Raw genomic sequence first — 72,089 nt, 5'->3', positions numbered from 1 at the left:
CCTTGAAACAGTCGCAGGCTCAGTGAGCTCGGAGCGGGGCCGGAGGCCAGGGAGACGAAAGTAATTGGGCACTATTCTCTGAGGGCGCACTAAGGAGAGGGGCCCCGAGCTCTCAACTCCTCTGGGCTGGAGACTGGGAGGCTGCCATTTTCATTCCCATCCTCCAGAACTCTACAGAAAGCGTTTAGGGAACAAAAGCTCCCGAAAGCAAACCGGAGCGGATTACTCAGCCCGGCCCTTGGTACGAGGAGCAGTGCAATTCTGCCTGGGGCAAAGACACTTGAGAATCACTACAACAGGCCCCTCCTCCAGAAGATCAACAAGAAATCCAGCCAGGACCAAGGTCACCTATCAAGGAGTACTGGTTCCATACCAAGGAGAGCAGCAGAATTCCAGAGGAAGAGAAAGCAAAGCATGGAACTCATGGCTTTCTCCCCATGATACATTAGTCTTGCAGTTAATTTAATTTGTTTTTCTTTCAATTATTTTTTCTTCTGCTGCTAAATTTTTTTTAACTTTTACCCTTTCTTTTTAAACATTTTTAACTAGTTTATCTAATATATATACATATTTTTCTTTTTAAAATTTTTTCTTTATTCGTTTTCTCTTTTTTTTAATTGTTTCTTTTTTTTTTTGAACCTCTTTTTAACCGCTTTCTCCCCCCCCCCAATTTGGGGTCTCTTCTGATTTGGATAAAGCATATTTTCCTGGGGTCTTTGCCAGCCTTTTAGTATTTTCCTTGCTCCTTCATATACTCTTATCTGGACAAAATGACAAGGCAGAAAAATTCACCACAAAAAAAAAAGAACAAGAGGCAGTACTGAAGGCTAGGGACTTAATCAATACAGACATTGGTAATATGTTAGATCTAGAGTTCAGAATGACGATTCTCAAGGTTCTAGCTGGGCTCGAAAAATGCATGGAAGATATTAGAGAAACCCTCTTGGGAGCTATAAAAGCCCTTTCTGGAGAAATAAAAGAACTGAAACCTAACCAAGCTGAAATTTAAAAAAAAAAAGGTATTAATGAGGTGCAATAAAAAATGGAGGCTCTCACGGCTAGGATAAATGAGGCAGAAGAAAGAATTAGTGATATAGAAGACCAAATGACAGAGAATAAAGAAGCTGAGCAAAAGAGGGACAAACAGCTACTGGATCACGAGGGGAGAATTCGAGAGATAAGTGACACCATAAAATGAAACAACATTAGAATAATTGGGATTCCAGAAGAAGAAAAAAGAGAGAGGGGAGCAGAAGGTATATTGGAGAGAATTATTGTAGAGAATTTCCCTAATATGGAAAAGGGAACAAGCATCAAAATCCAGGAGGCTCAGAGAACCCCTCTCAAAATCAACAAGAGTAAGTCCACATCCCGTCACCTAATAGTAAAATTTACAAGTCTTAGTGACAAAGAGAAAGTCCTGAAAGCAGCCCTGGAAAAGAAGTCTTTAATATACAATGGTAAAAATATTAGTTTGACAGAAGACTTATCCACAGAGACCTGGCAGGCCAGAAAGAACTGGCATGATATATTCAGAGCACTAAATGAGAAAAACATGCAGCCAAGAATACTATATCCAGCTAGGCTATCATTGAAAATAGAAGGAGAGAGTAAAAGATTCCAGGACAAACAAAAACTGAAAGAATTTGCAAACACCAAACCAGCTCTACAGGAAATATTGAAAGGGGTCCTCTAAGCAAAGAGAGTGCCTAAAAGAAGTAGATCAGAAAGGAACAGAGACAATATACAGTAACAGTCACCTTACAGGCAATACAATGGCACTAAATTCATATCTCTCAATAGTTACCCTGAATGTTAATGGGCTAAATGTCCAAATCAAAGACACATGGTATCAGAATGGATTTTAAAAAAAATCTATATGTTGCCTACAAGAAACTCATTTCAGACATGAAGACAACTCCAGATTTAAAGTGGAAAAGAATTTACCATGCTAATGGACATCAGAAGAAAGCAGGAGTGGCAATCCTTATATCAGATCAATTAGATTTTAAGCCAATGACTATAATAAGAGATGAGGAAGGACACTATATCATACTCAAAGGATCTGTCCAACAAGAAAATCTAACAATTTTAAGTATCTCTGCCCCTAATGTGTGAGCAGCCAACTATATAAACCAATTCATAACAAAATCAAAGAAACACATCAACAATAATACAATAATAGAAGGGGAATTTAACACTCCCCTCAATGAAATGGACAGATCATCCAAGCAAAAGATCAACAAAGAAATAAAAGCCTTCAATGACACACTGGACCAGATGGACATCACAGATAGATTCAGAACATTTCATCCCAAAGCAACAGAATACACATTCTTCTCTAGTGCACATGGAACATTCCCCAGAATAGACCACATCCTGGGTCCTAAATCAGGTCTCAGTTGGTATCAAAAGATTGGGATCATTCCCTACATATTTTCAGACCACAATGATCTGAAGCTAGAACTCAATCACAGGAGGAAATTCGGAAAGAACCCAAATACATGGAAACTAAACAGCATCCTTCTAAAGAATGAATGGGTCAACCAGGAAATTAAAGAAGAATTGAAAAAACTCATGGAAACAAATGATAATGAAAACACAATGGTTCAAAATCTGTGGGACACAGCAAAGGCAGTCCTGAGAGGAAAATATATAGTGGTACAACCCTTTCTCAAGAAACAAGAAAGGTCTCAAGTACACAACCTAACCCCACACCAAAAGGAGCTGGAGAAAGAACAAGAAAGAAACCCTAAACCCAGAAGGAGAAGAGAAATCATAAAGATCAGAGCAGAAATCAATGAAATAGAAACCAAAAATCAATAGAACAAATCAATGAAACTAGGAGCTGGTTCTTTGAAAGAATTAATAAGATTAATAAACCCCTGGCCAGACTTATCAAAATGAAAAGAGAAAGGACCCAAATAAATAAAATCATGAATGAAAGAGGAGAGATCACAACGAACACCAAAGAAATACAAACAATTATAAGAACATACTATTAGCAACTCTACACCAACAAATTTGACAATCTGGAAGAAATGGATGCATTCCTAGAGACATATAAACTACCACAACTGAACCAGGGAGAAATAGAAAGCCTGAACAGACCCATAACCAGTAAGGCGATTGAAACAGTCATCAAAAATCCCCAAACAAACAAAAGCCCAGGGCCAGATGGCTTCCCGGGGGAATTCTACCAAACATTTAAAGAAGAACTAATTTCTGTTCTTCTGAAACTGTTCCAAAAAATAGAAATGGAAGGAAAACTTCCAAACTCATTTTATGAGGCCAGCATCACCTTGATCCCAAAACCAGAGAAGGAGCCCATCAAAAAAGAGAACTACAGACCAATATCCTTGATGAACACAGATGCGAAAATTCCCACCAAAATACTAGCCAATAGGATTCAACAGTACATTAAAGGGATTATTCACCACGACCAAGTGGGATTTATTCCAGGGCTTCAAGGCTGGTTCAACATCTGCAAATCAATCAATGTGATACAACACATTAATAAAAGAAAGAACAAGAACCATAGGATAGTCTCAATAGATGCTGAAAAAGCATTTGACAAAGTACAGCATCCCTTCCTGATCAAAACTCTTCAAAGTGTAGGGATAGAGGGCACATACCTCAATATTATCAAAGCCATCTATGAAAAACCCACTGCAAATATCATTCTCAATGGAGAAAAACTGATAGCTTTTCCGCTAAGGTCAGGAACAGAGCAGGGATGTCCATTATCTCCACTGCTATTCAACATAGTACTAGAAGTCCTAGCCTCAGCAATCAGACAACAAAAGGAAATTAAAGGCATCCAAATTGGCAAAGAAGAAGTCAAACTATCACTCTTCGCAGATGATATGATACTATATGTGTAAAACCCAAAAGACTCCACTCCCAAACTGCTAGAACTCATACAGGCATTCAGTAAAATGTCAGAATATAAAATCAATGCACAGAAATCAGTTGCATTTCTCTACACCAACAACAAGACAGAATAAAGAGAAATTAAGGAGTCAATCCCAAAATACAATTGCACCCAAAACTATAAGATACCTACTAATAAACCTAACCAAAGAGGCTAAGAATCTATACTCAGAAAACTATAAAATACTCATGAAAGAAGTTGAGGAAGACACAAAGAAATGGAAAAATGTTCCATGCTCCTGGATTAGAAGAACAAATATTGTGAAAATATCTATGCTACGTAAAGCAATCTACATATTTAATGCAATTCCTATCAAAATACCATCTATTTTTTTCAAAGAAGTGGAACAAATAACCCTAAGATTTATATGGAACCAGAAAAGACCTCAAATAGCCAAAGAGATATTGAAGAAGAAAGCCAAAGTTGGTGGCATCACAATTCCGGACTTCAAGCTCTATTACAAAGCTGTTATCATAAAGACAGCATGGTACTGGCATGAAAACAGACACATAGATCAATGGAACAGAATAGAGAGCCCAGAAATAGCCCCTCAACTCTATGGTGAACTAATCTTCGACAAAGCAGGAAAGAATGTCCAATGGAAAAAAGACAGTTTCTTCAACAAATGGTGTTGGGAAAATTGGACAGCCACATGCAGAAAAATGAAATTGGACCATTTCTTTACACCACACATGAAAATAGACTCAAAATGGATAAAGGACCTCAATGTGAGAAAGGAATCCATCAAAATCCTTGAGGAGAACACAGGCAGCAACCCCTTTGACCTCAGCTGCAGCAACATCTTACTAAGAACATCGCCAAAGGCAAGGGAAGCAAGAACAGAAATTAACTATTTGTATTTCATCAAGATCAAAAGCTTTTGCACAGCGAAGAAAACAGTTAACAAAACCAAAAGACAACTGACAGAATGGGAAAAGATATTTGCAAAGGACATATCAGATAAAGGCTTAGTGTCCATAATCTCTAAAGAACTTAGCAAACTCAACACCCAAAGAACAAATAATCCAGTGAAGAAATGGGCAGAAGACATGAACAGACATTTCCGCAAAGAAAACATCCAGATGGCCAACAGACACATGAGAAAGTGCTCCACATCACTTGGCATCAGGGAAATACAAATCAAAACCACAATGAGATATCACCTCACACTAGTCAGAATGGCTAAAATTAGTACGTCAGGAAATGACAGATGCTGGCAAGGATGCGGAGAAAGGGGAACCCTCCTACACTGTTGGTGGGAATGCAAGCTGGTTCAACCACTCTGGAAAACAGCATGGAGGTTCCTCAAAATGTTGAAAATAGAACTACCCTATGACCCAGCAATTGCACCACTAGGTATTTACCCTAAAGATACAAACATAGTGATCCAAAGGGGCACGTGCACCCAAATGTTTATAGCAGCAATGTCTACAATAGCCAAACTATGGAAAGAACCTAGATGTCCATCCACAGAGGAGTGGATAAAGATGTGGTATATATACAGAATGGAATACTATGCAGCCATCAAAAGAAATGAAATCTTGCCATTTGCAATGACATGGATGGAACTAGAGGGTATCAGGCTTAGTGAAATAAGTCAATCAGAGAAAGACAACTATCATATGATCTCCCTGATATGAGGAAGTGGAGATGCAACATGGTGGGTTAAGGGGGTAGGAGAAGAATAAATGAAACAAGATGGGATTGGGAAGGAGAGAAACCATAAGTGACTCTTAATCTCACAAAACAAACTGAGGGTTGCTGGGGGGAGGGGGGTTGGGGGGGTGGGGTTATGGACATTGGGGAGGGTATGTGCTATGGTGAGTGCTGTGAAGTGTGTAAACCTGGCGATTCACAGACCTGTACCCCTGGGGATAAAAATGCATTATATGTTTATAAAAAATAAAAATAAATAAAAATAAATGCAATATTACCCAGCCATAAAAAAAATAAATTCTTACCATTTGCAATGACGTGGATAGAGCTAGAGAGTGTTATCCTAAGTGAAATAAGCCAGGCAGAGGAAGACAAATGTCATATGCTTTCACTCATATGTGGACTTAAGAAACAAAACAATCATAGAGACAAAAAGAGAGATATGCAAACCAAGAAACAGATTCCCTACTATAGAGAATAAACTGATAACCATCCAGAGGGGAGGTGAGAGGGGGGATGTGTTAAATAGGTGTTGGGTATTAAGGATTGCATTATGATGAGCTCCAGGTATTGTATGGAAGTGTGAATCACTAAATTCTACATGTGAATATAGCATTACACTGTATATTAACTAACTGGAATTTAAATAAAAACTCTTTAAAAAGATTTATTTGTTTGTTTGAGATAGAGAGCTGGGGAAGGGGCAGAAACAGAGAATATTCAGGCAGACTTCCCACTAAGTTCAGAGGCCACCTTAGGGCTCCATGCCATGATCCATGAGATCATGACCTTAACCAAAACCAAGAGCTCAATGCTCAGCTGAGTGAGCCACCCAAGTAGCCTAAAATAGAAATTTTTAAAAAACATAAATACCAATCCTTCTCAAACTTTACCAAAATATTAATTATAATAGTAATAACAATAATAATAATAATAATAGGAAAAATAGGAAAGGAAAGAACACTTCCAAGCTCATTTTACAAGGCCAGCATTATCCTGATCACAAAACCAAAGATTTTACCAAAAAAAAGCCATAGGCCAATATGTCTGAGGAACATAGATGCAAAAATCCTCAACAAAATATTAGCAAACTGAATACATTAAAAGGATCATACACCATGATCAAATGGAATTTATTCTAGAGATGCTAGGATGACTCAACAACCACAAATTAGGGGCGCTTGGGTGACTGAGTCAGTTAAGTGTCAGACTGTTGGTTTTCTCAGGTTAAAATCTCAGGGTTGTAAGACAGAACCCTGTGTCAGGCTCTGTGCTCAGTATGGAGTCTGCTTGGGATTCTCTCTCTGCCTCTCCTTCTGACCTTTCCCTCTCCTCTTTAAATATTTTTTTAAAATCCACAAATCACACAATGTGATACATGACATTAACAATGTGAAAGATAAAAGTCATAGAAACATCAAAATAGATATAAAAAAGGCATTTGACAAAATCCATCATCCATCTATCTAAACTCTCGACAAAGTAATTATACAGGGAATGTACTTTAACATAATAAAGGCCATATATGACAACCCCACAACTTGTATCATACTCAATGGTGAAAAGTTGAAAGCTTTTCCTCTAATATCAGGAACAAGACAAAAATAACCACTATTGCCACTTTTGTTCAACGTAGTATTGGAAGTCCTGGCCAGAACAACCAGACAAAAATAATAAATAAATAAAAAGCATCCAAACCAGAAAGGAATAAATAACAGTGTCACTACTTGCAGATTATGTGATATTTTATATTTTAAAAAACCATAGAGATTTCACTAAAAATGTTAGAATTAACAAACAAATTCAGTAAAGTTGCAGGACACCAAATCTTTATGAAAATATTATCTCTGTACACTAATAACAAACTATGAAAAAGAGAAATTAAGAAGACAATCCCATTTACAATTGCATCAAAAAGACTAAAATACCTAGAAATAAATTTAACCCAGGAAGTAAAAGACTGGTACACCAAAAACTGTAAGACATTGATGAGAGAAGTCAAGAAGTTGCAGATAAATAAAAATATATGCCATGCTCCTGGTTTGGATGAATTAATACTGTTTTAATGTCCATACTATCCAAAGCCTTCTACAGACTCAGTGCAATCCCCATCAAAATTCCAATGGCATTTTTTTCATAGAAATAAATTATAAATAAATTTATTTCATAGAAATAAAACAAATAATCCTAAAGTTTGTATGGAACCATAAAAGACCCATAATAGCCAAAGCAATCTTGAGAAAGAAGAAAACTAGAGCACATGCCCAGATTTCCACCTATATTACAAGTTTATTACAACTATATTACAAAGTTTTAATAATCAGAACAGTATGATTTTGGCACAAAACAGATACATAGATCAGTGCAAGAGAATAAATAAAATAGACACCCCAGAAAAACTCATGCATATATTGTTAATTTATGACAAAGAGACAAGAATATACAATGGGGAAAGGACAGGGTCATCAATAAATGGCCAGCCACATACAAAAGAATGAACCTGGAACACCCTCTTATACCATACCTAAAAGTTAACTGAAAATGGTATATAGACTGGAATATAAGGCCTAAAATCATAAACCCTAGAAGAAAGCATAGGCAATAAGATCCTTGACATTAGTTTCTTTTCAGTGTTCCAGAATCTTGGTGATGATTTTTTCAGATTTTTGGTTTTGGATTTGACATCAGAAGCAAAGGTAACAAAAGTAAAAATGAATAAGTGGGGCTACACCAAACTAAAAAACTTCTGCACAGCAAAAGAAACAGTAAACAAAATGAAAAGGCAACCTACCAAATGAGAAAAAATATTTTCAGAACATTTATATAATAAGGAGTTAATACCCAAAATATATATAAAAAACTCATCTAACTCAATATAAAAAAATCCCATTAAAAAATGAGCAGAGGAGTCAATTGCCATATGGTTTTACTTATTAGTGGAGCATAAGGAATAACATGGAGGACATGGGGAGATGGAGAGGAGAAGGGAGTTGGAGGAAATTGGAGGGGGAGACAAACCATGAGAGACTGGGGACTCTGAGAAACAAACTGAGGGTATTGAAGGGGAGGGGGTTGGGAAGTTGGGTGAGCCTGGTGGTGGGTATTATGGAGGGCATGTATTGCATGGAGAACTGGGTATGGTACATAAACAATGAATTCTGTAACACTGAAGGAGCACTGGGTGTGGTGCATAAACAATGAATTCTGGAACACTGAAAATAAATAAATAAATAGAAAATTTTTTTTTTTTAAAGGTAGATAGAGGGAAAAAAATGAGCAGAGGATCTGAATAAACAATTTTCCAGAAAAGACATACAGATGGCTGGCTAATAGGTACAGGAAAGGATGCTCAACACCATTAATAATCATGGAAATGCAAATCAAAACTATAATGAGATACCACCTCACACCTATTAGAATGGTTATTATAAAAAGAGAAGAAACAGCAAGTGTTTAAAAGGATGTGGAAACAGTCAAGAACACAAAGAGGCAACCCACAGAATGGGAGAAGATATTTGCAAATGACAGTACAGACAAAAGGTTGATATCCAGGATCTATAATGAACTCCTCAAACTCAACACACACAAAACAGACAATCATATCAAAAAATAGGCAGAAGATATGAACAGACACTTCTCCAATGAAGACATACAAATGGCTATCAGACACATGAAAAAATGTTCATCATCACTAGCCATCAAATTAAAACCACATTGAGATATCACCTTACACCAGTTAGAATGGTCAAAATTAGCAAGACAGGAAAACAACATGTGTTGGAGAGGTTGTGGAAAAAGGGGAACCCTCTTCCACTGTTGATGGGAATGCAAGTTGGTGCAGCCTCTTTGGAGAACAGTGTGGAGATTCCTCAAGAAATTAAAAATAGAGCTTCCCTATGACCCTGCAATTACACTCCTGGGTATTTACCCCAAAGATACAGATGTCGTGAAAAGAAGGGCCATCTGTGGCCCCATCTGGGCCATTATTTATAGCAGCAATGGCCATGGTCGCCAAACTGTGGAAAGAACCAAGATGCCCTTCAACGGACGAATGGATAAAGAAGATGTGGTCCATATACACGATGGAGTATTATGCCTCCATCAGAAAAGATGAATACCCAACTTTTGTAGCAACATGGACGGGACTGGAAGAGATTATGCTGAGTGAAATAAGTCAAGCAGAGAGAGTCAATTATCATATGGTTTCACTTATTTGTGGAGCATAGCCAATAGCATGGAGGACATGGGGAGATAGAGAGGAGAAGGGAGTTGGGGGAAATTGGAAGGGGAGGTGAACCATGAGAGACTATGGACTCTGAAAAACAATCTGAGGGTTTTGAAGGGGCGGGGGGTGGGGGGTCGGGGCACCAGGTGGTGGGTATTATAGAGGGCACGAATTGCATGGAGCACTGGGTGTGGTACAAATACAATGAATACTGTTATGCTGAAAATAAAAAAAATTTTTTTAAAAAAAGGATGTGGAGAAAAGGGAAACCTTAGCTAATGCTGGTGAGAATGGAAATAGATACAAACCAATTATGGAAAAAAGTATGGAGATTTCTCAAAAATTTAAAGTAGAACTATCATATGATTCAGCATTTCCATTTCTGGATATTTATCCAAAGAAAATGCAAAACACTAATTCAAAAAGATATGCATCCACAGAGCATTATGTACAGTAGCCAGGACATGGAAACAACTTAAGTGTCCACTGATGGAAGAATGGATAAAGAAAATGTGATACACACACACACACACACACACACACACACACACACACACACACTGGAATATTATTCAGCCACAAATAGAATAAAATGTTTCCATTTGGGACAAAATGGTTGGACCTTGAAGGCATTATAGTAAGTGAAATAAGGCAAAAAGAGAAAGACAAGTAGCATGTGATTACACTTATATGTGGAATCTAGAAAAAAAAATCTGAGCTTATAGATACAGAGAACAAACTAGTAATTGCCAGAGGCAAGTGATTAGGGGATGAGTAAAATGAGTGATGAGTGTCAAAAATTATAAACTTTTAGTTATAAAATAAGTCATGGGGATGTAATGTACAGCATGGCGACTATACTTAATAATACTGCATTGCATATTTGAAAGTTGCTAATGGAGTAAGTTTTAAAAGTTCTCATCATGCACAAAAAAATTGTAACTATGTTTGGTAATCGATGTTAACTAGACTTATTGTGGTAATCATTTCACAATATGTACAAATATTGAATTGTTACATTGTATACCTGAAACCAATGTGTTATATGTCAATTATACCTCAATAAAAAAGAGAGAGAAGGAAGGAAGGACATAAGGAAGGGAGAAAGAAAAGAAAGAGGGTGAGAAAGAAAGACAAAGGAAATAAAAACAACATATTTATCTTTGGTCAAACATTTTACAACTTACTCAGAGTTTCTATATGTAGTTTTAGCACAATCCTGAGTGATTTCAATGTCTGTATGTAAAATTAATCTGGTAGTACAATCAGTATCACTGTGATGTAAGACATCCCTCTTTTTTGTCCTCTTTTATGTTCACTAAGTGAACTGGTTGCAACTTCTGTCAGTCATGGTTGAAAAATCTGAAGAATGCTAACTTGGGTAGATACCCATGGATAAGAGAGACTTTGTAGAAGTTCATGTTCCCAATGAGATACTCCAGTACTCTCAGTTGGAGCAAATTATATATAGAGAGAGACACAATAGAAAGGAAAAGAGGAACTTTGCCAGTGCTGCCTCTATCCCAAGATGAGTACAGAGCGGAAATAGCTAGTGGCAACCTCTCCTGCAGGGGAAATGGAAAGCAGTGAGTGAGTGCCTGGCTACTCCAGCTGTATGGGATCCTGTCAGAGAAATCTGTTTCTTTCCAGCAGCACCCAGTATAAGCAAGACCTCCATAAGTAGGGGGTAGGAGGAGTTGAGAAAAGAGGCAGACAAGAATATCAAAAGACATTAAAAGGGACATTGTTCCTGCTGACTGTGTTCAGAACTCCAGCAGGAAACCTCATCTAAGGATTTCCCCATTTGGCCCATGGGCACCTCAGCGTTCCAAGTGCTAAACCCACAATGCCTCCTACTCTACAACTGTCTCCTTGTGTTCTCTCCTGAGTGTGTTGGCAAGAGCAAGCTCCAGTAAATTGCAAGTACACTCAGAATATCAAGCCAGAGTCTGTGCGCAAGGGAGAAGTCACAAACTTGATCTGTAGTGCGACCCTCTGGAAAACAAAAGAGAGGTTCCCAACAGCCCAGCCTGGTGAGTTGTAAGAATCAGAGAAGACATACAAGCTTAAGAATTCAGTCATGAGAAGGAGTAAGTTGTCTGGAGAAGTGTATTCAAAGGTTGAGGAATCCCAGATATAAGCAGGGCAAACTAAAATATCACCTACCAGAGGACAATTAGTAACTATTTGAGGAGGTGTCTCCTACTTCAACTGTGAAAGCAACAACACAAAATCCAAGGAATATGTAAAATCAAGAAAACATGTTACCACAATTAAAAAGATTACAATAATCCTCTAGCAACTGAACTCTAAGACACAGAATGTTGCAATATAGCTGATAAAAAATTCAAAATTGCTGTTTTGAAGAAATGAAATGAGCTACAAGAGAACACATAAAGGTAATTCAACCAAATCAGGAAAATAGTACATAAATAAAATGAGAAATTTAACAAAGAAATAGAAAGCATTAAAAGGACCAAACAGAAATTCTGGAGCTGAAGAAATCAGTGAACGAAATGTAAAATGCAACAGGGGATTACCATTCTAGTATAGTAGAGCAGACCAAACATAAAATAAAGAAAACTTTGAAATAACTCAGAGGAATGAAAGGAGCAAAGAAAGACTATGGGATCTATGGGATGCCACCACACATACAAATATTGAAATTGAAGTTCCAGGAAAAGAGAGGGAGAAGGTGGTAGAAAGTTTATTTAAAGAAATAATACTGACAACTTCCCAAACCTAGGAAGAAACTTGGATATCCAAATTCATGAAACTAATAGGTCACCCCATTATCTCAATGCAAAATGGCCTTCTCCAACACATATTAGAATAAAAGTGTCAAAAATTAAAAAAAAAACATAGAATTCTAAATGCAGCAAGAAGAAAATTGTAATGTCTAAACAACAACAAAAAACCACTAGGCCATCAGTAGATTTCTCAACAGAAAACCCACAGACCAAGAGAGAGTGGAATGATGTATTCAAATGGTTGAGAGAAAAAAAAAAAACTGTCAGCCAAGAATTTCCAGTAAAGTTATGAAGAATAAATAATGTCTTTTCCAGATAAACAAAAGCTAAGGGAGTTCATTACCACCAGGCTTGCCTTGTAAGAGATGATGAAATGAGTTCTTTAGGCTGAAAAGAAGACACTAATTAGTAACACTGGGTAAAAGTAAATTTACAGTCTTATTTAGAATATTCCAATGCTATACCCACAATAGCCAAACTATGGAAAGAACCTAGATGTCCATCAACAGATGAATGGATCAAGAAGATGTGGTATATATACACAATGGAATACTATGCAGCCATCAAAAGAAATGAAATCTTGCCATTTGCGACAACATGGATGGAACTAGAGCGTATCATGCTTAGCGAAATAAGTCAAGCAGAGAAAGACAACTATCATATGATCTCCCTGATATGAGGAAGTGGTGATGCAACATGGGGGCTTAAGTGGGTAGGAGAAGAATAAATGAAACAAGATGGGATTGGGAGGGAGACAAACCATAAGTGACTCTTAATCTCACAAAACAAACTGAGGGTTGCTGGGGGGAGGGGGTTTGGGAGAAGGGGGTGGGATTATGGACATTGGGGAGGGTATGTGCTTTGGTGAGTGCTGTGAAGTGTGTAAACCTGGTGATTCACAGACCTGTACCCCTGGGGATAAAAATATATGTTTATAAAAAATAAAAAATTAATTAAAAAAAAGAATATTCCAAAGCTATAATAGGATGGTATTCACTGCTTAACTATAGTATAAAAGTTAAAGGAAAAGAGTACTTAAAGTAACTATAGCTACTATAATAAATAAAAAGAGGCAAGTTGTGCCACCAAAAACATAAGGGGGAGAGTAAAATGTTAGAGCTTTTGTAAGTGAAAAAAGTTAAGTTGCTATTATCTTAGATTTATTTTATCTGTAAGATGTTTTATGTAAGACTCATGATAACCACAGAGCAAAAAACCTATGGTAGATTCACAAAAGATAAATAAGGGGAAATCAAAGCACATCACCACAGAAAATCACTAATTCAAAAAGGGAGGCAGAAACAGAGGAATAAAGAAAAAATAGAGCTACAGAACAGCTAGAAAGCAATTAATAAGATGCCATTAGTAAGTACTTACATATAAATAATTACTCTAAATATATATAGACTGAATTCACCAATCAAAGGGCACAGAGTGTGTGGGTGGATTTAAAAAAAAAAAAAAGATCCAACTATATGCTCCCTGTAAGAGACTGACTGCAACTTTAAGGACATGTAAGCTGAAAATGAAGGGATGTAAGAAGATACTCCTTGCAGGTGGAAACTAAAAGAAAGCAGGAATAGCCACACTTATATCAGAAAAAATACCCTTAAGCCAAAAACAATAACAAGAATTAATAGGTCATTATGTAATAATAAAGGGCTCAATTCATCAATAAGATGTAACAATCATAAATATATATGTAAGGGCCTGCTTAGCCAGAGCGAGCCATTTTGTTGTTTATGCAGTAAACTTAGATTGACCCTGCCCCCCCAGAGGAACTTACTTAGAAACAAGTCTGGGAAACCACAAAAATATGACTGATCAGCCCCTGATAACAGAGCCCATATACCAGGACATGTCAGGTCAGGGGGAGGTAACAGTGCCCAGAATACAAGGATGAGCCAAGCCAGGTGGGGACAGCCAATCAGGAAAGCACCTCCCTAACCACCCAAGAATGTGGGCCCTGCCCTTTGGGCACCAATTCTGACCAGAGTGATAGGCTAGTTCAAGTAACTACTATAGGGTGAATTGTAATTCAATTGGCCACCTGTGTGTGGCCAGGCTCAACCACATGGCCTTTACTCTATAAAAGTTAGTTTATGAGGCTGAAAGGGGTCACCTCTTTGCAAGAGATGGCCCTGGCCGGTCAGTTTGATTCTCGATGCTTGGTGCAAAATAAAGCTTTGCTTGACCTTCGCTTTGTATCAGTCTCACTCCTTTGACCATGGACCCAACAATATACACACCCAACATTAGGTTACCTAAATATATTAAGCTAATACTAACAGATCTGAAGGGATAAACAGGGATAAGTAGCCATTAAAAAGAATAAAATCTTGCCAAATGCGACAACATGGATGGATATAGAGGGTATGTCAGAGAAAGACATATATTATATGATTTCACTCTTGTGTGGATCTAAAAAAAACCACAAATGAATGGGCAAAAAAAGCAGAATCAAAGCTATAAATACAGAGAAAAAACTGATGGTTGCTAAAGGGGTGGTATAGGGAGAAAGGGAGTGGGAGATAAAGGCTTCTAGTTATGTATGGAATAAACAAGTCACGGGAATAAAAGTCCCAGCATAAGAAATACAGTCAATAATATTGTAATAAACTTGTATGTGACAGATGATAGCTACACTTGTGGTGAACAGAGCATAAAGTATAGAAAAATTGAATCATGATATTGTACACCTGAAACTAATACCTCACTGTATGTTAACTAACTGGAATTGAATAAAAATTTTTTTAAATAATTTTAATTAAAAATGAAAGTGGACACACAAGGAAAAAGTAAAAGAAGTTAAGTTGTAACAAAAAGACAGTAATTAACAATAAGAAAACAGATGAAAATATAAAACTTGCTAGTAAAGGTAAGCAAATAGTCACATTCAGAACACTCTAACACTGTAATGAATAAATAACTCTTAACTTTAGTAGAAAAATTCAAAATTCAAAATTATTAAAGTATAGCTACAATACTTTTTAATGGACCCACAATATAAAGAGATGTGAGTTGTGCATACAATCAAAATTAAGTTGTTATCAGCTTAAGATCATTATCTCTAAGATGTTTTATGTAAACCTCATGGTAACCACAAAGCAAAAATCTGTAGTAGACATACAGAAGATGAAGAGAAAGGAATCAAAGTATAGCACTACAAAAAAAGTACCAAATTACAGGAGAAGACAACAAGAGAGGAATAAATGGACAAAGGGACAAAAAAAACCTGTCACATAACGAAATATCAATAGTAAATTCTTACCTATCAATAATTACTTTAAATATAAATGAATTATATCTCTGATCAAAAGACATAGAGTGGCTAATGGATACAAAAAACAGGAACTAAATATAGACTGCTTACAAAAGACTAACTTTAGCTTAAAAGACACACATAGGCTGAAAAGGAAGGGATGGAAAAAGATATTTCACACAAATGGCAACTGCAAAAGAGTAGGGCAACTGTACTTACATCAGACAAAATAAATTTTCAGTCAAGAAGTGGCACAAGAGACAATGAAGTCATTATAATAATGATAAAGGGATCAATTCACCAAGATGCTGCAACAATTATGTTTTTATATTTGTATATGTTGTGAAATGATTAATGATTATTACTATAATCAAGCTAATTAATATTTCTATCACCTCACATAGTTACCTTTTTTGGTGGCAATGCATTTATGATCTACTTTCTTAGCAAATTTTAAGAAACAAATATTATTGACTATAATCACCATGCTGTACATTAGATCTCCAGAATTTAGTCATCCTATGAAACTGAAACTTTGTATCTTTTGACCAATATCTCCCAGTTGTCCCTACTCTCCAGCCCTGATAAACACCAATCTCCCTGCTTCTATGAGTTTAACTTTATTTGACTTTTTTATAAATGCAATGGAATATTACTCAGCCATCAGAAAGGATGAATACCTAGCTTTTGCATCAACATGGATGGAACTAGAGGGGATTATGCTGAATGAAATAAGTCAAGCAGATAAAGTCAATTATCTATGGTTTCATGTATTTGTGGAACATATGGAGACATAATGGAAGACATTAGAAGAAGAAAGGGAAAAATGAAGGAAGGGATTCAGAGGGGCAGAGGAACCATGAAATTCTGGGAAACAAATGGAGGGTTTTAGAGGAAAGAGGGTTGGGGGATGGGTGAACCTGGTGGAGGGTATTAAGGAGGGCACATAGTGCATGGAGCACTGGGTGTTATATGTAAACAGTGAATCTTGGAATACTACATCAAAAACAAATGATGTACTGTATGGTGACTAACATAACATAATAAAAAATTCTGTAAATAAGTGGTATTGTCTTTGTATTTGTCTTTCTGTATTTTTTGTCTTTCTGTCTGACTTTGACTGTATTTGTCTTTATTTTTATTTCTTTTCAGCATAACAGAATTCATTGTTTATGCACCACACCCAGTGTGTATTTATCTTTCTGACTTACTTCACTTAAGATAATGTCCCTATGTTTATCCATGTTATCTCTAATAAGAGCATTTCTTTTTTTAAGGCTGAGTAATATTTTAATCTGTGTGTGTATGTGTGTGTGTGTGTGTGTGTGTGTACACTCTGGAACTCTAGTACACTGTAATGGGGATGTAAATAGGTACAGCTATTGTGGAAAATATTATGGAGTTTCTCTTAAAAATTAAAGATAGAACTACCATATGATCTAGCAATCCCATTTTTTGGATATTTATCCAAAGGATTTGAAATCATGATGTTGAAGAGACACATGCACTCATAAGTTCTTTGCAGCATTCTCATTGTCAAGATATGGAAACAGCCTGTCAACAGATGAATGGATAAAGAATGTATGATACATACCTATAATGAAATGTATATCATGGTGATTCTAGTTAACAATACTGTACTGTATAGTTGAAATGTCCTAAGAGTATAGATCCCAAGTTTTCTCTCCATAAAAGAAAGGTAAGTATGTGATATGATGGATATGTTAGTAATAAGTTGATTGTGGTGATTTGTTCACAATGTATAAGTACATCAAATCATATAGTTGTACACCTTAAATATATTCATTAAAAATAATAAAGAGAAAATTGAAAGACATAGTATCAGAAACTCTTGCAGAAAAATTAGGCAAGAAAAAGAAGTAAAAGGCATATAAATTGGAAAGAAGAAAAATTATCTCTTTGCAGATGACATGATTTTATATGTAGAAAACCTTTAAAATTCTAGAAACAAAAGATTAGAAGGGAAATCAAAACCACAATGACAAACCACTTCAGAGTCTTTAGGATGGCTATTATCCAAAAAATAATAATAACAGAAAATAGCAAGGTTTGGCCAGAATATGGGGAAACCACATTGCTGGTGAGAATTTTTAATGGTGCTTCCAATATTAAACAAATTATGGTGATTGTTTAAAAAATCACACAGAGTTCTTTTTTTTTTTAATTTCTTTTCAACATAAGAGAATTCATTGTTTTTGCACCACACCCAGTGCTCCATGCAATATGATCTAATCATTCCACTTCTAGGTATACATTTGAAATTATTGAAATCAGGAACTCTTACAATATTTCCACACAAATATTCATAGCAGCATTATTTCACAATAACCAAAAAGTGAAAATAACCAAATTACAATATATGAATGAATGGATAAACAAAATTTGGCATACACACACAGTGGAATGAATTCCTGGACTTAGGTCAGTCTATCTCTATGACCCTAGCAAATAGTAATACAGAACTCTTGTGTAGATAGAAGTCAATTCTTTGAATGTCTTATGATATGCTCCAAAATTATTGTTTTTTTTTATAGAGTGAGAGCAGGGGAGGGGCAAAGGGAGAGGAAGAGAGAGAATCCTAAGCAGGCTCCATGCTCAGCAGCACTGAGCCCAATGTGGGACTCAATCCCGAGATCATGACCTGAGCAGAAATCAAGAGTCAGAGGCTTAACTGACTGAGCCACACAAGTGCCCCTCCTCCAAAGTTATTTTTTAATGATTCCCTGATGAGTCATTTAGGTCATTCTTCCAATCTTCTGAAAGCAAAGAATTGGGAACCACTAATCTGGCAAAAAACAAAAAACAAACAAACAAAAAAACCTAAACATGTCATTCACATTGTCAGCACCACAGGAATAATGTTCCTAATTATCTCTTTGCATAGCGTTCTAGAAGTCTTGACATTTGTTGTGGTTTCTAAGGGAAACACAAGGCAAGGAAGGTTAAATAGGCTTTAATGAGCTAGCCTGAATATTTTCAGTGGGCACTGCAGCATAGAGATTGTCTCCAAGTTATTTGTTACCTGTACCTGGGGTGATTGGAGCAGCCCAAAATATTAAAAGCCTTGTGAGAAAGCACAAAGAAGGTGATTGGTGGTTAGGGCTCTATATTGGCTGGTTTGCATAAAAAAGGCAGGCTCACAGATGAGTAGTTTCTACTCCCTAGAAATTAGCTAGCCTTGGGAGAGGCAGTCTCTCCAGTGTCAGCAAGGCCCCAGGTGTCAAAACATCAGAAAATACAGAAAATAAGAAGGCATGATTAATACATAAACTAAACAGAAACAGTCTGCCCAAATGGAGTTAATGGTCTAGTGCCATATTGACCAATAGAAATACAGTATAAGCCACACCAAAAAAAGTAAAAAAACAAAGAAAAAGTTAAAAGAAAAAGGTGAACTTAATTCTAATAATTATTTTTAACACAAAAGTAAAGAAATTATAATTTCTACCTGGGAACAATATGAATAAATTATGAATTAATTTTATATTTTATACCAAGTCTTTGAAATGCAGTGTATTATATCATTATTTCAATATATAAACAATATGAAACTACTAATTTTGTATTCTTTTTTCTTATGACATGTTTGAAATGCCATGTGTTATTTCAACTAACAGCATATACAATTCTCTTATTAGTTATTCTAACATGTTTGTCTAAGTCAGAAAAGCAGTGTGTTATCACACAATGGAATTAACAGGTTATTAACTATTTTTATTAATCATCAACTTTCATATTTTTTTCTCTAGGTCTTTGAAATGCAGTTTGTTTTCATTTCAGGGTTGTAAGCAATAAGAAAAAATAATTTAAAAAATTTTAGTGAGTCTTTGAAATGCATGTTTTATTTCAACATGGAAACGTCAACATATCATTGTTACTTGTACATTCTTCTAACTAAGTCTTTAAAATGAAGTCTGTTTTCATTTCAACAAGGAAAGACTATACACAAAGTAGTAATTATTTTCCATTCATCTTTTTGTTACTAAATAATTGAAATTCAATGTTATCATTGTAACATACGATAGGAATAAATTTAGATTCTTATTCTCCAATAAGTCTTTGAAATGCAATATTTTATCATTCCAACATGTAAATATATAAAAAATCATTAACACTTTTTTCTTAACAAGTTTCTGAAATACAGTGTTATTATATCAAAATGCAAACAATATGGGGTGCCTGGGTGGCTCAGAGGGTTAAGCAAGCATCTGTCTTCAGCTCAGGTCATGATCCTGGAGTCCCAGGATCAAGCTGCGTAGGGCATCAGGCTCCCTGCTCATTGGGGAGTTTGCTTCTTCCTCTGTCCCTACCCTATTCTGTCTCTGGTTCTCTCTCAAATAACTAAATAAAATCTTTAAAAAATATAAATATTATTATGGCCTCTAAGAAACAAACTGAGGGTTTCGGAGGGGAGGGGTTGGGAATATAGGTGAGCCTGGTGGTGGGTATTAAGGAGGGCATATATTGCATGGAGCATTGGGTGTGGTGCATAAACAATGAAGCTCAGAACAATGAAAAAAATAAAATTAAATTTAAAAAAATAAAAAGTTAATTTACATTTTTTCTTTATGTCTCTGACATGCCATACATCATCATTTCGATATATAAAGAATATCAGTAAGTTATCAATTTGTTATTCTATATCTTTGGTTTCTGATCAAGTCTTGGATGTATACTGTGCATTTAATACTTGGAGCAAGTTTCTAGTGCTCAGTAGCCACATATGGCTAATGTGTACCATAAGGAACAGTGTAACTCTAGTGGAAGAGCAGAGGGAGCAAATACATATGGAATTATGTGTACCATGAAGGAAACGTACATGGTACATTAAGAGAGAACATCAGCAGAGACAATCTACTTGGATAGAGAAAAAGCCTACCTGAGGAGGAAAAATTTAAGCCATGACCTGAAGGCAGTACAATAGCATAAAGAGGCCAACATGGATTGAGCAGAGTATGTAAGAGAAAAGGTGAAACAAATCTGGGGAGGAGTGGCAAATAATTTTTGCAAATGCCCTAAAAAATTGTGGAGAAACTGAAAAAAATCATAGGACTATCTATACGCTGACTGTTTTGAGATCAAGGACCTTATATTTTGCAGCACCTAGAACAATATCTACATTATAATAGGTATTTGGTGAATGTATGTGAAATAAGGAATAACTGAGCCAGAGGTCTGAGACCTGGGAAAGCAGGTAGCAACACATTAACAAAAACATCAGCAGGAAAAGACACAGCATAGGGAATATAGCCAATGATATTGTAATAGGGTTGTATGGTGACAGATGGTAGTTATACTTGTGGTGGGCATAGCATAACATACAGAGAAACAATCACTATTCTGTACACTTGAAATGAACGTAACATTTCGTGTCAACTATACTCAAAAACAAATAACAAAAAACACCAGTAGGTCGTAGGCATAGTTTGTTTCCTTTTACTCACACAGGATTTCTCATAAACAACCCAAGGCAATCATAAATATAAGAAGTTTACAGGACCCTAAAGGGTAAAATTATTAGCTTCAATAACTACCATAACCAGGAAGTTTCAATTGTTCTGATTTGTGTCATATGTCCATAAGTGGATAAGTGGACCAATCAGTGTGACAACAAAAATGATGGTACAGTCACTGGGTTAGCCTATCTCATATATCCAACATTATGGTTAGTAACCAGAAAAGGATGTAGAGGGCAATGTGCAAAAGATCCACAGGCCCTTTCAAATTCTTCCATTTTCATTTTAGAGTTTTTCTTTTATAGAGGTCAGGTATAGATCCAATCTCCCTAACCAATTTCCTCAAACAGTAGAATTTTATCTCTGTGTCTAACTAATCTGAACTTTAGACCAAACACTGAATGCTTTAATGGTCACACATCAGTGTTCAAACAACTCCTTGTACTATGGAAATCACTCAGGACAAGTGGTCCAGGTCATGTCATCTCGCCGTAATACCTGCAGCCTTGCTGTCAGTTGGGCCTGCACTTCAGCCAGTTTTTGTCGGTCCAAACTGCCAGGAAAATTCCATTGTTCATAGCAGTGGACAGGAACAGGACAAATAACATGTTTCAGGTCTACCAAGCATGTTAAATGCTGCAGAAGGCCCATGAGCAGAGGCATTGTAATGGGGTTGAAGGCAAAGCTAAGGACACGGAGGTGGGTACAGTGGCTCAGGGCTGGGAGGACAGCAGAGAGAGTAGAATCAGTTATCAGACAATTATTTATCTCCAGATACTGCAGGGTGCCTGATACCTTCTCTAGCAGAGTCTGGAAGGGCTCATAAACTTCTGAGAATATCTGGTTGTTGCTGAGATTCAATAGCTTTAGGTAGGTGGCCTGAGAACTCTGGGACAGGACAGTGATATCTCTGTTAGACAGGCCACAAAAAGATAGACACAATGTATCCAACTGAGGTGGTAGGATTCTGTAGAGAGAAAAAAGGAAGGCTATTTCAGAAAAATGAGGATTGGATTAGGGCAACGAGACCAGAATTATAAATATCTAAGGCTCTAGAATAAAACAATTTGTACATATTTTGCAACAGTGGTTAACTATGTGGGCTTTGCAATCAGACTTAATAGGCTTGTGACTCTGAGAAAGTTACTTTTCCCCTCTGAGATACAGGTTTTTAATCTTTAAAATGTGCACACAACAGTTATTCTGATACATCGTTGTGGGAAAGATTAAGTGAAAAAAGTTGTATGCACTTGGTATATACAACACAGTCAATAATGGATCTTGTTCATTTATTGAAGATAGGTCTAAGAAAGCATCCAACTGAGGGTTCCCTTTGACTAAGTCCCAGAAAACAAGTTCTCCATTTAGGGCCCAAGCCTTGGAGAAAACACAGGAGCAAAATGATCGGGCAGTGTTAACTATTGCAGCTAGCCTATGGGGGTATGCAACATCTGAATGCCTCCCCTTCCTGTCTAGAAAGCTATATACGCCAATAGAAGAACTGAGTCTTTTTCACCAATATATTTAAAATTTTTTCATACTGTCTGCACATGGTCAACTGAATGAATGAATAAAAGAAGGAGCACAACTTTCTTTTCAAATATTGTCTTGTCTGTCTCTTCACAATGAGATACCTCTTACTAGCTGGGCCAGTTTCAAGCTCCTGCTGGTGCAAATGCTGATGCGGAAGGAGATGTAGGTTACAAGAAGCCTGGGTTATCTAAGTATGGTCTCTTCTCCTGTTTTAACAATGGGGTGTTTAGGGAACCCAGGTTCCTCCCCACCCCTTCACCTGAGCAGTTTATGAAGTTGATCTGTAAGGCAGAATAAAGCCAAGCTGAGTTCCTGGAGGTTGGATAGTTGCCCAAGCTGGATGAGAAAAGTTCTGAAGTCTTCCCTCTTACAATGTTTAAAGGAGATGTTAGACAAACTAATGCTGTTCAGGTGGATCATCTGAGCCAATAGTGTGGTGACTTCTTTCAGATAAGCCTGATTCAATTCCAGGTGATCAATGCATCCTAGATCCAGAAACTGCAGGACACTTTTGTGGGCAGACATTTTATCAATTTGCAAATCTCTGCAGCAGAGGTGCAAAGACCCAAAGCTCTGCTCAACTTTACTCTGAAGGAAAGAAAGAAATTGCTTTGTTCTCAAGGTACCATTGAAAGAAAGGTCCACTAATAATTCCATGGGTTTCTGGGTTGACAGAGGCTCAGATTCTGAATTAACAATTCCAAGACACTTGATACTATGCTGGGCTTCTTCTGTTTTAAGGATAGAGTGTTGAGAGTAAACACAAGACTGAAAACAGAAAGGAAATGTGGTATTGATCTCTGAGCATGTTGTTCCACAGTCTGGGTCCTGTCTCAAATCTAGGATCCTCAGTTTTGGCCCCCTGTAAGGAGAGGAGGAGACAGAACACACATGAGAAGTAGTTGGTTTTAATATAACCCAGTAAGACCCATAATGGGAAGCTGAAACAGAACTCTTTATCCCTGGTTTTCGTTCCATATACCATTCACCAGGAAGTCCTTTTATACAAATTCAGCATCTTTCGTTCTTTTCCATGCTTACTTCACCTCTAGTCCTCCCCAGTTTCATCACCCATGTACTTCTATGTAATCAAACTCGGGAGATAAATCCACCACCTCAGTAACCTTTATTCTATAATCAAGCCTGTAAGACACTAGATCCCTTAAGGTAACCCCAAGTTTTGGACCAATAGCCCCACAGAGATCTTCAGCATTTACCACTGGCTACTTTTGGGAGGCTTTTAGCCTCCCCCCAAAAAAAGCCAAAAGTAAGCCTTTTGGCTTACTTACTTAAAAGCCAAAAGTAAGGCTTTTAGCCTTGCTTTTGGGAGGTCAGAGGTATCCCCCTGACCCAGGCTCTAGCATACTCTTCTGCTGACTGTTTCTTCTGGACATAGGCTTACCAAGAGGAAGAGTTCTGGTCAGGGAGGATCTGCAGACCATCAATCATGGCTTCCAAGATTTCATAATATGACTCTTGTACACTCAGTGCCCCAATATGGAGACAGTGAAAGGGCCAAGCCCTCACCATTGCTTTTAGTATCTTCTCATGCCCTCCCACGAAGGCATCAATGAACAAGGGAACAAAGAGGTCTCTTGGGAGTTCTTCCAGGGCATGGATAGCCGCAGGCTCATTACTTAGCAGACTTTTTGCAGCAAGCTCTAGCAGTGTGGCTACGGCCTTTTGGTCCATCTTTGTGAAGGTGCTTCAGGGTGAGGAATATTTAGAAATCTTGAGAAGATATCTATAGTCTTATCTGCCTCCAAGATTCGATATGAACGGGATGGATATTGAATAAATATATAGTGAATCAGACAGCCAACTCAAGTGACCTCTACTAAAGAAACAGAACAAAAATAGACTTCTATGTGTGTCTAAATATATATGTGCATGCATACACACAAACACACACACACACACACACACACACACACACATATATTTGCATAAGATAAAAGGCCATTAGAGGTAAGTTAGCAGAACACAATGTTAACTACCCAGCTGCCTTCTTCCCAATATTTCCTGCCCAAAGGATATAAACCAGTAAGAAGGAAAATGTAAATGTGAATAAAAGCCATATCCTTATCATTACTTTAAAATGGAAAATTCCAGAGGTACCTGGGTGGCTCAGTCAGCTAAGTGTCTGACTCTTGATTTTGGCTCAGGTCATGATCTCAGGGTTGTGAGATCGAGCCCTGCATTGGACTCTACAATGCTCATGGAGCCTGCTTAAGATGCTCCCTCTTCCTCTTCCACTGTCTTTGCCCCACTTGTGCTCACTTTCTCTCTCTCTCTCTAAAAAAATAAAATAAAATGGAAAATGTAAAAATTCAAAATAATTTTAAGTTAAAAAAGAACTCATAAAATCCCAGCATACAATCTGTTACACTCCCATCAGTAGGCTTTGTGGCAAGCAAAGACAGAACAAAAAAATCTTCAAAAGATACAGAAGAAGAAAGATGGTTAGGAGCTTAAAGCTTATCTAAAACTATAAAAGAATGACAAATCACAAAACCAGTCTGAAAAAGATATCCTGGAAGATGAGAGCAGGGAACCAAGTGAAGGGACTCCAAAATATGAGCATGTAAAGGAGAAGGAATATTTAAATGTTCAGTCTTTGAAAGACATAACTTCTAGAAAAGAATAAAGGCAAAAAGGAAGGGAGAAGCACCCTTTAGCAACTGGGTATGACAGGGGAAATAAACAAAAGAGAAAAAGGAAGGATCTTGCCACACAATCCAATCACCAAAGAACCACAAAACCAGTACATTCATAACTCCCTCCATTACCAAAACAAACATACAAAAGAAGTAAAGGATCTGGACTTCGCTACAATGACAGAAAAGGACATCATTAAACTAAGACTCTTGTGAGTTTTTCAACATACAGGAACTTAGGAAATTCCCCACCCCTCAGTCTTTCCTGAGGAATCTACTAGAGCAGGGCTCTGTAAATTGTGGTCAGATTATGCCAAATATAGTCCACTGCCTAACTTTGTAAATAAAGTTTTATTGAAACAAAGTTGTGATCAAACATTTATGTATTATGTATTATTTATGGATGTTTTTGCACTACAATGACAAAGCTGTTAAAACAGAGACACTATGGCCCACAAGCTTAAAATATTTACCAAATGTCTCTTTACAGAAAGTCTGTCAAGTAATCTTCAAAAAGATGAACTGAGAATGTGAGCTTACATGTGATGACAGGGAAAATGTCACCAAAATATCTGATTTTAACATCTAACATTAAAATCAAGATAGGGGAAAAGAAGAAAGACTAATGTACAAATGCTTCATGTTGTGAAAAGAAAAACAGAAATCATGTGACTAAAAATGAGCATAAGGAGAGAAATAGAAGAGAATAGGGTAAACTTTTTTCCATAATGCAGTAGGTGGGTATTAAATAATATCAGTGGGGGGATGAAGAATGGACAAGATAGTAAACTGTTAAGAAAACAGGTGGTTAAGGATAATTTTTTAAAAAGTATTAAACATGACAAAGAATATGTCTTGATGATAAAAGCCAAGATGCACAATAAAGATATAACACTTAGGAACACTTACTTACCAAGTAACACAGCAACCACTGTTATAAAGCAAAAGGGAAAGGAGACAGATTTTAAAACAGTAATAATAAGGGATTTAAGAAACCAGTCTCAGTACAAGAAAGATCAAGTGGTATAAGAAAAGAATGCAGATGCAGAAAATCTAAACAACATAATCAATAAGGTAAACCACATAGTACACACAAACATACACACCAACACACACAGAGACAAGGAATACAGAATACATTTTCTTCAAATCTTTCTATTAAAAATTGATAATCATTTCAGAGAAACAACATCATTAAATTCCATAAAGTAGAATTATTACAATCTAATCACAATACAACAAAAGTTAAGCTTAGTTAAAAAACAGAAAGCAGAAAGAGCTTTTCTACCTCAAAAAGTTATTATAAGCCTCTATTTAAAAATTCTTAAGTTAAAAGGAGATACAAATCTTGATAGAAGGAAGATGGGAGTGGAGTAGGAAGACCCTATGCTTGCCTCATCCCATGAACACAACTAGATAACTATCAAATCACCCTGAATATGCCAGAAATTGACCAGAAGATTGACATAACAAATGTTACAACTAAATTGAGAGAAAAGGTCACATCAAAGAAGACAAAAAGTATGGAGATGGTGTTTAAGGAGAAATGGATCATAGGTCCTGCAGAGTGCAGGGAGACATGGCACAGAGAAGGGCAAGAGACAGAGGAGCACACAGGGGAACAGAACAGGAGAATGTTTCCCCAAAGTCATGGACTTTGAAAATGAGAGGCTCTGAATTATGAGTTCTTACAACCAGGGGGGCTTAAAGCCTGGAGTTTTAAAGGTCAGCGGGCTTGGCTGGGATAAAGCCTGTAGGACACTGTGCTACTCGGGAGAGAAGGAATGCAAACCCAGGGGCAGACAATGTAGAAATAGCAATCCAAAGAGCATCTGAGGCACACAGTGGGGAGATAATTTACTCATCTCAGAGTGCAATTTTGAGAGGGAGCATTCGCAGAGACACTTCTCTGGAATAAAGGAGCTGACCAGTACCATTTCCCTCCCTTGCTGCTCAGCATAAACACAGAGCCACTTATCAGAAGCAGTGTACTGCTGACACTGGCTGCGTAACTTGCTTACACCAAGCCCCACCTCCCTGCACTCCCATGGAACTATCTATCCATCCCAGTCATACTTGTCTCAGTCCCACTGTGGAAGGCTCCTACCACAGAGCACCAGCACAAGCCGCTGCCCAAACCACATCTCCTGACCAAAATGTTCTGCAGGCCTCAGCTCTTGTAGAAGAGGCGTCCAGTCTCATTTCATAAGCAGACCAGAGGATATTTAATTAAAACTTGCCCCTGTCAAGGCCAGGGACCAAACACTTCCCACAGTAGGCAAGAAGAGACTCTGTAGATGATTAGCCTGAAGTACAGAGCAGCCAAAACACAACAGTAGAGCACATGCAGCACACACCAGAGAGACTACCTAAAGTACCAGGCCCTGGGCACTACACGACTGCATAGGGCCATTACTTTTAAGAGTAGGGGACATAACTGGCCTTTCTAACACAAAAAAGAAGACAGAGACTTAGGCAAAATGCAAAGATGGAGGATTTCATCCCCAATGAAGAACAAGATATAGTCATGGCCAGATATCCAAGCAAAACAGATACAAATAATATGTTAAATGAAGAAGTTAAAACAACAATTATAAGGATACTCAGTGGGATTGAGAAAAGAATGAAAAACTTCAGGGAAGTCCTTACTGCATAGATAAAAGCATTAAAAAACAATCAGAGATGAAAAACAAAATAACAGAGTTAAAACTCACTTGATGCAATTAACAAAAGAATGGAATAAACAGGAATGAATAAGCAATATAAAAGATAAAATAATAGAAAACAGTGAAACTGAAAAAAAGAGAAAGAATTATGAAACATAAGAACAGACTTAGAGAACTCAGTGACTCAATCAAAAGTAATAGTTTTTGTATTATAGGAGTCTCAGAGGAAGAAAGAGAAAAGGAGGCAGAAGTATTATTTGAGGAAATAATAGCTGAAAACAGCCTTAATCTGGGGAAGGAAACAGGCTTCCAGATCCAGAAGGCACAGAGAACTCCCATCAAAATCACGAAAGCAAGCCAACACCAAGACATACTGTAATTAAAATTTCAAAATACAGCAATAAAGAAAAAAATCTTAAAAGCAACATGAAAAAGGCCTTAACTTACAAGGGAAAACTTATAAGGCTAGCTGAAGATTTTACAAAAGAAACCTGGCAAGCCAGAAGAGAGAGGCACAATATATTCAATGTGATAAACATCAAAAATCTGTGGCCAAGAACATTCTACCCAGCAAGGCTATAATTCAGAATAGAAAGAGAGATAAAGAGTTTCCCTGACAAAAATTAAAGGAGTTCGTGGCCACTAAACCAGCCCTGCAAGAAATATTAAAGGTGACACTTTGAGTGGAAAAGAGAGTCCAAAAGTGACAAAGACAAGAAATGATCAGAGAAAACGTCCAGAAACAATGACAAAATAAGAACAAAATGGTACTTAATACATATCTATCAATAACTACTTTGAATGTAAATGGAACAACCACTCCAATCAAAAGACAGAGGATGTTAGAATGGATAAAAAAAATGAGGCATCTATATGTTGCCTACAAGAGACTCATTTTATACCTAAAGACACCTGCAGATTGAAAGTGAGGGAATGGAGAAATATTTGTCATGCAAATGGACATCAAAAGAAAGCTTGAGCAGCAATAGTTACGTTGGATAAACCAGACTTTAAAACAACGACAATAACAAGAAATACAAAGGGGAAAATCTAACAAAAAGATAAACAATTGTAAATATTTGTGTACATGGAAGCACCCAAATATATAAAACAATTAATAGTAAACATAAAGGAACTAATCAATAATAATACAATAATAGTGGGGGACTTTAACACCCCATTTACATCAAAGGATAGATCACCTAAACAGAAAATCAACAAGAAAACAATGGCTTTGAATGGCACTCTGGATCAAATGGATTCAAGAGAGATATTCAGAACATCCCATCCTAAAACAGCAAAAATTTCAAGTACATATGGAAGATTCTCCAGAATAGATCACATATTAAGTCACAAAATGGGCCTGAACAAATACAAAAATTTTGAAGTCATACTATGTACCCTTCTGACCACAATACTATGAAATTTGAAGTCAACTACAAAAAAAAAAAAAAAACTGGAAAGACCACAAATGCATGGAGGTTAAACAACATGCCACTAAGCAATGAATGGGTCAACCAGGAAATAAAAGAAGAAATTAAAAAATACATGGAAACAAACAAAAATGAAAACACAACAGTCCAAAATCTTTGGCATGCAGCAAAGGTGGTCCTAAGAAGGAAGTATAGTGCAACACAAGCCTACCTCAAGAAGAAAGAAAAATCTCAAATAAAAAACCTAATCTAATACTTAAAAGAGCTGGAAAATGCACAACAGATGAAACCCAAGCCAGAAGAAGGAAGGAAATAATAATGATTAGAACAGAAATAATTGAAATGTAATCTAAAAAAACAATAGAACAGATCAATGAAAGTAGGAGCTAGTTCTTCAAAAAAATTAATGCAATTGATAAACTTCAGCTAGATTTTTCACAAAGAGAATGAACCCAAATAAAAAAATCACAACTGAAGAGGAGAAATGACAACCAATACCAAAAAAATACAATTATAGAGAATATTATAGAAAAACTGTATGACAACAAAATGGACAACCTAAAAATGAATAAAGTCCGAGAAACATATAAATTACTAAAGCTGAAACAGGAAGAAACAGAAAACTTGAACAGACTGATAACCAGCAAAGAAACTGAACCAGTAACAAAAAACTCCCTATGAACAAAATTTTGTCCAGGAACACATGGTGAATTCTATCAAATATTTAAAGAAGAGTTAATATTATTCACCTCAAATGATTCTGCCCCCACCCCCAAAAAAACCCACAGAAAAAGAAGGAAAGCTTCCAGAATCATCCTATGAAGTTAGCATTCCCCTGATACCAAAATCAAATAAACACTCCACAAAAAAGAAAACTACAGGTCAATATCCCTGATGAACAAAAAAGCAAAAAGTCTCAACAAAATACTAGCAAACAAAATTTATCAGTATATTAAAAATAATTCATCATGATCAAGTCAGATTTATTCCTGCTTGTAAGTGTGGTTCAATATTTACAAATCAGTCAATGTAATATATCACATTAATAAAAGAAAAGATAAGAACAGTATTATCATTTCAATAGATGTAGGAAAAGTATTTGACAAATTACAACATCCATTCATGATAAAAATTATTAATAAAGTAGGTTTAGAGGGAAAATACCTCAACATTATAAAGGCCATATATAGGAAAAAACCACAACTAATATCATCCTGAATGAGGAAAAACTGAGAGCTTTTCCTGTATGGTCAGGAACAAGGCAGGGATGTCCACTCTCACCACTTTTATTTAACATAGTACTGAAAGTCCTAGCCACACCAATCAGACTACAAAAAGAAATAAAAGGCATCCAAATTGGCAACTAAAACTTCAATATTTCCAGATGACATGATACTATATATACAAAACCTGAAAGATTCCACCCAAAAACTCCTTGAACAGATAGATGAATTCAGGAAAAATACAGGATACAAAATCAACATACAGAAATTTGTTCCATTTCTATATACCAAAAATGAAGCAGCAGAAAGATAAATTAAGGAATCAATCCCATTGAAAATTGTACCAACACCCATGAAATACCTAGGAATAAACCTAACCAAAGAGGTTAGGACCTGTACTCAGAAAGTATAAAACACTAATGAAAGAAATTAAAGATGACACAAAGAAATCGAAAGACCTTTCATGCTTATGGATTAAAAGAACAAATATTGTTAAAATGTCTATATTACCCAAAGCAATTTACACATTTAATGCAATTACTGAATACCAACAATTTTTTTCACAGAGCTAGAATAAATAATCCTAAAATTTGTATGGAACAAAAGACCCTAAATAGCCAAAGCAATCCTGAGGGGGGGGGAAGCTCGTACCATCACATCATATCACATCACCATCATTATATTAGAAAGCTATAGTGATCAAAACAGTATGGTACTGGCAAAAAAAGAAATGCATAGGTTAATGGGACAGAATCTAAAAGCCAGAAGTAAATCCATAACCATATGATCAATAAATCTTCAACAAAGTAGAAAATATGCAAAGGAAAAAAGACAGTCTCTTCAACAAATGGTGTTGGGAAAGCCAGACAGCATCATGCAAAAGGATGAAAATGAACCATTTTCTTATACCATAAAAAAAAATTCAAAAGGGATTAAAGAACTAAATGTGAGACCTGAAACCATAAAATTCATAGAGGAGATCTTAGGCAATAACTTCTTTGACATCGGCCAAAGCAACTTCTTTCTAGATATATCTCCTGAGGCAAGGGAAACAAAAGCAAAAATAAACTCTTGGAAATTCATCAAAACAACTGAGTAAACAAACAAAAACAAGGGAAGAAATAATAAGTATTAAAGCAGAAATTAATGAAATGCAAAATTTTAAAAATCAAAATTCTGCTCTTTAAGACAGAGAAACCACTAGCTGGCTTGATGAAGGAAGAGAGGGAACAAACATACAAAATAATAAATGACAAAGGAAAAATAACCATTGAAACATAAAAAGAAAATACACTATTTGTAAATCTCTATGCAAATAAATTTGAAATTCTACATGAAACAAATAATTTCCTAGAGAAATAGAAATGGCCAGAATTCTGACTTTAGTCTTAGAAAGGTTAAATTAGGCAATTTTCATAGAAGTAGAGAAAGTTACTAAGAAATTACCCCTGGGGGTACCTGGGTGGCTTGGTCAGTTAAGCAACCAACTTGATTTCCACTCAAGTCATGATCTCAGGGTCATTTGACCAAGCCCTGCTTAAAATTCTCTCTCCCTCTCCCTCTGTCACTCCCTCCGAAACCCTCCCCCACCCCAAAAGAAGAAAGAAAAAATAAAGAAAGAAATTATTCAAGAGCTTTTAAAAGGAATGAACATTCCTTACCACCTTTTATGAAGCAAGTATGACATTGACAATTAACATGTAGATACAAAAATAATACAATATTAGCAAACATCCAACAATACATTTAGAAACCAATAAACTGTTACGAAGTGGGATTTATTTCATTAATACAAGGTTGGTTCTATATTAGGAATTTCATTTATATCATTCACCATAGTAAAATAGTTAAGGACCAATACCATGTGATTATCACCATATATACTAAACAAACCTGTGGGGAAATTCAACACCCATTCATGTTTTTAAAAAGGGTGGGGGGGAAGCTCAAGAAAATAGGAATCAGGCAATTTTTTTCTTAACATGAGAAAAGATCTTCAATGAATTCTTTTTTTTTAATATTTTATTTATTTATTTGACAGACAGAGATCACAAGTAGGCAGAGAGGCAGGCAGAGAGAGAGAGGAGGAAGCAGGCTCCCTGCTGAGCAGAGAGCCCGATGCGGGGCTCGATCCCAGGACCCTGAGATCATGACCTGGGCCGAAGGCAGAGGCTTTAACCCACTGAGCCACCCAGGCGCCCCTCTTCAATGAATTCTTAATGCTAATATTTTATTTAATGTGGTACCACTAGAAGTTTTCCATCAAGGTCAAGAAAAAGGGAAGTATGCCCACCACTTCACTCCTATTCAGTCTTGTACTACATATATTTGTTGACTAGAGAAATCAATTATATTAAGAAGAGATAAAAAAGTTATTATGCTAACACCAGATAATTATGCTAATACAGGTAACAAGGGTATATTATGTTTATGAATTAAGTCAATCAGAGAAAGACAATTATCATTGTCTTTCATATGGTTTCACTCATATGTGGAATATAAGGACTAGTGCAGAGAACAATAGGGGAAGGGAGGGAAAACTGAATGGGAAGAAACCAAAAAGGAAGACAAACCATGAGAGACTCTTGATTCCAGGGAAACAGACTGAGGGGGGTGGAATGGGAGGTGGGTGGCTAGGAGGATGGGGTCACTGGGGGATGGGCATTAAGGTGGTCACATGATTTGATGAGTACTGCATGTTATATGTAACTGATGAATCACTGAACATTACATCAAGAACTAATGATGTACTATGTGTTTGCTAATAGAATTAAAATTTTAAAAAATTTTAAAAGCATGGATAACAAGAAGTAAAGCCATTCAAATATGCAGATAATATAGCATACCTATAAAAACAAAAAGTCCTATAGAAACAAGATAAGTTAATGTAAGCAATAAAGAAATCAATAAGATAGCAGGATGTAAAGTTAACATACAAAAATTAGTAGTCTTTATACTTTATACATACAAACATACACACATGCACATGCAATCCAGCTGGAGGACACATTTTTAGAAAACATCTTATATGCAATAGCAACAAAAAAGATTAAATGCATAGGAATAAACTTAATAGGAACATCTATATAAGGACATCTTTAAGTGTTTATTTAAATCCAGTTAGTTAAAATGCAGTGTAATATTAGCTTCATGTGTACAATATAGTGATTTAACACTTCCATACATCTTATGCTAATCACAAGTGTACTCTTCATTGCCCATTATCTATTTAACCCATCCCCCAACAAACCTATCTTATGATAACTATCAGTTTATTCTCTATAGTTAAGAGTCTATTTCTTGGTTTGTCTGTCTGACTGTCTCTCCCTCTCTCTCTCTCTCTCTCTTTTTATATAAAGCACTCTTGAAGGATACAGGGAAACTTGAATAAATGAAAATATGTTCACTGTCTTTGGATAAAATAACTCAATATTAAAAAAAATTCAATTCTCCTTGTTAATGTATAAATGTAATAGAATCTCAAAATACCAGCAAACACTTTTATTGCAGTTAGACAAATTGATAATAAAATTCATATATTTAAAAAAGGCAAGAATAACTAGGATATAAGTGAAAGAGAAAACCTATGAGAGGAGGTAATGGTACCAGCCATTAAAGCATACTATAAAGCCTATGTAATGACAACGTTGTGGTACTGGCACATAAACAGATGACAGCCCCCCAAAATAGAATAGAAAACCCCCCAAAATGCCCAAGAACATGTGGATATTTTAGTATAGCATGTAAAATCACTGAGGCAAAGATGGACATTTAAAAAATGGTGTTGGAACAACTGAGACATTTGGGAAAAATAAAAGATCCGTATCACACATCATATACAAAAGCAAGTGATAAAATCAGCCAGAATATGGGAGGCACCCTACTTCAAATACAAACAACAACAGATTAATCTAACTATATTACAAATGACTATCTTAACCTCACTGAGGAGATGAGGAAGAACATAGCTAAACTAAGAAACTTGGGAAAACAGTATTTTGATTGAATCCCCTGAAGCTAAAGACAAAAAGAACTGTTCATAAATACATATTAGCAAATCTATCTCTTTTTTTTAAAGATTTTTATTTATTTGACAGACAGAGATCACAAGTATGCAAAGAGGCAGGCAGAGAGAGAGGGGAAAGTAGGCTCCCTGCCAAACAGAGAGACCAATGCAGGGCTTGATCCCAGGACCCTGGGATCATGACCTGAGCCGAAGGCAGAGGATTTAACCCATTGAGCCACCCAGGCACCCCTAGCAGATCTATTTCTAACAGGTGTATTGTTTAAGATTTCTTCAATTACTTTTTTTTTTGTAGTAATTTATTGTTAGATTCTTTGGGGTTTTCCATGTAAAGAATCATATCACCTGCCAATAATGACAGTTTGTTTCTTCCTTTACAATTGTTATGCATTTCATTTCTTTTTTTTTTAATTTATATATTCATTTTTTTTAATTTTTTTTATTTTTTATAAACATATATTTTTATCCCCAGGGGTACAGGTCTGTGAATCACCAGGTTTACACACTTCACAGCACTCACCAAAGCACATACCCTCCCCAATGTCCATAATCCCACCCCCTTCTCCCAAACCCCCTCCCCCCAGCAACCCTCAGTTTGTTTTGTGAGATTAAGATTTCATTTATTAATTTGAGAGACAGAGAGAGCTAAAGCAGAGGGATCAGCAGAAAGAGAGAGAAGCAGTCTCCCCACTGAGCAGGGAGCCCAATGTGGGACTCGATCCCAGCATCCTGGGATCATGACTTGAGCTGAAGGCAGATGCCTAACCAACTGAGCCACCCAGGTACCCCTCCCCAGCTACTTTATACCTACACCAGGAATGAACAAATGAGTAAATATTGTAGATAATGAGAGATAGGTCAGAGAAAGTAGTTATAAATAAAGCTAGAATGGATTGAAATCAGAATTACCAGTCTGAGCTCCTGACTTTTAATATCTATACATATAGGTAGGTACAGAAATGAATACAGCTATATCTGTAAGTAAGGGCATATACATACCATATATTTCCTACCTTTGTTGATGGAGAGGACCTAGCAGCAATGAAACCCTAGTAGCAATAAACACACTTTGAGGTATTGGTTTCCAAATGTCATTCTACAAGAAATAAAATGGGGATCCTTAAAGAAAGAGCTTGATTCCAGGACTGTGGTGAGAAAAAAAAAAAAAAAACACAAGATGAATTGAACATTTTATTATGCCAGTAAAGAAAGAAGTACACAAAAAAGGGTAGGGTCATTTTGAAGGAACACAGAACCAACCAAGTGTAGTTCCCAATGAGTAAAGCTGGAATGATTCAAAGAATAAAATAATCATATAATTTGATTATAACTCATGTGCAACATTGTGATTCATGAGTCAATATTGATATAAATTATTTGAATCAATATTTTGAAATACATGTTATAATTTCTATAAATAATTTAAAACATAAAAATAAATGGAGGAGAAAAATGGCTTTTCAGGAGAATTCCAATAAATGTAGTAGGAGTGAGGAAAATGGAAAGTCACCATTGCGTAGTAACTGTTGTAAGCAAGATCCTTAGACAGATTCTAAAAGTAGTGAGTAAAAGCCTCAGAAGAAACAGTATCTTTATACTCAAAGTATTTCTTACACAGTATTCCTACACAATATTTCCCATTACAAATGGGAAAAATACCATTACAATAGAGCAACATCACCTTAATCAAGTGATCAAGATAAATATGATTAGTAATACCACATATGGACATCATGTACCCCATGACATGATGCACAGAAAGGGAACAAAATTGCATGTGCAGTACAGTGTATAACACCTAAAGTTAAGTCTCAATCATACGTATGCCTTGACATCTGGGGGAAACCTAGGGGGCCTCAAATGGCCTAAACAATGCTCCCTTCCCTATTGTGCAACCACAAATAAGGCCCCCTTGACAAAGAACTCTCCTTATCATGGAAACCAGGTACAATACCTGCTTAGATAATGGAAACTAGGTACAATACCTGCTTAGATAATGGGCATAGTTCTGCACCAGAATTATTCAAACAAACCAATCATAACTTTCCATGTAAACCAAGGGTCACTTCATCCTCTTGTAACTACAAAACTGCCCCCCCAGCCCCCATTGTTCACCCTCTTCCAGAGCATAACCTGTAAGGCTCTACTTGGCTCTACTTAGTGTCTTCTTCCCCAAGACAATGAGTAAATGTTACTAATAACCTGCTATGAATTCATCTGTTCAGTGTCCAGCATCATGTGCTCAGCCAGTCCCATAACAATAGAGTGGAAAAAATCTCTCCATTATTAATGGGGTGGAGAGGAAGAGAATAAAACAGGTATTCTTGCCAAAAATGTGTAACTTCAATCTAATCATAAGAAAACATCAGACCAATCCAAATTGACAGATGTTCTATAAAATACTTTACCAGTGTCTTCAAAATGTCAGGGCTGTGAAAGACCCAGAAAGACTGATAAACTGTCAGCCTCAAGGAGACTAAGGTGAAATGGCAACCAAATGAAGTGTGGTATCTTGAATGGGATCCTGGAATAGAAAAAGGACATTATCCATCAACAGATGAATGGATAAAGAAGATGCGGTATACACACACACACACACACACACACACTGGAATATTATGCAGCCCTCAAAAAAAGAAATCGTGCCATTTGCAACGATGTGGATGGAACTAGAGGCTATTATGCTATGCTAAGTAGGTCAATCAGAGAAAGACAATTATCATATCTCACTGATATGATGAATTTGACAAACAAGACAGAGGATCATAGGGGAAGGGAGAGAACAATGAAACAAGACTGAAACCAGAGGGAGACAAAACATAAGAGACTCTTAGTCTCAGGAAAAACACTGAGGGTTGCTGGAGGGGTGGAGGGTGGGAGGGATGGGGTGGCTGGGTGATGGACACTGGGGAGGGTATGTGCTATGGTGAGTGCTGTGAATTGCGTAAGACTGATGAATCACAGACCTGTACCCCTGAAACAAATAATACATTATATATTAATAAGAACAAAAAATTTTTCAATAAAAAAATAATAAAATGGGAATGGACTAAAAAAAAGAAAAGGACATTAGTGGGACAATTGGTAAAATGCAAATAAAGTATGTATATTTGTTAATAGTACTGCATTGGTGTTAATTTCATAGTTTTATAATTTTTCTAAGGTTATATAAGACACTAACATTAGGGAAATCTTGGTGAAAACTTTCTATGCTATTTTTGCAACCTTTCTGTAAGTCTAAAACTATTTCAAAGTTAAAAAGAGACAAAATCAAGTGTTAAAAGAAAAGTTATTCTGTAAACAACAGTGTTCAACAACAGTCTAATCAACTGAAATATGGTTAGGAGGATAATTAAAAAGATGGACAAATGCTCATATCACATCATCCACTAAAAATGAATTTAAAAAAATGAATTCAAACTGCTTTAGGGAGTCCATTATAAGAAATGAAACTGCAGTCATCTCCAAGATGTAAATGAATATTTATTTGTTCTTTAGATGAGAAAAGAATTTTTAAGTATAAAAGAAATGAAATGCAATAGACAGAAATATATATAATTCACTATTTGCAATTTAAAGTCTGGGATACCAAAACTAACTGCAAGCAAAATTAAGATGCAAAGGAGAATTATAACTTTTTTGAAGAAGAGAAAAAAAAAGAGAAAGGCTTTTAGGAGGTTTTAAGAGAGAGAACATGGTATGATTAGCCATACAGCTAAAATGAATCATACCTTAGGATGGGGTATGCACAAGAGGGTGGAGGGGAAAGTAGACCTCTGAGTAATCCAACTGGATTGTCTTTGCCCCTCCTTTTTTTTATTAATCCCTAAACATTGACCCTGGATAAATTAGGCCACTATAGGTGTAATTTATAGAAAGGATACTGCTGAAATTTACCTAATTGGAAGAAGAGCTGGAAAAAACTTGGGTGCAATCCAGGACTTCAGCAACAGGAGTCCTTTACTTTCTCCCAGGAACTTTCTAAAAACAAGAAACAGGTTTGCTAACGCTCGGCGTCTTAATGGTTCCTTTCCAAAGTCAAACTGGCTGGGAGAGGACTTCCATTGGCAGAATTTAGGCCACGTGATCCCGTGATTCAGTCAATTTTGTACTGGAAGGCGGGACCAGACTTCTGACCCGCCCCGAGAAATGGAGTTCACTTCCCCTCCACAAAAGTGAAAGGGTTATGATTATGTGCTCAGCCCGCCTGTTAGAATCTGCGTGGGTGGAAAGCAAGACTCAATGTGTCTGCACCTGGTCAGAGTTTCTACCAGGCCAGGTCTCAAACCTAGAGAACCAAAGTCCAGATTTATTGGCAATACGGCAGTGGGTGTTAATTTAAAAATTAACACTTGATGACAAAAAGCTGTCAGGTATTAGCGTCCCCGGTATTCCGATATATTAAACAAGTCAAGTTTCCACCAAATATGGGGAAAATGTGTTCTGACCCTTGTGCAGTGAAGCCATTATAGCATTTACATTGACACCTGACAAAAGCAGCACAAAGAGAAAATTTCCACCCAATAAAAGTCCTATCAATGACGAGAATAGTTAATATTTTTTAAGCTTCTCTCACCCCACACTCCTAATTCCACTTCTTCATTTTTGTTTCTTTTTCTTTTCCACATTATTTACCACCTTTTGGAATACAATATATTTTATTCATATGTTCGTTTTTTAAATCACCCGTCTCCTGTGGTGGAACAATATAAATTCCAGGAGAACATAAATCTTTGTTTATTGTTCATTAATATATCCTAAGTGCCTATAGTAGTTCCTAGATCAATGGATAGTTGAATATTTGTTGAATGAATAAGTAACATTTTCTCCAGCCACATTAGTCTCTTTTTCCTTCCTCTAACACTAACTCACTAGGCATGCTTCCGTGCCTTTCTATGTGCTTTCCTCTAACAACCTGCCTTCAGATATCCTTATAACCACCTCCTTACTTAATTCATATTTCAGGTCACCTTATAGGACAAGTCTTACTCTTCTTCATGACACTGAGCATGTAATCATAGTTTTGTGTTTGCTTGTTTTTCCTTTGCTTTAGTTTTTTGCTTTTTCTGCTCTTTTTTAAAAACAATTCTTTTATCCTAATGGCAAGTAAAGAAGTAGATGGGCCATGGTTGTTTTAATTTTTGCAGAACAATGTCATCTTTCAATATAGGGGATAATGGCATGAGATATCTTAAGATCGGATCCCTGGTCTTATGGTTTTAGTACCTAACAGCTTCGTGACATTGGGCAGATATATTAACTCTTCCAAGATTTCATTATTCATCCTTAAAATGAAAATAGCAACAGATGTGACCTCCTAAGGCTGTTGGGGGGGGGGTGTTGGTGTTCTTTCAGATAACACTTAATAATTAGCATTGATTGTAAGTTATCAGAACTGAGGGTCCGGAGATCTGGGGTTCTTCCCAGTCTCTATTTCTTAAAGCTATTTTGTGATTTCCAAGAAGTCACCTTAAGCCACACTGTGCTTTAGATTGTACTTCTGTCAAAAGGAATAAGCCCTGTCAATATTATTTACTATAAGTGGTTTAAGATTAAAATTTTTAATTCGTCATGAACATCATTAACTTTTTAAAAGGGTGATGGACAGTTGAAGTGCTTAGGGTGTTCAGGAAAAAAATCCTAGAAAAACACAGAGATAATGAGAAAACCTGTTATTCCTCCCTTAATGGGCAGGACATTTTTCCAGCCTAATGTCAAATATTGCGCAGAGAATCCTGAACAGAAAACAATTGAGAAGTTAGATGGGAGTCCCACTTGTACTGAGGAGAAACCCCCCAGGTTCTCAGTGCAGAACAGAACAGTAGATACTTTTCAAGAGCAGAATTTTAAGGTAAATTTTTAAAATTTTTTTCTCATATCCCCTAAACAAATCTTGAAAACATCCCCCTCATATTTTTAATTTGCAAAGGATATAATTTCTGGTATATTACATATTTTATATGTCCTTTAAAATCCTTTTTCTAAATCTTGGTGCCACAAACATAGTTCATTCAATTTATGGAAAATATTCAGTATGTTACTCAACTGGAAAATTAGTCTGATCAGGATTTACTCTTTATAAGAAAAAACTATGATTTAATTTTTCAGTTTCAGTAAACATATAAATGACTATGTATGGTATTTTTCTTCTGAATCCTAAATCTAATACTGGTAGGTCTATAGTAAGATAGCTAAATACAGGAAACCCACTGTGCCACATCAAAACTATGATTCAGATCTATGCAATTTCAATAAGCAATATACTAGATATTTCTTCCCCTGGATGAGTGCAGCGTAGATTCAGGAAGAATTAGATACATGTCTTCCTTTTGTAAAAAAAAAAAATTAAGATATTTTTAACATTTTATTCTGAGATGATTGTAGATTCACATGCAGCTGTAAGAAATAATGCTTAGAAATCCAAGGTACACTTTATCCGATTTTCCCAGTGATAATATATTACAAAATTATAGTATGCTATCAGAACTAGGATACTGACATTGATAATACCCACTGATCTCATTTAGGTTCTTTCAGTTTTACTTCAGTGTGTGTGTGTGTGTACTTACTTCTATGCAGTTTTATCACATGTAGGCCCATGTTTCCACCACAACAGACAAAATTCTAAACAAGTCCAACATCACAATGATCTCCCTAGTGTTACCATTTTGCAATTACACCTATCTTCCTTCTAGAATGATTCTCCATACAAAACCACTGGAAACTACTAAACTGTCTTCATTTCTAAATTTTTGTCATTTCAAAAATCTTATATAAATGGAATCATAAAATACATAAGTTTTAGAATTGGCTTTTTTTTTTTTAAACCCATAATTCCCTGGAGATCTATGAAAGTTTTTGCAGGTGTCAAGAATGTATTACTTTTTGGGCAGCAGGGTGGCTCAGTCATTAAAGCGTCTGCCTTGGCTCAGGTCATGATCTCAGGGTCCTGGGATTGGGCCCCGCATTGGGCTCCCTGCTTGGCAGGAAGCCTGCTTCTCCCTCTCCCATTCCCCCTGCTTATGTTCCCTTTCTCACTATGTCTTTCTGTGTCAAGTAAATAAATAAATATCTTTTATAAAAGAGTTTACTTTTTAATTTTGAGTAGTGATCCATGATATGGATATACCATTTTGTTTCATACGTTCAAGGATTCATTCATTGGTTTTTCCCAGTCATTGACTTATGAGTAAGTTTACTGTGAACTATTGTGCATATGTTTCTGTGTAAAATTAAACTTTTAATTCTCTGGTCTAAAAACCCACAAGTGATATTTCTGGCTTGTATGTTAAATTCATATTTAGTTTTTTAAAAGTGCCATACTTTCTTATAAAGTGGCTAAACCTATTTTACATTCCCTCCAGAAATGTATAAGCAATCTAGCTTAGCTCCATATCCTTTCCAGTATTTGGTGTTACCATTTTTTTATTTTAGTTGTTCTAATATGTGTGTAGTAATATTCTCACTGAAGTCTTAATTTGCATTTTTAATGATTAATGATGACTAATGATGTTGAAGATATTTTACTGTGCTTATTTGCCATCTGTATATCCCCTTTGGTGAAATTTTTGCTGTCTTTTGCACTTTTTCTTCTTGGATTCCAATTCCTTGGATTCCTTTTCTTCTTGTTCCAACAACCAACAATTCCTTGGTTGTTGATTGTTGAGCTCTATGAGTTATTTTTATTTTCTAGATAGTACTTTTTTGTTGGATACATGGCTTTCAAATTTTTCTCCTGTCTGTAGCTTGTATTTTCATTCCTTCATAGCATCTCCCACAAAGAAAAGTTTTTGATTTAGATGAGGTCTAATTTATTGATTTTTTAAAATGGATTGTGCTTTTGATTGTCAAATCAGAGAACTTTGCCTAGGTCTAGATCCATTTTCCCCAGTGATATTTTCTGAAATTATTATAATTTTACACTTTACATTTAAGTCTGTGACATATTAAGTTAATTTTTAGTTCTATGTTCTGTTCTACTGATATATGTGTCTATACCTCTTCTAATGCTACATTATCTTAATTGCTGTAACTATATAGTAAGATTAACATCACATGAAATGATTCTTTTTACTTTCTTATTCCTTATCAATTATGTTTTAACTATTCTAGTGTTTTGTATTTCCATATAAATTTTATTTTTTTTATTTTTAGATTTTATTTATTCATTTGACAGAGAGAGACAGAGCAAGAGAGGCAACAGCAGTAGGGGGAGTGGGAGACGGAGAACCAGGCTTCCTGCCAAGGTGGGAGCCTGATGCGGAGCTCCATTCCAGGATCCTGGGATCAGGACCTGAGCCTAAGACAGATGCTTAACGACTGAGCCACCGAGGCACCCTTTCCGTATAAATTTTAGAATAAGATTCTCTACATCTGTATTGTATGGGTGGAGGTTCCTTTGATTTGTCCTGCATACCTGACCACCCCAACATGCACATACACAGACAAGCTAAAGAATATTGTTTGTGAGATTTGTGTTGCATAAGTGACTTCAGGAGCCTAACTAGTTGACATTAGCAGACCTCCAGGTAAGAACTGGCTCTTTTGGTCTGGAGGCCAAGAGTTATAAATCTCACCTTACACCCCCTCCTGCTCCAGGCTGGGGTGCACACTCCCTGCCCCGCCACCGGAATGGAATCCGGGAAGGGAGGCATGCACACATAGCCAGGCTCCTTGAATACATTAAGACATGATAACATAGGAATGTAGCTCACTCCAAACTGCATGTAGGCAAACAAATATTTAACTTCAGACCCCATCATTTGCCCTATAAATACATGGAGATGGTCAAATAGAAGTCTTACCTGAGGGGAGGATGCTCTGCCCAGGCCTCTCAATTGGGATTCCAGCCAGCTGCCTTCACTGGGTTTCCCCAGCTAGGGAGATTGGATGTTGTAAGTGCCTGCTCCAGAGGAGAAACTGATAAATTTTTTCTCCAGTTTAGAGACTGGTGCCCTGGCTTTGATAACAAGGTTCAAGACTGAAAGCCTGTGAAACCTTCAAAATGTAAAAGGAACATTGCGTTTCTTTTGTTTAATGAATGCCATTACTGAGTGAATAGGAGAGAATGAAAAGACTCTTTGAATATTGCAGAACCCTCCTATGCTAATGATTAAAGCTACGAAGTATCCATTCTCAATCACCTTTTTGCAATAATATTTTTTTTCCTGCGAAGTTTGTTGGAATATGTCATTGTGTCTGAATTTGCATTTGACCTTAGGTTGTGGAGCTGAATCTGCAAGCTCTTGGTGTGTCTGTAAATAAAGTCTTTCCTCCTAAGTATGTGAGAGCATATGTTTTTTATGTTTGGAAAGTTTAATAAATTTGATAATTTTCTTAAAATTAGTTCAAACCCTAGTCTTCTTAAATTATTGATTCTAAAAAATGCTTAAATACAATAATTCCCAGAGGGAAAAAAAAACTGCTACTTTAAAAAATTTAAGCAGGTTTTGGAGTGCCTGGGTGGCTCAGTGGGTTAAAGCCTCTGACTTCAGCTCAGGTCATGATCCCAGGGTCCTGGGATCAATCCCCTATGGACTCTGAAAAACAATCTGAGGGTTTTGAAGGGGCGGGGGTGGGAGGTTGGGGGAACCAGGTGGTTGGGTATTATAGAGAGCACAGATTGCATGGAGCACTGGGTGTGGTGCAAAAACAATGAATACTGTTACGCTGAAAAGAAATAAAAAATTAAAAAAAAAAAGACCCTGGGATTGAGCCCCCAATCAGGCTCTCTTCTCAGCAGGGATCCTGCTTCCCTCTCTCTCTGCCTGCCTCTCTGCCTACTTGTGATCTCTGTCTGTCAAATAAATAAATAAAATCTTAAAAAAAAATAAAAATAAAAAATAAAAAATTTAAGTAGGTTTTAAAAATCTGCTACTTTAAAAATGTGCTGGCCTTTCAGGAAGACAGACAAATAGAAAACCACCTTTCTCAAAGAAACTAGATCTTAGGATCATTTTTAGTAATAATCCATATTTACATGAATTCTTAAGCAAATAAGACTAGTTTGATAATTTTAGCTTATATACAGATACATTTCTTCATTCTGATTATAATATTGAATTTAATAAAAGTACATATTTTGTTTTCTGGAAGAGTTGGTTTTGTTTTCTCATGAAAAATTTAATTTATCTAAATTTCCTAAATACCTATACTGGTTTTATTAAATATGTAAGTTAATATCACAACCACATAATCCTATATGGAGTAAAGCTCTCTCTCAAAAGTGAAGGCAACATAAAAACATTTTCAGATAAAGAAAACTGGGGAAATTTATTTTTAGCAGGCCATTCTTATAAGAAATACTGGAAGAATTTCTTCAGGATCAAAGCAAGTGACACCAAATAATTCAAATGCAAACAAAAAATAGAGACTAATATGCTAAGCAAAATAAATCAGTCAAAGAAAGACAAACCATTTCACTCATATGTGGAATTTTAAGAAACAAAATAAATGAGCACAGGGAAAAATATAAGACAGAGAGGCAAACCAAGAAATAGACTCTAGACTATAGCTACCATAGGGAAGGTGTGTGAGGGAATGGGTTAAATAGGTGATGGGCAATAAGGAGTGCATTTGTGATAAGGATAAGGTATTGTATGGAAACACTGAATCACTGTATCGTATACCTGAAACTAATATTACACTGTATATTAACTAACTGAAATTTAAATGAAAACTTAAAGAATAATGGTAAAGATAATTATGTAATTATAAAAGACAATATAAATTCATATTTTTCTCCTTTCTCTTAGACTGAAAAGCAATTGTATTAAATAATATGTATATATGACTGGACTTATAACATATAAAAATGTAATATACTTGTGATATGTTACCAATAATAATTCAAAAGAGTTGGGTGGAAACAAAGCTGTACTGGGCTAAAGAAATGACTACAGATGGTGAAGTATTAATGATAATAAATAATAATTATAATAATTAATATTATGTAATATTAATAGATGTAGTATGTATAATAATAATATGACAAAAAGGGGAGGAGAAAGGGAATAGAGCTATATAGGAGTAATGTTTCTATATATCACTGGAATTTAACTAATACAAATATGCATCTGATAAGATATAATGTATATGGTAAGCTCTACAGCAACAACTATATAGAGAGATTAAAAAAAATAGAGAATCGTTAATACTTCACTAACAAATAGTCACTTAATGCAAAAGAAAGGAGTAATGAAGGAATACAAGAACCAAAAAAAGCCCATGAGACATAAAAAATAAAAAATAGAAATATTTTAGTCTTTATAATTAGTTACATGCAATATAACCACATTAAACCCACCTATTAAGAGACAGACATTGACAGAATGGATAATTATGATCCAACTATATGCTGTATACAACAAGCTCACTCTAGATTCAAAGACACAATTAGGATGAAAATGAAAGGATAGAAAATGTATCACATGCAAACAGTAACTGAAAGAGAGCCAAATTGGCTATATTAATATAAAGACACATTCCACATAAACAGAAAAACTGTTCAAGATAAAAAAGGACATTATCTATTTCAAAACATATATGTACAAAGCAATCAATTCATTTAGAAGATATAACAGTTGCAAATATATACAATTAGATTCCAGAGTATGAAGGTATAGGAAGTGAACACTGACAGAACTGAAGGGAGAAATAAGCATACAATAGTATTGGAGATTTTAATATCCAGTTTTCAATAATAGGACAACCCCCTCAAAAAAAAGAAACAACCAGGCAGTGGCAAGGTCATAAATCACAGACAGTCGCCAGTCATGCAGGGACTACGTGAACGCAGTACCACCCAGGACGGTGCATGTTGGCAGCTGCCTTGGCTGCCATTGTCCCAACAGAGGCGGGACCTCTGTTCACCTATGGTGTGAGGCTTGGGAAGGAGCACGGAGATCAATTCGTGGTGCCACCTCGAAGTCGGCTACCTTCACTTCCAGGTGCCCAGCAAGGTTCGAGTTCTCAGGCTACTACGGAAAGAGAATAGAGAAACTAGGAGCATTTTCTTTAAATCGTCCTTTGACTTCACAGAGTTACTGTGGCCTTTGGAACTAGCATGACAGATACAAAGCACCTAGCAAAATAACGGCAGCTGCTTACTTTGACCCAAACTTGAATCACACACTGAATTTGAGTACCAGTATTCACCTGGGTACTGGAGCAGAACGTTCCCCTGAGGCAATGGAGCAATTGTTGAAGTCTTTTATTATTTTGAAAACAGCAGTGAACCATCCACTTGGGCCAGTATTATCAGGCATGGAGAGACATCCGGGCATCTTTCAGAAGACAGTGGACAGTCACAAAGTAAAGCACATGGCCTGCTATGGATTTTGCCTCAGTCACCTGTGATCAGAAGAGGTTCACTGGCTCCATTTGGATATGGTTGTCTCTAATGTGAGGGAGAAGTATGAACTTGCACATCCACCAGAGAAGTGGAAGTAAGATTACGTACCTACTTTGGTATAACTCGCCCTTGATTTATTTTGCATATCCTCACACATAAGAGGATAAATGTCTTTGCTTAATTTTCATACTGATTATGACTCCTGTATAAATAAAATTGTCTGGTAATGATTAACCAGTGATATCTTCTGAATAAATAAAGAAAAACAACTAGGCAGAAATCAACATAGAAAAAGAAGACTTGAACAATACTAATTAGTGTTGAGCCAATTAGCCTTAATAGACATTTACAGAACACGCCATTCAACAACAGAATGTACATTCTTCTCGAGTGAATGTTGGGAACATTCCCCAGGATAGACTTTAGGTTAGACCATGAAACAAACCTCAAAAAATTCCAAAATATAGAAATAATTGAGTGTAGTTCTTTGGTCATGAAAGGAAGAAATTAGAAACCAATAACAGAAAAATAAATTTGGGAAGCTCATAAATATGTGGAAATCAAACAACACATTTGAGTACCTAATGAATCAAAGAAAAAATAAAAAGGGAAATCAGAATACTTTGAGATAAATGAAAATGATGACACAACATACAAAAAGTTATGAGATGCAGATAAAGCAGTGCTTAGATGGAAATTTATTGTTGTAAATGCTAATATTAATAAAGAAGAAAGATTTAAAACCAGTGATTTAAAATTTCCCCTTAGGATACTAGAGAAAAGAGCAAACTGAACATAATGCAGCCAAAAAAGAAGGAAATAATAAAGACTGGAGTGAAAATTAATGAAATCAAATACAAAGAAAATAATAAAGAAGATGAATGAAACCAAAAGCTGGTTCTTTGAAAAGATTAACAAAATTGGCAAACTTTTATTTTTTTAATCTACTAGAAATTTATTTTTAATTTAATTTTATTTTTTTTCAGTGTTCCAAGATTCATTGGCAAACTTTTAGATAGATTGATCAAGAAGGAAGAGATAAAATTCAAACTACTAGAATTAGATACAAAAGTTGGAACATTACTATGATTTTAATAAAAATAAAAAGGATTATAAAAGAATACTGTGAACAGTTATATGCTAATAAATTAGATAATTTACATGGAATGAACAAATTACTAGAGAGACATGAACTGTAGAAATTATTCCAGAAGAGAGACAACCTAAATAGACATATGTAATAAGTGAAGAAATTGAATTAGTGAAAAAGAAATACTACCCACAAACAAAACCCCAGGTCCAAATAACTTCAGAACTGAATCATACCAAATATTTAAAGGTTAGTCAGTACTTCACAAACTCTTACAAAAAACATGAAAAAAGAACAGTTCCCAAATCATTTAAAAAGGGGAGTATTGGCCTGATATCAAAACCAGACAATGATATCACAAGAAAACTAAAGATCAATAATTCTTATGAATATGAATATAAAATTTATGAACAAAATACAAACAGAATCTAGCAAACTAAAAAAGAGTTATACACCCTTACCAAGTGAGATTTATCTCAAGAATGCAAGGCTGGCTTAACACCCCAAGATTAATTAATGTAATACATTATAAAAATAGAATAATAAATAAAAACCACATGACTATTTCCCTAGACACAGGACAAAAATATTTGACAAAATCCAAGATTACTCATGATATAAAAAAAATATTCAACAAATTAGGAATGGAAGGGAAAAACTTTCTCAGTTTTTTTCCTGAAAAGCCCAGAACTAAAACACACTAATGGTGAAATATTAGATGTGTTCCTTACAAGATTACAAAAATTACAAAGATTTTTTTTTCTTAGTACTGCTGAGCAACATTGCATCAGAGGTTTCCAGGGTGACTAGGCAAGAAAAAGAAAGGTATCCTTGGAATTGAATTGGAAAGGAAGAAGTAAAACTATATCCACAAATAATATGAACTTCTGTGTAGAAAATCCTAAGGAATCCACTATTAGAATTAATAATGACTCCAGCAAAATTGGAAGACATAGAATAAAATGTGAAAATCAATTGTCCTTTTACACACTTGCAATGAACAATCTAAAATAAAAGTAAAAATATAAACCCATTTACAATGGCACCTCCAAACTGAAAGTGAGAGGGTGGAAAAACATCTATCATGCTAATGGACATCAAAAGAAATCTGGAGGGGTGCCTGGGTGGCTCAGTGGGTTAAGGCCTCTGCCTTCGGCTCAGGTCATGATCCCAGGGTCCTGGGATCCAGCCCCACATCAGGCTCTCTGCTTGGCAGGGAGCCTGCTTCCCTCAATCTCTGCCTGCCTCTCTGCCAACTTGTCAAATTAATAAATAAAATCTTAAAAAAAAAAAAGAAATCTGGAGTAGCCATACTTACACCAGACAAACTAGATTTTATTTATTTATTTATTTATTTTTAAAGATTTTATTCATCCATTTGACACAGAGAGAGCGAGGGAGAGAGAGAGACAGAGAGAAAGCACAAGCAGGGGGAATGGCAGGCAGAGGAGAAGCAGGCTCCCCACTGAGCAAGGAGCCTGATGTGGGGCTCGTTCCTGGGACCCTGGGATCATGACCGGAGCCAAAGGCGGCCACGTAACCATTTGAGCCACCTAGGTACCCCCAGACAAACTAGATTTTAAACTTTTTTTTTTAAGATTTTATTTATTTATTTGACAGAGAGAGATCACAAGTAGACAGAGAGGCAGGCAGAGAGAGAGAGGGAAGCAGGCTCCCTGCTGAGCAGAGAGCCCGATGCGGGCCTCGATCCCAGGATCCTGGGATCATGACCTGAGCCGAAGGCAGCGGCCTAACCCACTGAGCCACCCAGGCGCCCTTAAACCAAAGACTGTGATAAGAGATGAAGAAGGATACTATATCATAATAAAGGTGTCTATCCAACAAGAAGTTCTAACAATTGTAAATATTTATGCTCCCAACTTGGGAACAGCCAAATATATAAGCTAATTAATAACAAACTTAAAGAAATTCATTGATAATAATATAATAATAGAAGGTGACTTTAAGGGGCGTCTGGGTGGCTCAGTGGGTTAAAGCCTTGGCCTTCAGCTCGGGTCATGATCTCAGGGTACTGGGATTGAGCCCCACATTGGGCTCTCTGCTCAGCAGGGAGCCTGCTCCCCCCTCTCTCTCTGCCTGGCTCTCTGCCTACTTGTGATCTCTATCTGTCAAATAAATAAATAAAATCTTTAAAAATAATAAAATAAACAAAATTAAATTTTTAAAAAAGGTGACTTTAACACCTAACTCACATAAATGGAAAAAATCATCTAAGCAGAAGTTCAGCAAGGAAACATTGGCTTTGAATGACAGTGGACCAGATGGACTCAACAGATATATTCAGAGAATTTCATCCCAAAGCAGAAGAATACACATTCTTTTCAAGTGCATGTAGAGCATTCTTCAGAATAAATAACTGGGTTACAAATCAGCCCTCAACCAGTACGGAAAGATTGAGATCATACCATGCATTTTTCAGATCACAACGCTATGAAACTTGAAGTCAACCACAATAAAAAAATCGGAAAGACTGCAAATACATGGAGGTTAAAGAACATTCTACTAAAGAGTGAATGAGTTAAGCAGGAAATTAAATAAGAAAATTTAAAAATACACAGGCAAACAAAAATGAAAACACAACAGTCCAGGGATGCCTGGGTGGCTCATACAGGCCTTCCTCAAGAAGCAAGAAAGGTCTCAAATGCACAACCTAACCTTACACCTAAAGCAGCTGGGGAAAGAATGGCAACTGATACCTAAAACCTACAGAATGGGACTTAATTAAGATCAGAGCAGAAATTACATAGAAATTTAAAAAAAAACACAAGAACAGATCAATGAAACTAGGAGCTGGTTCTTTGAAAGAATTAATAAGATTGATAACCCTGTAGCCAGACCTACCCAAAAAAAGGAGAAAAAAAATGAAATAAATAAAATCATGAATGAAAGAGGATAAATTACAACCAACACTGCAGAAATATAAATTATTGTAAGAGAAAGTGATGAGCAGTTACATGCCAACAAATTAGGCAATCCAGAAGAAATGGATAAATTTCCAGAAGCATATAAACTAACAAAACTGAAACAGGAAGAAAGAAAAAATTTAAACAGACCCATAAAATGCAAAGAAATTCAGTCAGTCATCAAAAATCTTCCAACAAACAAGATTCCAGGGCCAGATGGCTCCCAGGGGAGATATACCAACAGTAATAATAATAATAATAATAATAATAATAATAATAATTCTTCCAAAACTGTTTCAAAAAAAAGAAAAGGAAGGAAAACTTCCAAACTCATTCCATGAGGCCAGCATCACCTTCATCCCAAAACCAGGCAAAGACTCCACAAAGAGGAGAGTTAAAGAGCAATATCCCTAATAAACATGGATGCAAAAATTCACAAGATACTTAGCTAATCAAACCCAATGGTACATTAAAAGGACAATTCGCCATGATCAAGTGGTATTTATTCCTGGGCTTCAGGGGTGGTTCAATATCTGCAAAACAATCAACATGATACACCACATTAATGAAAGAAAGGATAAGAACAATATGATCATCTCAATAGATGCAGAAAAAGCATTTGAAAAAGTATGGCATCCTTTCTTGATTAAAAAAAAAAAAAAACCCTCAAGTAGGGATAGAAAGAACATACCTTAACATCATAAAGGCCATATATGAAAAACCTACAGCTAATATCATCCTAAATGAGGCAAAACTGAGAGCTTTTCCCCTAAGGTCAGGAATATGACAGGGATATCCACTCTCAGCACTGTTGTTTGACATAGTCCTGGAAGTCCTAGCCTCAGCAATCAGACAACAAAAAGACATAAAAAGACATCCAAAAGGGGAAAGAAAAAGTCAAATTTCACTCTTCACAGAAGATATGATACTCTATGTAGAAAACCTGAAAGACTCCACCAAAAAAAAAATTGCTAGAACTGATTCATGAATTCATCAAAATGGCAGGATATAAAATCAATGTACAGAAATATGTTGCATTTCTATACACCAATAATGAAGCAGCAAAAATAAATCAAGGAATTGATCTCATTTACAACTTCACTAAAACTCATAAGAAACCCAGGAATAAACCCAAGCAAAGAGGTAAAAGATTTGTAGCTGAAAACTATAGAACACTTATGAAAGAAATAGAAGAAGACACAAAGAAATGGGAAAACATTCTATGCTCATGGAGTGGGAAAAAATTGTTAAAATGTCTATACTACCCAAAACAATCTACACATTCAATGCAATCCATGTTGAAAAAGAAAAGCAAATGGAAGGCTTCATAATCCCAGACTTCAAGCTGCATTAGAAAGCTGTACTCATCATGACAGTATGGTACTGACACAAAAACAGACACATAGATCAATGGAACAGAATAGAACACCCAGAAATGGACACCCAACTCTATAGTCAACTAATCTTTCACAGAGCAGAAAAGAATATCCAATGGAAAAAATGACAGTCTCTTCAACAAATGGTTGTGGAGAAACTGGACAGCAATATGCAGAAGAGTGAAACCAGAACACTTTCTTACACCATACACAAAAATAACTTCAAAATGGATGAAAGACCTATTCATGAGACAGGAAACCATCAAAATCCTAGAGAAGAAAACAGGCAGTAACCTCTTTGACCTCGGCCACTGCAACTTCTTACTTGATAAGTCTCCAGGAGCAAGAGAAATGAAAACAAAAATGAACTATTGAGAATTCATCAAGATAAAAATCTTCTGCACAGTGAAGGAAAGAATCAACAGAACTAAAAGGCAACTGATGGAAAGGGAGAAGATATTTATAAATGACATACCTGATAAAGTGCTAGTATCCAAAATCTATAAAGAACTTCTCAAACTCAACACCCAAAAAACCGCAAATAATCCAGTTAATAAATGAGCAAAAGACATGAATAGACACTTTTCCAAAGAAGACATCCAGATGGCTAACAGACACATGTAAAGATGCCCACCATCATTCATCATTGAGGAAATATAAATCAAAACCACAATGAGATACCACCTCATATCTGTTAAAATGGCTAAAATTAACTGCTGGTGGGAATGTAAACTGGTGCAGCTACTTTGGAAAACAGTATGGAGGTTCCTCAAAAATTTAAAAATAGAACTACCTTAGGACACAGCAATTACACTATGTATATTTATCCAAAGGATACAAAAATACTGATTTGGAGGGGTACATGTACCCCAATGTTTATAACAGCATGATCAACAATAGCTTAATTATGGAAAGAGCCCAAATGTCCATCAACCAATGAATGGATAACAAAGAAGTGTTACACACACACACACACACACACACACACACACACACACACAGAAATATTACTCAGCTATTAAAAAGAATGAAATCTTGCTCTTTGCAACAAGGTGGATGGAACTAGAGCATTTGGTGGTATGTGAAATGTCAGGCAGAGAAAGACAATAGCATATGATTTCACTCAAATCATATGAACATAGGGGAAGGAAGGAAAATTAAAATAAGATAAAAACAGAGAGGGAGGCAAACCATAAGAGACTCTTAACTATTGAGAACAAACTGAGGGTTGCTGGAGTGGGGGTTGGTGGGGGGATGTGCTAAATGGATGATGGGCATTAAGGAGGGCACTTGTTGAGATGAGCACTGGGTGTTATATGTAAGTGGTGAATTAATAAATTCTACTCCTGAAACCAATCTTACACTATATGTTAGCTAACTTGAATTTAAATTAAAAAATAAGAAAACTAAAACTAAGACAAAAAAAAGGAAAAAAAGAAAACAAAATGAAAAGAAGGGTACACTAAACCAAAAACTAATGGATAGAAAGACATGACAAATATTGTATCTGAAATAAACAAATCTAAGAAAGAAATGAACAAAATAGTAACTATAAATCTTTCTTGACAAGAATTCCAACGTGAATTACCATATAACCCAGCAATACCAGTCCTAGATATATGCCAGAAAAAAAATTTTGAAAATAGGTATTCAACAAGAATATGTAAACAGATTTTCTTAGCAGCACTATTCCCAATAGCCAGCAGATAGAAATGATCCAAATGTCCATCAGCTGCTACATGGATAAGGAAAATGTGGCATATCTATACAATGTAAGGAGGAATAAAGTGCAAATATGTGCTATAACATGGGTGAATCTTGAAAACATTATGTTAAGCAAAATAAACCACAGATAATAGGTCATGAATCACATGACTTCATTTATATGAAATATCAAGAATATGAAAATCTGTAAAGACAGAATGCAGATTAGTGATTGCCAGAGGTTGTGGGGAGGGAGAATTGGGGATTGATTATTTAATATACATGGAGTTTTCTCTTGGGTTATGAAAATTTTCTGAAACTAGATAGAGGTGATGATTAGAAAACACTGTAAATGTACGAACTGCCACTGAGTCAATGCATTTTCAAATGGTCAAAATGTTGAATTTTATGTTAGGTAACTTTTACCTCAATTTAAAAAGAAGTATGATTTAGATAGTGCGACAGAGGGAATTCAAAACTGCTCCCAAACCCTACCACAAAGAAGATTACATGCCCCTGGTTATTCAATCAAATGCTAATCAAGGTACTTCTGTGATTCAATTTTGTACATGGAATTGAAGTCCCAAATGAGTTGACCTTAAAATGTTGATATTATCTGGGTGGATTTGATTTACTCACACCTGCCATTCAAAAGTAGACAATTATCTCCAGCTGGTTGCAGAAGTAGCAGTTAGATAAATTCTAAGTATGCAAGGGATTTAAAATAAGTGTAGTTTTTTTCCTGCTGGGAATTAGGGGACCATGTGATTAAATATGAGAAGAATCTCTATTTGCTAAAAGCTGTTCCTGGGTATATATTAGTAAGAAAACTGGGATCTCAGTCTTAAATTCCCAAGGAACTGAATTCTGTCAGTATCAACAATGTGCTTGAAAGCAGATTTTTTCCTCTAGGTTTGCCACTAGATGAGGACACAGCAAGCCAACACCTTGATTTTAGCCTTGAGATTGTCTGAGAAGAGAACCTAGCCATGCTGTGCCTGATTTCTGACCTCTAGAAACTGTAAGATAGTAAATTTTGTTGTATATGCCTCTAAGTTTGTGGTAATTTGTTAACAGCAATAGGAAACTAATAAATGTTTTACTAATTTTAATTACATGGAATTATTTCCAAATATACTGTTAAGTTGAAAAAACTTAAGTCCCAGAAGAGTATATATGGTTCAATTACAATATGTGCAAATATATATATATGATGTGTTATTTTTAATAACATTTTAATAAAGAAAACAGCTTTCCTAATGTGTCTAAGATTAGAAAAGCCATTTGAATCATCTTTATTTCTACTATAGAAGGGAGATTTATCTTAAACCATTCTTACTAATATTATCAAGAAAAACTTAGATCTAGTAACATTTCAGTACAAAGCTTTGTTTAACAAGCTTACTAAGCCTAAAAAGGGATGTGTTATATCAGCGGATAGAATTTTTAAAACAATAACTTTCCCACAAATTACTGTGTGACTCCTGCTATATTACAGTATTTCAAATATTTCAAAACATTTTAAATAACAATAGAAGAAATAATCTTATGACCGTGAAATTTTTGCAACTTTTAGCATTAGAAAAAATTTGTATTCATTTTTTTAAAAAACTTAGCTGAGTGGTGAACAAAAGGTTCTTTTTCAGAGTAAATGGGAAAAATGTAGTGACTCTAAAACTTCATTCTTCTTCAAACTTTCATCTTTCTGTTAAGCATAACTCTGTACCAGCCTTAAAGAAGAAACTCACATTTATGATGTAATTCTTCCCAGATTGAATAAAGTTTTTCTTTATGTATGTATATGCATAGAAAATTATTTCCAATAATATACATCAAACTGGATTGCTTTATTTTTGGAAAACAATTATTAAATTTTAAAAATATGTTTTTAGGGGCGCCTGGGTGGCTCAGTGGGTTAAAGCCTCTGCCTTCGGCTCATGTCATGATTCCAGAGTTCTGGGATCGAGCCCCACATCGGGCTCTTTGCTCAGCGGGCAGCCTGCTTCCCTTCCTCTCTCTCTGCCTGCCTCTCTGCCTGCCTGTGATCTCTGTCTGTCAAATAAATAAATAAAATCTTTAAAAAATATATCTGTTTTTAGAAAGAACAGACAAAACGGAAGAAATGGAAATTACAGATCAATGAGGGAGTGTGTGCCAATTTCAGGGTTTAGCAAAATTGTTTGCTTTTACATAAAAGTTGGAGAAATATATTCAGTTTGAAACTTTTCCCATCAACCTAAAATCTTTTTAAGTGTTACTCTTGCCAGAAGCTAAATAATATCCTAAATATTAAAGAACAATTTTTTTTATACTCAGATTGTACTTTATTTTGAATGGTACACAGAAAGAAAGCTCTATTGTGCCTTTGGAACAAATGTTAAAGAACAATTTTAAGTATTACTTCATCCTTGCTTGAGCTAAGAAGGTATTCCTATACATATATGCATACAAAATAAACTTTCTGAAAAATATATGGCAAACTCATTCACTTTCTACATTACATATAACCATATTACTGTATTTTTAAAAAAGCACAGTCATTAAGGAAAATAAAGATATTTAAGAGTAGATGTTCAACTATGCTAAGAATGAAATAAAATAAAACAGCAAATTAAAGAAATAATTTTTAAAACTCATTAAAAGGTTCCCAAACTTGCCTGATCTTATAAATTAAAAGACATAAAAATGTACTTCTTAAAATACAAACTGTCATGTCCTATTCCAGATGTACTAAATTAAAACCTCCAGAAGACAAACCTTTGTAACCAGATATCATCTAAGACACCGCCCAAGAAAGGGTAGATTTGGAAAATCCTGGTAGATCAGGATTAACAAAAAAAATTTTAAAACCTGAAAATGATAAACAGAATAAATATAAAATTTTGGTGTTCAGGTGAAGGAAGTGCAAAGGAGCCATGCACAAGGATATTTCCTGAATCTGTGCTCGTAACAGAAAAAAAGGGAAAAAATCTAAATGTGCATCAATAGGAAAACAAAAAAGGAACAAGACATACAATGAAATACTGTACTGCTGTTAAAAAACCTACATCTACCTATTCGACATAGATGAATCTCAAAAACATCATTTGTAACAAAAGCAAGTTATGTGCTTGTATATGTACGCATATATATGTATTTACATGCATATACATACATTTAAAATACATTAAAATGTCTGTATGTGTCTGTATGTATATAAACATGTATTTATATATGTTTTCAAATTATATATAGTGTAAAAGCTTGGATGAATGCTTTATTTTCTCAAACTTGTTTTGCATGATTCAGTATTTCCTAAATTAATATGATTGATTACAACCTGTGTTGGTGAAGGAGTGAACAGATAATATATATTTTTTAAGATTTTATTTATTTGAAAGGCAGATATCACAGTTAGGCAGAGAGAGGGAGAAGCAGGCTCCCTGAGGAGCTGAGATTCCAATATGGGGCTCGATCCCAGGACTCTGGGATCATTACCTGAGCTGAAGGCAGAGGCTTTAACCCACTGAGCCACCCAGGCGCCCGAACAGATAACATTTTTGAGGGCAATCTGTATGTATACATTATTGAAACAAGGCCAAAAACTGTAAATATATTGAAATAATGCCAATATGAATAAACTAGAGGTTTGTGAAATAAATTAAGATGATTTGAACACTCTTGAAACATCAAAAACAGGTAGACTGCTTTGTTACTAACCTGAAAAAACAGTATACTATTACATTAAAATAGAAGCATAAATTAATTATATGAATATAATAGTGACTAGAGAACATTTAGTAAGATCATATACTAAAATATTTATCTTAATGTTACAAGTTTATATATATTTCTAATTTTAAGAAAATTTCAAATTTAAGAAACTTCCAAAGTCAAAGAAAAACTAATTTTTAAGAAAATTTTATATGCAATTAATCGAACTAAAGAATTTTAAATGATCATTTAGTCTTCAACTGACTCAAATGATTCAGAAAAAAAAATAATGTGTCCTACGTGGAGAGAAAATAATAAAGCAAATGTAGTAAAATGTTAACAAGTAGGGAATACAGTGAAGGCCTTGTGGGGCTTTGAAATTATTTCATTATAATGTTCTTAAAAAAAACCACTTACATAATAATGGAAGGTTTTTTTAAATTTAGTTTTGGTTCTTTTTGCTTATGACATGATTCCCAAACCTACCTGATTTTAAGAATTGTGGGGCACCTGGGGGGCTCAGTCAGTTGAGCATCTGATTTCAGCTCAGGTGGTCTCGGGGTCATAGAATTGACCCCCACTTCAGGCTCCACACTCAGTGGACAATCTGCATGGGATTCTTTCTCCCTATCCCTCTGCCCCTCCCCCAACCCCTGCATGTTTGCCATCTCTCTATCTCACTCTGAGATGAATAAATAAATCTTTTAAAAAAAGAATTGTGTATGGAACTTAAATACAGGGTCCCAGAGCTGGCTCCAATTTATTGAAAAAGAATCTTCAGGGAAAAGTCTAGGAATCATAATCTCAGTATCTGTTAGGATGTAGCAGGTTTAGAAAACATTACCTAATGGTAATTTTTTTTTTTACTTGAGTATACTTGACACACAATGTTACTTTAATTTCAGATGTGGAATATAATGATCCAACTTCTCTTTATGTTATGCTATGCTCACCACAAGTCAAATAAAATAAATGAATACCATAACATAATACAAAATTATTTAAAAAAGAAAAAAGGAAACAAAAATCAAACAAAATTTTAAAAATACAATAAACCAGATAATACTCAGTGTTGGTATACTCATGAGAAAAAAAGGAATGCTCATATGTTATAGATGCCAAATTGAGACAATATTTTTCAAGGCTGATTTCCATGACAATTAAAAGCATCCATAGTCATTTCAATGACAGTCCTAGGAATTTAATTTAATACATATTAGTATTTTTAAAACTATGTACAAAGAAGTTCAGTCAACATTGTTTGTCACAGAGAAAATTACAAATAGCCCAAGTACATATAAATATTGGAATGGATGTGTGTGTATTGTCTTTATTTTAAAGGAAAATATTTGGACTGATTGAGAGTAAAATGTGAGTAGTATATTTCTTGAAGCAGGAATAAAGCTGATATATTGTATATATGTGTATATATTATACTCACCATTTCACCTCACGGAAAGACCTCAAGAGACCCTTTAAAAGGGGAACCATCAGCTTAAGTTTATCATTTAAAGTCCTTAATAGGAGGCGCTGTTGAAGGGTCTATATTTACAGGGTGATTCCACCCGCAGGAGAATCTGGAGGTTGTCAAGATTTTACAACTCGAAATCCTATTTTTTAACTGAAAATAATTGTATTGTTTAATTATAACAACCAAAAATGGAATGCATGCTAATGGAAAACAAAACAAAAATAATCACCCTTTCCCAACAAACAAAAACAAAACAAAACAAACAAACAAAAAAACAAAAAAAAACCAAAAACCACCCTGAAAGGGAAATAAAGTAAAAGTTTTTTGGTTTTTTTTTTTAATGTCACTTTCTATGTGTTTTCCAGAATTCCTTGCCTCGCTGTTAATGGGTAATTCTGGGTTTTACTTGCTGGGGAGTGGAAGGGAGAGAAGTGGGCATTTAATGGTTTAGAAGATAACGAAGTAATTAAAGGCTCCAGCAGAAATCAGGGGAAAGGCAAATATACACTACAAAATATTTCATCCATTTGGTCTTAAAGATTGCTAAACAGGGAAAAAATAGGGATGGGTTGTAGCGGCGAGAAGGCAGGGATGAAGAAAAAGATGGCTCCGCCCACGCTCCCGCCCCCACCCTCTTGCCGCAATGCAGGTGGGAACCATAATTGGGTATCTGAGTTCACAGTGACGTGGCCCTTACGAGACCTAGAGCTGACGCGTGGATCCGTGTCTCCTCCTAGTTGCAGTCTGGTAGTCGTTTGTGGCTGTGCGCTGTCTCGCTATTGCTTTGAAGGCAGGCGAGCCTGTAGCCCAGGGAAGAAGGAGGAAGTCGTAGAAGCTGACCCCGATCCGCGGCAGGTTAGTGGGCGCTGACTGGATGGCAGAGGGTTAAAACCAGAGCGGGTTCAAGACTGGGTTCTCTCTACCCCTTACCCAGTACCCATTTATATGGTTCAAGAAATGGAGGGCTTGGTGGGAGGAGATCCAGAGGGGCCAAGGGTTGGGAATGGGTATCAGTTAGGATGTCCTAGGAGTGGAGATGTTCAGGGCGATCCGTCATCTGGAAGGGAAGGGTCCGAGAAGGGGACAGCGAGGAGACAGCCTGATTCTTCCAGGACGACGGGAGAGGGTCGCAACCGTTGACCCTGGAGATGGCGGACTCCGCCGCGGGTCTGGGCCTCGGTTCTGGAATCTTTTCTCCACCGTCCGTCCATTTTGGAGCCGGAAATGGTGGGCTGCGGCAAACTGTGGCAGGGGTGGCGGGGCGGGAGGGGAGCGGGGCGGAGATGATGGTTGCTGCCGAGGGTAAGAACAGAGATTAGGTGCGGGAAACACTTTCTTCTGCGGAGGACGCATGGAGCGGAAGCTTTTTGACTGAGATACAGCGGGGAGCAAGAAACTCTTTCTGACCGCTGCAGGTCAGTGTGAGCGTAGGCGCCGCTTGCAGACCTTGGGGTAAGCAAGACAAAGCGCTGAGACTTCAGCGGGTCCAGGTTTGCAATGCCCACACTACCTCTTCTCCCTTCGTCCATTTTGGTGCATAAAATGGTGCAGTAAAAGGAGGGTGAATTCCAGAAAGTCTAGTGGGTCTCAACCGCACTGAATTTTTTTTATAAATAAACCACGTCACCATCCGGCAAGGTGTTTTGACTCCCCCGCCCAGCAACTTGACCATTTGCATTCGAGAAATGGTAATTAGGTGACGGGAAGGATGAGACGGGGTTAAGGGGCTAAAGAAGAGGTAAAACTGGTTTGGATATAATCATCTTTGATTACAATGCCTATTTCTGGAGAGCGGGGTTAGTACTTCAAAGGGCAGGAAATGAAGCCGTGATACAGGAGGGAGGAGAAAGAGAAGGTGGCAACATTTGATTAACGGAGGCCTGAATCAACAACGAACCTGGTGCTTGCCCCTGATACTGGTCTTTTAATCAAATGATCAGTCCTGGTTATTGTCGCATTTCTGTCTGCAGGTCTTTAGGTCGTTTGGTGCAGCGGATTTCAAAGCTAAGAGAGGAAGACTGCTTCTGATCCCTGCAGGTAGGGGGCTGCTTGGGAACCTCTGGTGTAGGGTTATAAGGGGTTAAGACGGAATCTGGAGGACTAACTGCCCTTCCTGCCTGAGTTAAGTGCAGGAGGTTCGAGGAGTGGCCTAAGGAAAAATTTGCGGGGAAAATGGTGGACTTTGGAGGAGGGCTGGGTGTGGGGCGTCCCCTAGAGGGCGCAAGAAGTCGCTCAAATGGGAAAACCTTTTCTGATAAGAGCTCTGAATCCTGTTGTTACAAAGCATTCCACCCTTCTTCTTGCTTTTTATCTCCTAGGAAGAATAAGCAGGAAAAAAATCTCAAAATGGAAAATATCCCCCAGGAAACCAAAGGAGACGAGCAGGCTCTGGTGCAGAATGAAAACGAAGCCCACCCTTTGGGAGGTGGTGAAGACCAGGAGCCTGGAGGAAATATTAGAGCGGGTTGGGCCCCACCTGCCCATGATGTTAGAGAGGATATGCCCAATAGGCTTGTCAATAACCTTGACATGATAGATGGAGATGCAGATGATATGGAACGGTTCATGGAGGAGATGAGAGAGCTAAGGAGGAAAATTAGGGAGCTTCAGTTGAGGTACAGTTTGCGTATTCTTATAGGTGATCCCCCTCACCATGACCATCATGATGAGTTTTGCCTTATGCCTTGAATGCTGAGGTTAATAATAATAAACCCCCTGCTTCCCAAAGTTGCATTTTCTTGATGTACCTTTTGCTGTGAACATGTGGTGTTCTGTCATTTTTCTGATTGAAAATTTCATTTTGACTTTGGAAGTTTTTCTGTCAGCAGGGGAGTTTCATCAACTTGCATGGAAAGATGTTTATTACATACTGTGAAGGTAATAAAGCAGTTTAAAAAGCAGTCTATAAATATACTATCTCATTTAAAAGCATGCATATTATATATATGTATCAGAATGTTTTTTTTCTTATTTTCTTCAAGTTTTCTAGATTGCCTGTTTTTTCTCATTTTTCCAAAATGAGTACATATGTATTATATGTGTCAGAAAAGAAGTAAGAGGACAAAAACTTGCCAGTTGGCTTATAAAGGGAATGGAGAAAATAAATACTTGAGACATAATTTAAAGACACATAAATATTATATTACCTCTTAAAATAAGATCTCTTATTTAGAAGCACAAACCTCATCATTATTACAGATACATTTCTTTACAGTCAGCCTATTAATCTATAAATGAAGATAACAGATGTACCCTTCAGGTGCTCTTCATATTTAGAGAAGGGCCCATGAAGTAAGTCTATCATCAAGTCTAATTGAATGCCAAGTGGGTGACACCTTTAAAAAAAAAGATTTTATTCCTTTATTTGAGAAAGCATGTGCACAAGTGTGGGAGGCCGAGGGACAAGAAGACTCCTCGCTGAGTGGAGAGCCAAATACAGGGCTCCATCCCAGGACCTCCAGATCATGACCTGAGCTGAAGTCAGATGCCTAATTGACTGAGCTACCCAGACACCCCTGGGTAACACCTTTCTATACCTATGCCACTGGTCCCCACCACTGCTGATGTGCTAGAGTCTCAAAAGTGATAAAGACCTACTGATTTCTCTTGAACATTCAGTGGTCTGAATTCCCATTTTGCCCTTTCAGAAATGTGGAGAATGCCCTTTCCTTCTTTGCAGTTATACTTAATCCAGGTGGGTACTTCCCTAGTGCTGCTTAGGAACTCAAATAGCCCTTTATGGTTTTTCTCAGACTTTCTTCCTTATCCCTTCCCCTAGATAAATCTGAGTGACACTCATTATAGTGTGTTCAAAATTGGACTACCCTTTCCATCCTCTGATGAAAATGGCTGATTTCCTTGACTCTCCATTTTCTGTGCAGACACTACTACAGGTTTCATTCTGCACATACATAGGTGTGGCGTGGCTTTATGTCCATAACATCCTAACCCTAAAATCCCCAGTAGTCTACTCATACTAACCTACATCCATCCAAAGGAGTTTTCCTCTTTGCTTTGATTTTTGCTGTGCTCAATAAACCTAAAATCACAGAGCAATGGGAAACTGGCTGAGACTGGAGACCTAGTAGGTGGACCCTTGTTTTAGAGTATTTTCTATCACCCAGTAATCAGTGGTCCCTAAGTAGACTGTGCCTTTCATGGTAAATATATTGCCCAATTTGTCCTGGTGCCCTTGGTGTATAGCATAGAGACTGGTAAGTTGCAGGGTACAACAGTTAAGGATAGCTGAGTCAAGAGTCCTGCAATCCGGGCTCAGGTTTGCCTCTGATCATTTATGGGCAAGTAATTTTTTTTCCCTACAGATTGTAGCTTGCAATTGAAAAAGGAACACAACAGAGAAAGCATTATACAACAATTTCAACACATGGACCTACTGTAATGTTACATAAGTCAGTCTTTATCAACATGTGCTGTAAAGACCATCTGCATCATAATCACCTGAAGAGCTGGCTAAAAATTCAGACAACTAGGTTTAACTCCACACCCACTAAATCCTGCAAGTTCATCAGACATCTCTGGACTTAGATAAAGTGAAGACCCCCAGCTTTAGTTCTGGTTTGGGCACTCCCCTCCTCATGTATATATGAAAGTTCTTTTTAAGTGCCTTTGCCGCTTCCTGACGGCGCACGGGAGAGGAATGAGGCACAAACGAGTCAGCCGCAAGAGAGAGGAAGCAGGGGTTGACAGTAGAAAAGGCTGTCACTCTGAACAACTCCTCAGTCCCGTATTTATTAGGAATTAGACAGTAATCAACAAAGGAGCCAAAGAAGGCTATACATAATCATATGCTTTGTAGATAAACAAGAATGAATAGGAGTTATACGTTGATTATAAGTCTTATAGACATGCAAGAAAAAAAGCAGGATATGTCTGGTCAAGCAATATAAAATTCATAGCTGAGCAAGCACATTCAAAGGGATCTTCAGATTAGCCACAGGTGATCTCTAGAGTAGAGGAGATAACAGAAGAAGTGAAGCAAGCAGCATTCCTCCCTGAGTCAGCCAGGCATCCCCAGCTGCTCGGCTTTAAGGAAGTATATCATCCTCTCCCCCAGAGGCCTGTTGCCAGTACATGTTTTTCTTAAGGCTATATCTAAGCATGCTTGGTAACTAGTGTAATTTCTCATGGGTTATATTTTAAATAATACACTGTTCTGAGAAATACTTTCAACCTTAATTAACCCATATATGTCAGGCTTTATTTTTCCACTAGACTGTGCCCTTTTTAAAGAGATAACTGTCTTTCTCAACTTTGGCAGCAGGTTTGAATTACCTGAGATTTTGAAGTGGAACTCGGGATCCACTCCCAATCAGTTGAATCAGACTCATTGGAAATGAGACCAAGGGATCATGACATTGTAAAAACTCACAGTGATTCTGATATACATGTAGAATTTAGAACAACTGAGTATAATTTGTGACCTAAGCATCTCTGGTTTATTTTCTCTGCACTACCCCTGATTGACTATGTGACCCTTAGCAATTCATTTCACTTATCTAGCATATAGATCTCGTGAAATACATATCAAAGAGGAAGAATTACACCCCAAAATCAATACATGAGATCCATTTAAAATAGTATATGTGAGGGTACATGGGTGTCTGTTGGTTAAGCCTCTGCCTTCGGCTCAGGTCATGATCTCAGGGTCCTGGAATGGAGCCCTGCATCAAGTCCTGCATCAGGATCCCTGCTCAACAGGGAGTGTTTCTCCTTCTGCTCCTCTCTCTATGTGCATCTCTCTCTCTCTCTCTCTCAGATAAATAAATAAAATCTTTAAAAAATAATATATGTGAGTATTCCTTCAAGTTTGCTAGTGTATCAAATGCTTCAGGATCACATGTGGAGCTTGTTTAAAATACAGAATCCTGGCCTGTTACCCAAGGCTACTCTTTAGTAATGGTGCCTAGGTAACTGCAATGTTAACAAACTCCCGGGTGATTCTGTTGCACACTAGAGTTTGAGAATTACCTGTGCATACATTTGTATCTCAACTATATTAAGGGCAAACAAAAAAAATACTAAAATAGAATATAGATATAAGTTAGTCTATATTCAAGGAAAAGAGAATAGAGGAGAAGGCCTATCTGAGCATTAGAAAAATAAAAGATGAAACCATAAAGGGAAAAATTGATATTTACTATGTAAAAAATATTAAACCTTATGCAAAATATAGCACTACTGTAAATAAAAGTTAAAGAGGAGGGTTCACATGTCTTAAGATGATTTCTTCAACTGAAGACTATGTAATGCTTTTCTCTCATTCCAATGTAGGATATAAACAATAAAATTGTTACAGAACCTGGTCTGGGTCCTGATGGAAGAACCAAGTGGCACTCGGAAACTTTGGAGGATCACAGGTTTATTTAACACCTGCGGGCTCAGAGGAGAATGATCTCCAAAGGTCTGAGCCCCGAGCACAGACGAAGAGGATAATTTATATGCTTCTCTTTTCCAATACTTGGTACTTCTGGCACGCACAGGAAGCAGGGCAGAAAGAAGAACCTGGAAGAGCCCCGGGGCAGGAGCTAGGACTCTTTTGCTGACTCAGTTGGCCATCGTAGAACATAGATTTTTCCCTTATCAAAATGAATAAAAATTTCCTCTTGCCAATTTAAAACCTTGGTTATGAGAGTCCATCCTAGCCATTTTTAATTGATCCCATTACTAGGGAGTGTTTATCTGCTTGTTTCAGGGGAAAGGGGGAAAGTTGAAAATAAGCATAAATATTCATTTGTATCGGTTTCCTGTAGCTGCTGCAAACAAACAAACAAAACTACCACAATACAAATTTATTCTCTCACAGGTCTGGAGACCAGAAGTCAGAAATTACTGTGTGGGAAGGGCAATACTCCCACCGGAAGCTCTTCAGAAGAGTCCATTCATTGCAGTGCAACTGTTATCAAAGCTACAATAAGCAAAATAGTGTAGTATTGACATAATGACAGACATAGAGGACAATGAGATCAAATACACATTTCAAAAATAAACCCACACATGCATAGTCAAAAGATTGTCAACAGGGGCACCTGGGTGGCTCAGTGGGTTGAGCCTCTGCCTTCGGCTAGGGTCATGGTCTCAGGGTCCTGGGATAGAGCCCTGCATGGGGCTCTCTGCTCGGCGGGGAGCCTGCTTCCCCCTCTCTCTCTGCCTGCCTCTCTGCCTACTTGTGATCTCTCTGTCAAATGAATAAATAAAATCTTAAAAAAAAAAGATTGTCAACAAGGGTGCCAAGAACATTCAATGGGGAAAGGATATACTTTTCAGCAATTGGTGGTGGGAACACTACATATTCATATACAAAAGAATAAGGCTGGACCCTTAACTTCACCATATACAAATATTATCTCAAAATGAGTGAAAAACATAAACCTAGGATCTAAAACCTTAACTCTTATATGAAAGCATGGTAAAAGCTTCATGATCATGGATTTCTCCCTTTTGAAAGGAGAATATATATTGCATGTCTATCCACCATCATATCTGGAAGCACTTAAATTCTTTAGTTTCACAGGCTCACAGCTAAAGAGGATTTTTACCTCAGGATGAATCATATTTCTAGTCTCACCAAGACTTAATTTAGATAGATGAGACTTTGGAGTTGATGCTGGAATAGGTTAAGATTTGGGGGGCTGTTGGAATCGGATAAATGTATTTTATATTTTGTATATGAGAAGGATGAGTATTGGGGGGCCAGAGGGTGGATTGTTAGGTACTGAATTGTGTCCCCTCCAAATTCATAGGTTGAGGCTTTAACCCCCAATGTGACTGTATGTGGAGATAGGGTCTTTAAGGAGTTATATAAGGTTAAATAAAGTCTTAAGTGTGGGCCCCCAATCAAATAAGTATTCTCCTGAGAAAAGGAAGAGACACCAAGAGGGTTTGCTCAAAAGAAAAGGGCCATATGAAGATGTAGCAAGAAGGTAGCCATCTGCAAACCAAGAAAAGAGGCCTCAAGAGAAACCAAACCTGCTGACAACTTGATCTTGGAATGTTAACCTCCAGAACTATGAGAAATTAATTTCTGTTAAGTCACCCAATCTGTGGAGTTTCGTACAGCAGAATCAGAAGACCAAGACAGGATATAACACAAATTGGTGACCAGAGACTGGGTAGATACAGTAAAGGAGGGAAACTACTTAGTGAGTAAGAAGATTTTACTTTGGGGTGATAGAAATGTTTTGGAACTAATTAGAAGTGGTGGCTACACAACGCTGTGAATGCACTAAATACTACTAAATTGTTCACTTTGAAATGGTTCATGTTTTTAATTTTTATTGTAGAAAAATATACATAATGCCATATCTATATTTTAATCATTGTTAAGTGTACAATTTAGTAGCATTAAGTACATTCACATTGTTGTGGAATAATCACTGCTATTCATTTCCAGCAATTTTTCATCATTTCAAACTGAAACTCTATACCCATTTAACAAAAACTTCTCATTCTCCATCTCCCACTGCCCTGGTAACCATTATTCTACTTTATGTCTGTATAAATTTGACTCTTGTAGGACTCTTATGTAAGTGGAATAATGCAGAATTTGTCTTTTTCTGTCTGGCTTATTTAACTTAACATAATATTTTCAAGGTTCACCTGTATTATAGTGTGTAACAGAATTTTATTCCTTCTTAAGGCTGAACCATATTTTATTGAATGTATATATTGCATATTATTTGTCCATTTATTTCCCAAGCAACACTTGGGTTGCTTTTTCCTTATGACTATTGTGACTAATGTTGCTATGAGCATGGGAGTGCAAATATCTATTTAAGCCTCTGCTCTCAATTATTTTGGGTATATATCCAGAAGTGAATTGCTGGAACATATGATAATGATATGTTTTGTTTTGTTTTGTTTTGAGTAAACAGCATGTTGGTGCAGCTGCACCAGTTTACATTCCCATCAGCAGAGTACAAGTGTTCCAATTTTCCCCATGTCCTCACTAACACATTGTTTTCTGAGTTTTTTTTTTTATAATAGCCATCTTAATAGGTGTGAAGTCATATCTCACAGTTGTTTGGATTAACATTTCTCTAATAGCGATGCTGAGCATTTTTTAATATGCTTTAGCCATTAGCATATCTTCTATGAAGAAATGTCTATTCAAGTTCTTGGCCCATTTTTTAGTTGGGTTCTTTTTGTTGCTGAGTTGTAGGAGACCTTTATATAGTCTCCTTAAATAGACATATGATTTGTAAATATTTTCCCCAATCCTGTAGGTTGCCTTTTAGCTCTCTTGATAGTGTTCTTTGATGCACAAAATGGTATTTTGATGAATTCCAATTGTATTAATTTGGGTTACTGCAACAAAATGCATTAGATGTGGTGCATTAAACAACAAACATTTTATTCCTGCCATTCAGGAGGCTGAGATGTCTAAGATCAAGGGTTCTGGAAAATTCAGTGTCCAGTGAGGTCCCTCTTCCTGGTTTGCAGATGCCCACCTTCTTGCTGATCCTTTCATATTGGAAAGAGAGAGAACACTAGTCTCTTCCTCTTTTTATAAGGACAGTGGTCCCATTTAAAGGTTTCACCCTTATGGCCTCTTTTAAATCTAATTATATCCCAAAGATCTCATCTCCAAATACCATCACATTGGGGATTAGGGCTTCAAAAATATAAATTTCAGGAGGACACAAACATTCAGACCATAGTAGTCCAAACTTGGCCCCCAGTATTCTTGTCCTTTACACATGCATAATACATTAATTCTATCCCAACAGCCTTAGAAGCTTTAAATCATTTCACAGAAACTCTAAAGTCAAAGGTCCAAAATCTCTTCTAAATACTATCTAAATGAGATATCGGTGAGATTCTAGGTATAATTCATCCTTAACCAAAATTACTTTCCAGCTACAAACCTATGAAACCAAATAAGTTATGTACTTCCAAAATATAATAGTGGGGCAGGTATAAGGTAGACATTTCCATTCAAAAGGTAGAAACAGGAAAGAAGAAAGGGGTGATGGGTCGCAAGCAAGTAAAAAACCTAGCAAGACAAATCCCATTAGATCTTAAGGCATGAGAATAATCTTTGGTTCAGTGTTCTGCCCTTCAGGCCCTCTGAAGTGTCAACATCATTCCTGTAGCTCTTAGAGTTTCTGTCTCTGCTATAGCTCTGTGGTAACCCTTCTTACATATCAGCTGTCTTCAGGGTCCCCACCCACATATTAGCTCTGATAGGTGAGGAACAAATCCCCAGTAGTCTGCAGGTGGGAGCTGTGTTCACTGGTTCTGGACTACCCATGGCTTTGGTTAGAGACAATCTGATCTATCAACACTGAATATGGTGATCTTGATAATCTCTGAATTATATTCATGGCCATTCTTTACTTTTCTTGAATAGTGCAAGTTCACAGCAGAATAGGTTTATTATCCTGTTCTGAAGAATCAAAGAAATTGAAAAGTTTCCTTCATTCTACAACATCTTTGTCATCTTCAGTTCAGATTGGCAGTGTTTCTGCTGGAGTGGCTGATTAAGATTGTGGTTCACACCCATACTAATCTCCTTATCAAATTATTATTCCACCATACTCTTAGAACTTCCTTTCTTAAATTTTTACAATTTTGTTGGGCCAAGGATTTTCCAAATCCTTAAGCTCTGGTTCCTTTTAGCTTAAAAATTTCTTCTTCAATCACTTCTTCTTTTTACATTGTATGATAAGCAGTCAGGAGGAACCAAGATGATCCTCCCACACTTTTTCTAGAAATATCCTCAGCTAAAAATGCATTTTTGTTGCTTGCAAGTACTACCTTCTACAAGACACTCAAATATGAATACAGTTCAGCCAAGTTATCTGCCACCTAATAGCAAGGGTAGCTTTTTCTCCATTGTCCAATAATATGTTCCACATCCTGTGACCTCACAGAATGGTGTTTACCATTCATATCACTACCAACATTCTATACATGATTATGTATTACTCTCAAAGAAGATGAAAACTTTATTTCCAGCACTCTTCTTTCCTTTCTGAGCCCTTACCACAATCGAGTTTAACAATCCTCTCGGGGCAACAATGGCTTTTTCTAGCATGCTTCAATATGTGAATTTTGGTGGGACATAAACATTCAGTCCGAAGCACTGATTTACTTATTTTCTTTTTGTTGCCTATGCTTTGAGTATCATATTCAAGAAATCATTGCCATATCCAATGACATGAAGTTTTTTCCACCTTTTTCTTCCAGAATTTTCAGTTTTAGTTCTTAGGTTGAAATCTTTGATCCATTTGAGTTAACTTTTTGTAAGTGGTATAAGGTAGGTGCCCAACTTCTTTCTTTTGCATGTGGATATCCAGTTTTCTGGATATCCACACTATTTATTGAAAATATAGTATTTTTCTCATTGAACAGAAAATAATGGGAATGAGAAATTCACTTGAGCTGGCTGAAGAAGGAATCATTAAACTTAAAAATAGGTAAATAAAGATTTCAAGTCTGAAAAATGAAATAAAAATTAATGAGAGTATATTGATACACAGAACCTTGGGACACTATCAAGTACACCAACATAGACATAACAGGAATCACAGAAAGAGATGAGGAAAAGTAAGCAACGAGGAAATACATTTGAAAATACAATAACCAAAACTTCTCAAATTTGATGAAAAACACTAATCTACAGTGGTCTTCTAATCAGAAATCATGGAAATCAGAAGACAGTGGGAATTCATTTTCAGAATGCAGAAGAAAATCAGTATTAACCAAGATTTCTTAACCAACAAATTCTCCCTGAAAAATTAAGTATTAAATTTCTTAACCAAAAAATTCTCCCTTAAAAATTAAGTATTAATTAAGACATTTTCAGATAACAAATATTGAGAGAATTTTTAAACATTTTTGCTGTTCTATAAGAAATATTAAACAGAGTCCTTAAGGCTCAAATCAAAGGGCACTAGATGGTAACTTCAATCCACATTAAGAAATAAAGACCACTGGCCAGGTAACTAAAATAGGTAAATATAAAAGACAAAGTTGTTGGCTAAATAATGGCCTCCCCACCAATACTCATATCCAAACCTTGAAACCTATAAATATTGCCTTATATGGCAAAAATAGACTTTGCAGGTTTGATTAAGCTAAAGATCTCAAGATGGAGAGATTATACTGGATTTTCTGGGTGGGGCCCAAGTGCAATCACACATGTTCTTATCAAAGAAAAACAGAAGGAAATTTGACATTGAAGAGGAAGAAAGCAATGTGATGATGGAAGCAGAGACATTTGAATATGCTATGCTGGTGGTTTTGGAGATGGAGAAAATGGACATAAATCAAGAAATGCAGTTCTAGAAGTTGGAGAAGGCAAAGAAATGGATGCTCCCCTAAAGTTTCCACAGGCAGAATTACCCTGTTAAGACCTTGGTTAAACCCCATAAGATTATTTCAGATTTATAACTTCCAGGGGCACCTGGGTGGCTCAGTGGGTTAAGCCACAGCCTTTGGCTTAGGTCATGATCTCAGGGTCCTGGGATCGAGCCCTGCGTTGGGCTCTCTGCTCAGTGGGGAGCCTGCTTCCCCCCTCCCCCGCCTGCTGCTCTGCCTACCTGTGATCTCTCTCTCTCTGTCAAATAAAGAAATAAAAAGTCTTTTAAAAAAATTATAACTTCCAGCATTGTAAGA

The 72,089-nt window shown here is 36.4% G+C and overlaps 2 protein-coding genes across 6 annotated transcripts; one reads left to right on the top strand and one right to left on the bottom strand.

Moving 5' to 3' along the window:
- Positions 1–20,481: 20,481 nt before the first annotated feature.
- LOC116583054 (melanoma antigen preferentially expressed in tumors-like) lies at positions 20,482–43,835 on the bottom strand. Of its 4 annotated transcripts, none has more exons than XM_032331010.1 (7): positions 43,645–43,835; positions 38,738–38,821; positions 37,249–37,364; positions 35,854–35,985; positions 24,240–24,597; positions 23,097–23,699; positions 20,482–22,271 (listed from the first exon to the last, which is right to left on the bottom strand). In XM_032331010.1, the coding sequence occupies exons 5-7, from the start codon at positions 24,527–24,529 to the stop codon at positions 21,758–21,760; spliced, it is 1,407 nt and encodes a 468-aa protein (XP_032186901.1). In that variant the 5' UTR covers positions 24,530–24,597; positions 35,854–35,985; positions 37,249–37,364; positions 38,738–38,821; positions 43,645–43,835; the 3' UTR covers positions 20,482–21,757. The 4 variants fall into 4 exon arrangements, with proteins under 4 accessions (XP_032186901.1, XP_032186902.1, XP_032186903.1 ...); XM_032331011.1 differs by having other exon boundaries at positions 35,854–35,936; XM_032331012.1 differs by lacking the exons at positions 38,738–38,821; positions 43,645–43,835 and having other exon boundaries at positions 37,249–37,397.
- Positions 43,836–60,099: 16,264 nt separating this feature from the next.
- Positions 60,100–62,355, top strand: BEX5 (brain expressed X-linked 5). 2 transcript variants are annotated; one of them, XM_032331354.1, is made up of 3 exons: positions 60,100–60,305; positions 61,421–61,487; positions 61,769–62,355. In XM_032331354.1, exon 3 carries the CDS (start codon positions 61,797–61,799, stop codon positions 62,136–62,138), a length of 342 nt encoding a protein of 113 aa, XP_032187245.1. In that variant the 5' UTR covers positions 60,100–60,305; positions 61,421–61,487; positions 61,769–61,796; the 3' UTR covers positions 62,139–62,355. The 2 variants fall into 2 exon arrangements, with proteins under 2 accessions (XP_032187245.1, XP_032187246.1); XM_032331355.1 differs by lacking the exon at positions 60,100–60,305 and adding an exon at positions 60,729–60,865.
- The last annotated feature ends 9,734 nt before the right edge of the window (positions 62,356–72,089 follow it).

This window comes from Mustela erminea, chromosome X (assembly GCF_009829155.1).
Source record: "Mustela erminea isolate mMusErm1 chromosome X, mMusErm1.Pri, whole genome shotgun sequence".
NCBI lineage: Eukaryota > Metazoa > Chordata > Mammalia > Carnivora > Mustelidae > Mustela > Mustela erminea.
This window is presented reverse-complemented; position numbering and strand designations above follow the sequence as displayed.

Bases quoted from the DNA above. Each gene is read 5' to 3' on its own strand.
- LOC116583054 (XM_032331010.1), bottom strand. From the start codon at position 24,529: ATGGACCAAAAGGCCGTAGCCACACTGCTAGAGCTTGCTGCAAAAAGT. The intron at 23,700-24,239 runs GTAAGCCTATGT...CTCTCCTTACAG, and splicing joins GACCAGAACTCTTCCTCTTG to GGGGCCAAAACTGAGGATCC. The intron at 22,272-23,096 runs GTGAAGGGGTGG...TTCTCTCTACAG, and splicing joins CAACTTCATAAACTGCTCAG to AATCCTACCACCTCAGTTGG.
- BEX5 (XM_032331354.1), top strand. From the start codon at position 61,797: ATGGAAAATATCCCCCAGGAAACCAAAGGAGACGAGCAGGCTCTGGTG.